At 37.3% G+C, this 70,390-nt stretch overlaps 2 protein-coding genes across 4 annotated transcripts in view; one reads left to right on the top strand and one right to left on the bottom strand.

Moving 5' to 3' along the window:
• The first annotated feature begins 9,793 nt into the window (after positions 1 to 9,793).
• On the top strand, positions 9,794 to 31,624 carry LOC116260782 (protein ZINC INDUCED FACILITATOR 1-like). Of its 3 annotated transcripts, XM_031639265.2 has the most exons (19): positions 9,794 to 10,064; positions 11,321 to 11,386; positions 11,480 to 11,791; positions 13,518 to 13,558; positions 13,714 to 13,774; positions 13,847 to 13,949; positions 14,062 to 14,164; positions 14,326 to 14,379; positions 14,484 to 14,546; positions 18,721 to 18,770; positions 18,869 to 18,944; positions 21,182 to 21,391; positions 23,273 to 23,360; positions 26,863 to 26,948; positions 27,062 to 27,169; positions 27,508 to 27,552; positions 27,668 to 27,756; positions 28,992 to 29,035; positions 31,209 to 31,624. In XM_031639265.2, exons 3-19 carry the CDS (start codon positions 11,644 to 11,646, stop codon positions 31,322 to 31,324), a joined length of 1,485 nt encoding a protein of 494 aa, XP_031495125.1. In that variant the 5' UTR covers positions 9,794 to 10,064; positions 11,321 to 11,386; positions 11,480 to 11,643; the 3' UTR covers positions 31,325 to 31,624. The 3 variants fall into 3 exon arrangements, with proteins under 3 accessions (XP_031495125.1, XP_031495126.1, XP_031495127.1); XM_031639266.2 differs by lacking the exon at positions 27,508 to 27,552; XM_031639267.2 differs by lacking the exons at positions 14,326 to 14,379; positions 14,484 to 14,546.
• Positions 31,625 to 64,664: 33,040 nt separating this feature from the next.
• LOC116260265 (uncharacterized) overlaps positions 64,665 to 70,390 on the bottom strand; it is a 21,672-nt gene continuing 15,946 nt past the window's right edge. The window contains exons 4-9 of the mRNA XM_031638459.2: positions 69,417 to 69,730; positions 67,484 to 67,576; positions 67,299 to 67,397; positions 66,578 to 66,619; positions 66,255 to 66,486; positions 64,665 to 65,252 (exon numbers count right to left, since the gene is read on the bottom strand). Of these exons, the coding sequence (XP_031494319.1) occupies positions 64,915 to 65,252; positions 66,255 to 66,486; positions 66,578 to 66,619; positions 67,299 to 67,397; positions 67,484 to 67,576; positions 69,417 to 69,730 (1,118 nt within the window). The 3' untranslated portion in view covers positions 64,665 to 64,914. The remainder of the gene's footprint in view (positions 65,253 to 66,254; positions 66,487 to 66,577; positions 66,620 to 67,298; positions 67,398 to 67,483; positions 67,577 to 69,416; positions 69,731 to 70,390) is intronic.

Here is a 70,390-nt window from a genome sequence, read left to right as displayed (position 1 = left end):
ACACGTATAAATGACTTGTTAAAACTAGGAGTCATAAGACGAAGTATAAGTCCCCATAGAAGCCTAGCTTTTATTGTTAATAAACATAGCGAACAAGTATGAGGGAAATCTAAAATGGCCATAGAATATAGACTACTTAATGATAGTACTATAGATGAGTCTTATGATATACCCAACAAAACTGAATTAATAAATAGCATACAATATAGTAAAATATTTAGTAAGTTTGATTGCAAATTTGAATTTTGGCAAATACGAATGCATAAATATAGTATCCAGTTGACCACATTCGCTTGTCATTTAAGAATCTTTGAATGGTTGGTCATGCCCTTCGGCTTAAAAAATGATTTGCTATATTTAAATGAAAGATGGAGATGATATTTAACCAATATAGAAAATTTGTTTATATTTATATAGATGACATCCTTGTTCATAGTAAGGCTCAACCCGAACATGTGGGCCACTTAAAAAATAGTACTAGAGGAATTTTTAAGAAATGGAATTATAATTAACAGTAAAAAGGCACAATTCTTTTGAAAACATATAGAATATTTAGGTGTAAAAATTGGTGAATGAAAAATTAAGTTACAACCACAAATAGTCACAAAGACGTTAGAATTTGAGGTACATGATACCAAAAGTCTTCAACAATTTTTAAGATTAGTCAATTATGCTGGACCATTATTAAAAAACATAGAAAAAATTGTTGGCCCTTTATATAGCAATCTAGGTTAAACTGGTGTTAAAAATTTTAATACGGAAGATATGAGACAAATAAAAAAAGTTTAAGAAGCTATAAAACAGTTGCTGGAAATGTATTTTCCCATAGATTCATATTTCTTGATAATTGAAACTGATGGATGTATTAATGAAAGGGGAGCAGTGTTAAAAATAAAAGCCAATAAATATGCTCCTAAAACAACAGAGGTCATTTACAGGTATAGTAGTGTCCAATACGGAGAAAAATGACTTTCTAGTAGCATAGATCAGAAAATCATTGTTGTAGTATATGGGTTTACATAGTTTTAGACTATTTTTGCTTAACAAAAGAAAATAATAGTTAGAACAAATTGTGATGCTATTGTAAAATTTTATGAAAACAATAATTCAAAAAGAATAAGCCAAAAAAGAATAAGCCAATGATGATGAATATCCTTTAAAGATACCCTCATAAACCAAAACTATAAGGTTACATTTGAATACATAAAGGGAGAAGATAACCGCCTAGCTAGCATGTTGAGTAGAATCTTAAAATATGAATAGGGATATTAATGTAGGGATATTGATGTTTATGAATCTGAAATCAGAAGACTTTATTAAAGTTATAGGATATCTCGAACAATCTAGAAAATGACTACATGATATCGATCTCTCTATATCCATTGAAGTAAGAAAAGCTAGTGACAATTTATTGGATATTGTTTTAAGTATGCAGCAACTCGTCGTTACCATGAAACAAGTAAGGGTCCGAGCATCTTCATCTAATGCTTATATCAATTCTAGGTAGCAAAAACAGCAATAATCTAATACTTTTCAAGGAAAAGATCGTATAGGATAGATGTAAAATTATCTATAAGTAAACATTAGTTACGTTAGGCAATATAGAACACATTGTTTTTTTCTTACAAGATTTATGACCTCTATGATCAAGATGCCTCTTGACCCAGACCTAAGGTTACCAATATTCCCTCCCCACTCAAACCTAGTATTTCAAACTTCTCTCAGTCTCATTGTAGATCTAAAAAACCACATCCTATTAGACAATCTATGGCAGAATAAACAGAATCCTACATATCTAATTCCTTTCTTTGTTAGCAAGTTACTTAAACCTGAAAAATAGACAACTCCAATCAAAAACCCTACCAGAAATCTCCATAGAATAAATACTCCTATGACCTCATAACCTAGATGCTTATCTTGCCCTAAAAAGAAGTTTAAAAGCAGCACAGGTATAAATAAGTTGGAGAAAGAAAGAAAAAGAAGAGATGAACAAAAAATAGAAACTCTCAAATAAGAAAATAGAATCCTAAAAGAATACATTGAGGAAGAAATAAGAAAGCTAGGAAAAGAAAGGGAGACAATTCCTCCAAATGTCCTATTAGTAAAAGAACAAATCTACTGTCTGGCACTCAAAGCAAAAAGAAAAGAGCATGTCGATATGCAGAAATTGCTGAGAACAATGGTACAAAACTCCAATAAGAGAAAGCCTGGATTGTGATTTACTTTGGCCAAATATAAACATGCCCGCAGAGCAAAATAATTCTTTTTGTGAATATGAGAAATGATTCTCAATTATACAAGCCACAATTAACCTAAAAAAGTGACAAGATCAAGAAATCCAGGGAATAAAACTTTTTCCAAAATTCTTCTGGATCAAGGGTTTCTAAAAAGAATGATGATCACTAAAGAGGAGCAAGCGAAACACCTTGATTTTGATTGGCGATTAGCATACACGGTACGAGGAATGTTTAAAGGATGATGAGTAAGCCCCTATGGATATGTTAATTTAGATATTGAATCTATCACTCTTTCCTATGAGTACACTTGTGAAGCTAGATCAAAAATCTTGATAAATATCTACACTGCACTTTACCCTCTACAAATTAGAATTCGTGAAGACACTATTAGAGCTGTTTTTACTAAAGATAGATCCAACCGGATGATGGCTGAAGAGAGGAATATACGTATCTTCTTAGCAGATAACAAACTTACTACACAATTTTGCATCCCTTACCAAAGTATCTTATGCATAAATCCTGGCTTATGCAAACATTTTTTTTTCAAATCCATGACAGCAACAAAATAGAATGGGTAGGTGACAATTAGAAGCAGTCCTCCAAAGAGACGATGATGAAGACGAATAGAATGATGGAGGTGACTGGGATGATAATGAGTAGTATGAAGAGAAGACCGTAGATGGTATGAGAAATAATTAAGTAGAAGTAGGGATGAAGCTACTGAGTTCTTAACCCTGCAGCCTAACGTTCATCAAGATCGGTAAAACTTTACTCTTACAAGTCATGATTAAACTTCTCATGGGTATAGTGTTGTCCCATGTAAAACTCAAGCATTATCCGTTTGGGAAGGTATGTGATAAACTTTTCCTTTGAAAAATCCTCCAATATATAAATAGGATTTGCATTGTAGATTATCGCCTCAAAATCTACTCTGAAAAAAATCTCCAAGATAAGTATGAGTTTTACGTTTGTAAATTTTCAACATAAAAATTTACCCTGCAACGTACCCCACAAGATATGCACTGGGTCACTTTTCGAGACAAATCATCATGAGGAGCCTGTAGAAGACTATCGTAGTTGCCAACAATCTTTATGTAACATAAAACAATGTTGCGTGTAGATAAAGTAAATAAAGGCGAAAGGAATCTCATACGCGTCAAAAAAGTGAAAGTAACAAGACACGCTGCTTCTCTTTGAGAAAACGCAAAGGGAGTTACTGTAGCATTACGACGGATACTATTATGCATTGTAGCACCTTTGACTTTTGGACACGTTCGATTGTCACCTCATCTAGCACACGACAGTTGTCTTCCTTCGAGTTCATTTAAATGTAACTGTTTTTGTTTGTTAGTACTTTGCTTGTTCGGAAAGGAATGTAATTCATTTTCCAAGTTGTAAATTAATTTGAAGTTTGGTGCCTATATAAGCACCACCATGGAGTCTGTAAAAATCATATGCTTCTACATCCACATCTGTATCCACCATCGAGTCTTACGTCCCTTTCAATTCCTGTTTCTTTTCTTAAGCTCCTATTCTTTTTTTTTCCTCTCCTCCTACGTCTTCCATGCGGTAAGAAAAGCAAACTAGCACCTTTTTTTGTGCAAATCCAGCCCCCTCATCCTTTTGGTATCAGAGTTTAGTAAATTTAGCATTTATTTATTTAACAAGATTTTTTTTAACTTTTCTTGGTCTATTCATAACCAATCCACCTAAGCCAGCACCGTCGCTTCTTTCATTAACAAGACCGATTTCAATAATGTTGCACTCATATGGTTGAATAGCCTAGTTATAAGGCTGAAATCTCGGGGACCCAAATCTCTATTCATCATTCAAAGAGTCCAGTCCAACCGTTTGGCTTCACTTTTTTGGAATTCTTTTATAAGGGACACAAATTTGACACGACAAAGTCCAGTTACTCAAACAAGGCACTAGCAATATACCGTCCGGTCCGAGCCGAGTATGATATTGATGGCCCGTTTACAATAATATTCTTTCTACTTGCATATATACACACGCCAAATTACGTGATGGATTAAAGCAGCACCTAATTGGACATTAAGGCCAATGGGCTAAATGGACACATAGTTTTAAGGGATAAATTAATAAAGTAATTAGATATGTCAGCTTTAATTGGACCAAGTTGAAATATTTGATAGATAATACCGATTGAGATTGTAATTAATTTGTCGTAGGCTGGATGTAACACGGCACCCTGTTAATTAATCAATTAAACCAGACGGTGCACCTATCAGATCAAGATGAATACACCCAATAGGATGGATCCACTTGAGCGCAAAGCCAAACCCAGGAGGACCGACCGGAGCGTCGAGCTATAAAGGAAGGGCTGGCTGGCTCCAGGGGTTGTCAGACTTGGGTCCACAGAAGAGAAGCACCAGACGTCTGGCGCTTGACCACCCGAGTGGAAACGTGTTCCCATCGACCTACCTCTGAGACGTAACAGTTGCGGTTGCATTCCATGACCCTCCCCTCCCCCGAACAAAAACTTCCAAACTCTCGCCCCCTGGCCTTGGACGGTCCAGTTCGCGTTTGGTTGTCCCCACTTTCACCCCGTCCATATTTCAAATATTAACCTCTTTACTTTATTTTTTCTACCTTTGAGGGTTACTACAATAGACAGAACAGGGACGATTGAGACATGACAAGCACAAAGGGTAATAGCTAATAAGTGGCTAGCCTTAATTTTGAACATCAATTTCATATACTTAGAAAACATACCGATATGAAAGTTCAATCATAATAATAATAAAAAAAAAAGCAGACCTGGTGTGGATGAGAAAACGAGTCAAGGTTTTAGCCTCAGTGGGCAAAAGAATTAAATGCTCCTTGCTGACCCTTTCTTCGTTTTTTTTTTTTTTTTTTTTTTTGGGGTGTTCTTTTCATGCCTTTCTTCTTTTATCTCACCTAACCAATTCTTTCATCTCTCTTCATCCATCTATCGATAATACCAAGCTCTTCAGAAAAAACAAAAAGAAAAGGAAAGAAAAATCTCGGGACAAATTAATTAATTTTATGCTAATTGTGACGAAGGAGAAATCCAGCTTTTTCATGTCTTGCTCACCTAAGTTTGACTAAGTTGAGCTCATAAAAGAAAAACAAAAGAAAATTCTCGCGACAAATTAATCAATTTTTTGCTAATTGTGACTAAGGAGAAATCCAATTCTTTCATCTCTTGCTCAACTAAGTTGCATATGGTTGTCCAAGTTAGAATGAGCGTTAGCGTTCCGAATACGGGAAAATAAATCGAATCTGTCGGACTTCATTATGATACTTGTAAAAAATAATAATAATACGTTGCACGCAAATCCAGACCAAATCGGAGCATTTAAAGGGCATTTGCATGTCTGGATGCATATGCCATGTGCCCTTCCTGTCAAACGGCACCTATTGGGCCAACATGAAGTTGTTAGCAATAAATGATAAGTGAACCGGCGGCCATCCCCTTTCTTTTAACGGGCTGAATTATATATATATATAGGAGTAAACCATGGCTTCAGAATATTTTTGTCAAATGGACAGAGCCGTTGATCTAAAGATCAGACGGTTCCAAGATGCCCATGTTTTTTTATTTTTAATTTTTGTTTCTACTCCTCTATCTCTCCCCTACGCTTCCCTCCCTCGCTTTCCCACATCCACCATCCCACCGGCTCCAATCTCCCATCGATAATATCAAGTTAGTTCTGCTATGACTAAATTATCGATATGAGTTTGCATATTATGCATTTCTAATCTCCGGTGGACGAGCTCCTACTTCTGGATTATCGTTCGTGAAACATTTAAATGTTTTAAATTTTAGAGTTTTGGGGGTTAAGTTTGTGGTTCATAACTAATTAATTGGACTGGACTCCATATGTTCAGGAGAGCAAGAACGGATGGATGAAAGTCTTCGACACCAGGCAAATCTCCAAACACCAACAAATTTGGTTTTTCTTTTGAAATCAACGACAGAACATATCTGTTTCTTTCGAAAGGAGAAAAAGAGAAATGCAAATTGGATACCACCACACGCCAACCGGTTCTTATCCGGACGAAGAAACGAGGAACTTTCATTTTCCCGACAAGACAATGACAGTACTTGACGCCTCCTTTTCCAGCACCTTCATGTCGTTCGCTGCTGTTAAACTTGTTTATATATATAGTAGAAGAACCGACTATTTGTATGATCAGTTAATTTTTCAGGATAAAATGCATCTGTTACAATGGTTTTTAACGATATAAAATAATTATCTAACCATAAGAGTAACCTACTGATTGTAATATATATATATATATATATATATCAGAATAAAAATTGAATTATAAATCTCTAGGCTCGTGTGCTCTGCAACTCTATTAAAGTGGAGTTGCAATGCAAGGTTGAATGCTTGGTGCAGCTCAACGGCACCAGACTCCTTGGAGGAAAAAAAAAAGAAAACAAAAAAAAAAGGAACGTCACCTTCATTTTGTCGTACTTTTATCATGGCTGAAAAGGATGCTGCCTTATATAAGAAAAAGTTTTGTTTGGGTCCAGAGATTTAATTCATCAACCTTCTTAATCATTCTCTTTCATCGTGAAATAAAATATAAACTGTCCCCTTCCTCCTCTATAAAGAAACGGAGAATCCTACTGGCCCCCTTCCCCTAGAGCTCGAAGCTGTCATGAGATCACATAACCTCAAAAGCAAGAAGATAAAACTTAATTGATAGTCAATATTACTAGCAAACTAACCCGGCCAACCATGCTACTACGCTCCACCAGTTCTAAGCTCGAATTCAGCGGATCATATATAGAGTAAAGCGAGATCTTTGAATCGGAGTGAGGGCAAGCGGATTCCACAGAGGGGGAGGGACCAAGCTAGGGATTATTTTTGTTAATGATTGGATTAGTATGGGATTAAGATGATGATTAATTTAGCAAATCGGACTCCTTCTTTCATCGCGGGCTCAGCGTGTATGTCTAAGGTGCGCATGCCGTGTGCGCTTCCCGTTAAACGGCAGCTGCGAGGTTCATTTATGAAGGCACTGTAATCATCAGCACGCATCGTGTGTATGGGCCGACATGAAGTTATTAGCAATAAATGTAAGTGATGGAGACGAACTGGCGGCCGTCCCCCTTTTGCATATAAACTCCCTTTGCTTCAATATTAATAGAGAGACAGAAATATACTATAGGATTTTTTTGGATTTTCTATTTCATCCGGCGACAAGAGGTACAAAATTCTTGTAATGTATATATATATATATATATATTTATATATATATATATTAAAGAGAAAGAGAAGTGCACCGTGAACTTTGAATATTTTTGTAAAACGGACAAAACCGTCCCATCTAACGCAGACGGTTCCAAGCTATTCATGTTCTTTGAGTCTTTCATCACTCCTTTCTCCCCTCACCACCCTTTCCTCTCTCCCTCCCTTTCCCAACTCCTCCATCCCACCCGCTCCAATCTCCTCCACAACCACGGCGGCCGCCGGCACCATTCCAAGACACCGGCGGGCCCACCAGCATCGGGGAATGGCGCCTGCCGCCGCCTCTTTCTCTCCTATTTGAATGGAAGATGGGTGAAGTCCCACCCATTTGGAATTAAAACGAATGAAAACAAAAAAAAAACTTGGGAAACGCTGCTGCGGGCACCATTCCCCAACATGATGGGCGTCGTGAAATGCACTGGTGGCAGCAAGGAAGGACTGACCGGGGAGAGAGAAAATTTTTAAAAAAAATTAACAAAAAAACTAGCAGCTTGAGAGCCGTCCGATCTAACGATCGCATTTGACAAAGATATCTTAGAATCATGGTATATATATATATATATATTTCAGTTTTCCCTGATATTTGGACATGCTTTACGTACAATCTTATTCAATTAATAGTATTCATGTATGAGAATTGTAAAAGTCATTGTAAACAATGTATTTAATGGGTAAAAATTGTGGTTAAATAACTGGCGGCCACCAATATAATTTTTATGTTTCAAAATTTAAAAAAAAAAAAAACATCCAACCATAAAAATAACTAATTGATTTAAGTTCCTCAAGACTAAATTATCGATACGAGTTTGCATATTATGCATTTTTAATCGCCGGTGGAAGATTTGAGTTCCTACTACTGGATTCTCCTTCGTGAAACAGTTTAAGTCATCTAAACCTGGAAAATCTCCAAACGCCAATAAATTTGGATTTCCTTTCGAATGGAGAAAACGAGAGAAGCAAATTGGGTACCACCACGCCAAGCAGTTCTATTCTATGCAGAGGAAGAAAACGAGGGACTTCCCTTTGGACCTTTGCCCCCACAATGACAGCGCTAGACGCCCCCTTTTCCACCACCTTCATGTCGTTTGCTGCTGTTAAACTTGTTTATATATATAACAACTTACAAGAACCGACTGTTTGTGTGATTAGATAATTAGTCTTTTATTTTAAGTGGTTAAAAACCATTGTAAAATATGCGTTCGCGATTACCAGTTGCTTTATCAAGTCAACCTTTACTAGTTTATTTCATTTTTCTCTATAAATAAAGTATTCAAAATCCAAACATACATAAATCATGTGTGATGTGTCCCTATGCAAAATCTTCTTTTAAACTAGCCGGGACTGTGGTGTCAACATTATTTATTTACTTTTGTTTGATAATAATCACGTTTTAATATCACTTACGTTTTATATGGCAATTAAAAAAATGAAAATTCATGACAAAAAAAAGTGCAATATACGAAATCAATTGGGCAACATTCACTTGCAGCAATTTCAAATTTAAAATTTCTTAAATATATAGCAACCAGTGACGAAATGAGAAGTTTTTAGCTAAAATCTCCCATTTTTGAAGGGTTATCAACATATATACTTAGTTAAATATTTAAAGGCAGAAATGTAAAAGTAAAGATATTTTGTGGGACTCTTATGGACAATTGCCTGACTTCAACACTGATGGCAACTACTACCCATGAAACTTTATCAAGTTTTTATATTTGTAGTAGTTCCTATGTTATTTATCATCTTCGACCAAAACTAGATTCTGGAAGCTTTTAGTTCGTTTTGTGTGTCCTTTTGTTTAAGAAAATGTTGACAGTTTGAAGAAATAGTGGCAATTATCGCACCTAATTAACCAGAAATTCTAATCGATCGATCAGAAAATTCATCATTTCATCGTCATAAAAATACAAAAAAGAGCATTAGTTTTCAGAATTTAATATCTCCACACAAAAACTAAGTTTGCAAGATTTGTTCGACATGCGCATAAATATATGAATGCTCAAGTTAATTTCGTGACATTGGTGGGAAAGTTCAAGTAAATTAAAATGCCATAAATAAAAGACAGAAGATTTTATGGTCAGGTAAGGTTGAACGGTGAAAGTGTGCTCTGCATAGTTGTCGAGAAAAGTTAGCCAGCAATATCTTTCAGCACGTGAAAGCCTTAAATGTGATCATTTAACTGGCGCCAGAAAATTTTGATGCATCTTTCTTGAAATTCCTTAATTCTCCTTTTTACTGCCAAAAATAGGCATTTTGGTCGATATATATGTATATATATATATATATATACATCCGATTGTCGTCTTGTTCGCACCAACTCACGCGTGCGAAACGGCTGCTTCGGACCGCAACCTCGCGCGCCTCACGCAGAGATGGAGAGAGAGAGAAGAGACAGAGGGAGGGAGAGAGAGGTGTGATTTGCTCCAGACGCTGGCAGCTGAGCCTTAAAAAACCACGGGAACACAGCCACGGTGGCTGTCGAAATGCGCCTTCCTTGCTCGTCCCTCGAGATTCCCCGTTCGTGATCGTCTTTCTCCTTCGTCGATCGTACGCCGAGCGTCCAGCGCCATATTACCCGGTATGTATGCATGCGTTAACTCCCCGTCATCGATCCATCCATGGATCGAGGTTCGAGGTAGAGAGAGAGAGAGACTTTCTTCGCTCCCAAGAAGCTGCAAGAATTCGGAATGCTCGCCGCCGGTGGCGGTGGAGTAGCGGCTCGTTCGTCATGGTTGAAACGCCGTCGTCGTCTTCTTTGTCTGTCGATCGAACTCGGAATACGGTGTTCAGTTCTTCGTATCTGTTTTGCATGCACTCACTCTCGTTCGACCCATACTGTAGAGTCCGCCACGACGTATTCGATGCCGTGCGAGTCATATTTTGGAAGGACCGAGACGGCGGTGTCGTGTTTTCCTTTGCATCCTGAAGAATCGATTGGTTAGTTGCGCTGTCGCGAGAGGTTTTCTAAGCTAAAAATGGACACTTTGTTGGAGTGGGTCTAGTAACGGGATTATGGAAGGAGTTGGCGAGAAGCTGCTGTAAGCTTCGTCTCTGAGAAAGACGTGCTTGTTAAGAAGCTTGTCGGTCGTTCGAGTTTGATTCAAAAAGCTTAAACACAATCATGAGCTTTGAGTTATAATGAACCGTGGAAGCTTTCTGCATATTTCACGCTTCAGTTGGATTTATACTCTCGCAAACTCATGTTCTTCCGGAGGATCTTGAACTGGAAGTAAGAGAAATCGAGGGTTTCTTAACGAAAGCTGCCGTTAGATTTCGTTCTTTTCAATGAGTGCGTTGGAGAGTGAAGAAGTCTATGGATATTGTTGAGGGAAATTGACTCGAGTACAGTGAATTGGATGGATTCAATATCTTCAGTTTCAGAGATTTAGGTATAGGGACAGACAGTCAGGTCCTGATAAGTGATGAAATTTAATAAGTTTCTTGTCTTTCTTTTTTCTTTTTAAAACTGTTGCTGTTCGTGCTCGTGCCGTGGACCTATTTTTTAAATAACCTGAAAGTTGGTCCAGTTTGTAAACTTTTTTTTTCGCCATTTGTCGGTCCTGTTGTAAGACTGTACTCTCACTTAACTGAACCGGTAAAGTTGATTCGCTTTGTGAATGTAAGCCTCTCGCAAGTTATTGGATTACCGCTGTTGTTCTCTAAGTTAAATTTTCAAATACACAAGGGACGAGTTCCTTCTTTTGTTGTACGAAGTTAGTATGTTTCATGACATTCGTTCATCTGCAGCCCTACTTTTTAGAATTTATAATTTAAAGGATGCTTGGTAGTTAGTTGTCTATCTTCTGCTTCAACGATGTGTTTGATGTTTTTCAGGTTCAAGTTGACTAGTTTTCAGTCGAGGTTGTCGATTTGCGATGTTCTCTTAATATTTCCTTTCTGGTACGTTGTTAGATATTGATTTGTTGGATTCGGTACGCATTTTTAATGTATCTCTCATTGGTCTAATCATTGGACCTTTTGGTAAATTTGCAGGGAGGTCTGAATTGGAGACAATTTGATCGAGAAGCTGAACTCGGTTGAGGTCAATCGTTTCCTTCAGAAGTATTTAAGTGATTCCAGTAGGATAAATAGTAAACAATATCATTTAATCTTGGAGAAAGGAACATTTGGGAGATTTTATGTTTGTGGGATAGAGAATGGCAGAAAACAAAGAACCGCTCTTAAAGCACCAAGTTGTATACCATGAAAACTGTCCTGGATGCAAGCTGGAAAGGAAAAAGGAACTTCACACTGGTATACCCTTGAAGGAGCTTCTGTTCATGGGCATTGTTGTGCTCTCCAATGGTTGGTCTTACTCCTCGTTCTGTTTAAACAAGCTTAGGGCATGCATTTGAATTTCCTTGTCTGACCATTTGCCTGGGCAAGAAAAAAAATGGAGGAAGAACGGCAAGGAAAAACAATCTTAGCCGTTTATTTGTTAATATTTTTTCTAGCGTCGTTTTTGAATGCTCTAGTATGTGCACAAAATTGTCAAACAAATAAGCAACGGTTGAGTTAGCCAGATATAGGGCTTGTTCCTACATAGTCATATGCAATATATTTCCATATGAAGCATCATATTTCCAATCTCAATCATGTTGTCCACACCTGCTAGGAAAAGGTATTTTATATTATTTTAATGTTTGAGCTAGCTAATTCATTTTTGATCATGTGATCTAAAAAGCACAATGTTTGATATTTGATTGTATTATTCTTACCCATCAATCAATTGGAGCCATACTAATTTTTGCCTTGGATCTATGCATTCAAAACCAAGAAAGTGGCAGTTTATCTTGAAGAAGATTATAGAATTTTCAGCTGTCTTTGCTGCCTGTTGATCTTTTGAGGATTTCTAGCATAATATACTTAATATTGGGCTATTGAGATTTAAACCTTAACATGAATCTCTTTCTGTAGATTGGAATGTAGACATTCATGCTGCAGTTAGTAAAAATAAGTTGAGGGCGCTTGAAGAAGTGATTCAAATTATTGAATATGTAATTCTATTTAGGCTGAAGGAGGAGTCATTTCAAAGGTTTTATCCTGGTGTTTTTTCGTTATAAACATAATGATAAAGAAGTGGTGAATAAACTGAAACATTTAAAATTTCGAACTACTGCCGTAAATAAGTTGGACCCAGGAATGTATTAAATGATTATTGACATTAAATCCTGAATAATGTCTATAAATAAGGAACAGGTCTGAGTACAGTTTATTGTATGATTGTATTATGTGCATAAAAAACAGTGGCATTTTTTTTGCATTTACCTTATTATTAGTGCGTGAAATGAACAAAAAATCTGTCCATAATCAGCATCTTGAGTTTGCTTAAAACTTCATCCATGGATACCTTTGTGGAGTGGGAGGCTTTTACTTAAAACACAAACAAAAACAAAAAAGCTCTTGTTTCAGTACTAGTTCTAAATTTCTAATTGTACTGGTATAAGTTCAACATGTGGTTATAGGCTGACTGCACTAACATATGTTTTCCGATTAGATCTTGCAGCTATTTGTTAATCCATGTGCTTTGGTCCTATACTTTAGGATTCTTAAATGTTCAGGATTGTGATTCTTATCTCCCAAGATCAGTGAACTGTGCCTACTGGGTAGTTTTATCATTCTGTTTCTGTTAGATTCTGATGTTTGGCCGACTATATTTCCAGTCACTGTGGCTGATTGTTAGATAGTGATATCATTGACTGATTTTATGGGAAAATGTTTGCTCCGTTACTTTTGGTGAGTTTGGGAATATGATGGGATCGATTTTGGTTTTTCTATTTTTTGATGTACAGCTTTTTATGGTTGCCTTTATCCACACTTTGGAGACCTACAATGTAGAATTTTCATTTTTCTGCCTTTTTTTCTCTTGGAGGTAACATATCTGCAGCTATTCACAAAATTTTTATAGGAAATATTTCTCACAAGACAAAATCCTTAATATGCATGTGAAGAATATAAACATACATCATGATGTCCTATTTTCTGCGCTGTTAAGCCTCTTCTGATCTTTTTCCTATATTTGTCTTTTCAGCCTTGCCAATATCCTCATTGTTTCCATTCCTATACTTCATGGTATGTACATGAAAACTTCATGTCGCAGTTGATTTTAGGTTTTTGTTATGGTTTGAAGCTAGACAAAGATGCTCTTTTGGATTATGTTCTTAATTGGACCAAGAAGTTTTATGTTTTTTACAAGTTAAACCACTGTGGTTTTCCCTATGTGGCAGATAAGAGACTTCCATGTTACTAAAAGAGTGGAGGATATTGGTTATTATGCTGGCTATTTAGGTGGGCGCATTTTATGGTTTTAGTGTCTTTTTTCCAGAACCCCAACTTACATGTTTGTGTAAACTTTCTCAGGATCATCATATATGTTTGGGAGATTCTTGACTTCTGTTTTATGGGGAATGGCTGCAGATCGCTTTGGGCGAAAGCCTATCATTCTGCTTGGAACATCTTCAGTGTTAGTAATGCATATTTTCTTGCCAATAATTGTGTTTCTCACTTTCTAGTGTTGGATGCTTATTTCTCAATGATGACGCTATTGCTTTCTTTTGATTGTGTTATCTTTTCAGAATCATTTTCAATCTTCTTTTCGGGTTCAGCACATCCTTTTCGATGGCAATTTCCACAAGATTTCTACTTGGCTTTTTTAATGCTTCCCTTGGTCCAATAAAGGTATATCTTTACGGCATTCAGATATTTAATCAGTTCTTCTTTTTGTTGATATTGCCTCCTTAATAGATATGCTCACTGGTGCACTCTTTCTTTTCAGTAAAATTGAACAATCACCTTATGTTATTCTTTTCAATTTCTTGTTTGCCTGTATGTGGCTCCAGGCATATGCATCAGAAGTGTGTCGTGCAGAATATCAAGCTCTGGGATTATCAGTTGTATGATTTATTTATTTATTTATTTTTTAGTGGCTTTCTATCATAGTTTAACAAGCACACATGTAGCAGTATATAATACATCTGTATTGGCAATGCTATCACAGATTGGTACAGCATGGGGAATAGGGCTGATTCTGGGTCCAGCTCTTGGAGGTTTCCTGGCCCTGGTAATTTCAATTTTCAGTTTCATGGCAGATAGATGAATTCAAGAAGTGAATGATTTTTAAACTACTTCAGACATGGATTGTTTCAAGTATGTAATGCTCAAAAATTTCAAGTGAAACATGCTTCACAGTTCTATTGAATGAAACATTGGTAAGAACTGTAGGTTGGGGTTGAGATTGAATTTGGGTACGAATGGCTCTTGGGGTACTCTGCTTGCTAGACCTGTGGGCAAAGATGTTGCTAACGTTATAGCAAAGTATCAAGCTTATTTCTCAATTGAATGCAATAGAAGCCCAAAAAAAGTCAATATGGAACCCAAATAACAGTTGATATTCCAAAAGCAGGTTAGGATATGCCTCTTCCTAATTCAAAATGGAATGTAATGACACAGGATGTTTGAGTGACCCCTCTTACAACAAATTGAGAATGTTAATAACCTTATTCCTGCCTTGTCCAGCGCGGAATGAACTCATCATCCAATCATGGAGTCGATTCTATGATTGTAAGTTCATAACCCCAGACAATTCCCATTTGCAGAGGAACAGATCTACTAAAGCGTACATTACTTTTGAGATTGATATAAAACAAATCAATTTTGCATGAGGTCAATGTTACTTTGGTCATTCATGATAGTAGGTTTTTAGCTATTCAAGCTAGTGATGCTTCTGAGCATTTACGTGGGGGGTTTGAGTTTTGGCCTGATGATTTGGAGAGTGTGATAGAGAGGGTGTCTGTGTTTCTGTGTGTGAGAGAGAGGTGTTAGTTTACATCCACGTGTACTGCATTTATTGTTCTTACATCCATGAAGCGTTTCTCATGAAGGTAACTATGGTGGCTAAACTCCATGCTCAAGAAGTAGGGGTCAACATAAAAATCATTACCAATGTTTTTTCTACATATGTGTGTAATTGTATAAGCCAAAAGGTTTGATTATTGGTTTTAATATCCTTGTCTAGTCTTATCTATGCATTGGTCAAACTAATTTTTTTCAGTTTCTAGGTTTTGGCAAGTGGAGGTCATCTCCATTTGGTTTCACAGAAAATAACTGTAGATGTAAAAATAGCGAGCATTTGACTCTGTATATCTATATCTATGTGCATACATCTTTATGAATGTGGAGGTATAGATACGTACATACATGTGTGCATATGTAAATGTACACATGCATGTCTGTGTATGTAATTTTGCAATATTTGTTTCTGAGCATGTGTACTTATGTATACGTTATGACTCATGTTTACAGGGCATTGATTTCATTTGTGCTTTTTCTTTCCAATTTCTCCCATATTATCTGTAGCATGCCAACATCCTTACCTGCAAGTATGGGCCTAATGGAAAGCAAGAGCTAACAGGAAAAGTTTGGATAGTGAATTATTGTTTCCACAAAACGTTAGACTAGCGAGTTAGCTGAGCAAAGAATCTGTGACACATGCTGATGTACAGAAATAAAGACGAAAGTAGGTGGAAGGAGTGAAAGAAGAAGATAGTAGAACCCAAGTGAGATTTTTTTTTTTTAATTTTTGGGGGGTTGGGGTTCCGGGGAGAAGGAAGGGTGGGGGGAGGGGGGGGGGTGGGGGTGGAGGTAATTTGAAAGTCTAGTCAATTTCTTGTCCTATGTGTTAGTCATACAGAACAAAAAAAACGATAATTGACATTTTGGTCAAAAGCCAAAATACGTAGTGTCCTTTGAGAGGTCCCTCAAAATGCTTGCATAAAATGGAAGTAAAGGAACTTAACCTATCAGATGTTTGCAGCAATAACCTCTAAAACTATAGCGATTCAGCTAACCAAAGAATCTGTCACACATGGTGATGTGCAGAAATAAAGAAGAAGGTAGGTGGAAGGAGTAACAGAAGAAGATAGTAGAACCTAAGTGAGACTTCCTCTTTTTTCTTTCCTTTTTTCTCTTTTTTTTTTTTTTTTTGGAGAAGAGTGTGTGGGGGTGGGGGGAAGGTGCGGTGGAGTTGGAGGAAACTTGTAAGTCTAGTCAATTGCTTGTCCTATGTGTTAGTCATGCAAAACCAAAAAAGTGATAGTTGACATTTGGTCAAAAGTCAAAAATACATAAAAAAATATGTTAGCCTTTGAGAGGCCCCTCAAAATGCTTGCATAAAATGAAAGTAAAGGAATTTAACCTATCAGATGTTTACAGCAAAAACATCTAAAGCTATTAATTCTAGCAGTGATAATTTATTCTTCAAACTGATACAGACATTCCATGCCTAGCTCGACAATTAAACAAGACATAAAGAAGTTTGAAGACAGACTAAGTTCAGATGTTGAACTTATGTTCGACCTTCTAAAATAGCTTGCTTGTTGTGAACCTGTGTACAAAATACGCTTCTTCTCAAGTGTTTGCTCTTTATATTGGAGTATGCAACAAACTTTAATGCTTTTCAAACTTTGTTCCCTCTTAACAAAATATTTGTTCACTCAGTAAATAACCAAAGATCGACTATTATGTTGTACATTGTTATAGGATTCTCAGTTGACTGTTTATGCAGAGGTCAAGTTTGATGTCCTTACGGGCATGCTTCCCATTGGGATAAACAGATTTGTACCAAGTGCTTCTCTTTGTTTCTGTAGTGTTTGGTATTTGCTTGTAGCTCTTTTATGCTCCCTTCTCTCCTTTTCTATTTTAATAGAGGGTGAAATGTCCTTTGTTAATCCTTTTCTTGTATAAGTTTGAAGTGCAAATGTGCTGTGTTCTTATTCTTTGCCTGTCTTGTCTTCCTCCTTGCATGTTCTATTTTTTTCTCCACAAATGTTGGGTTGTCGGTGCTTATGCCACTTGATCATCATCATGTTGTTCTTATACCTTGGTTTTGGGAATGTTAAAATTTTGAGCTTGAATCTGATATTTGACTGACCCACTCTTGAGTGTCGGTTTTCATAAGTAAAATTTGAATAAATCAGGTTAGGATCAATCTTAGTCGTAGTCACAAATATAGTTATGGAGTTCTTACTATCGAGGTTTTTTTTTCAAGTATTGGTCAGAAAGTTTGTTTTCTCAGAAAAATATCAGGAAATTGATTACAAGTTTTCTACAATTTTTTTTTATGAAAACAATATATAAGTTCACAACAAATATTAAAAAAGATTAATTATATTTAAAAAATGGTTTCTTTGATTGTGGGTACAGTATTATGAAAATAACACAATGATTTTTAATAAAAATTGAGATTGGCGATGTTTTGAAAATATTATAATAAATTCTTGTTTCTTTGTTTACTTTTTTTGGTCATATTATGACAAGGTGTTGAAGGTAGTGCCATTATTTGTTACTATGGTTTCAATAAAGTTGCTCTCCGAATGGCAACAAAAAACTTTCTAGGGCATGTAAGATTCAGAAATCCAGAACCTTAGTTGTCAAAATCCTGTTTGGTTGGCTGACTAGTTTGAGTCGAGTAGGCAGTTGAGTTGGCTGTCAACGAACTTATGTTCTCAAACCAACAGCTAGTTGGTCAGGCTCGACCTATCAATCTAATCATTGGTCGCCTAACTTCTCTTGTCAAATGGTTACAAACTTATTTCTTTTTGTGTCATGTTTATTCTATCATGTCCACTTTATGATGTTTATTCTTGTATTTTCTTTTAATGAAGAGTAGGATGTAACCTTTGACAAGAGAAGTAACAGAAGAAAGAATACAAGAGGCAGGCCTTGTTATATCTGCTTTAATCTTTCTATATATGGCATCATTTCTTGCACCCCGCATTGCCCCACAAGTACAGAATGGCCAGATTTCCCTTTTAATTATTTTTTCCAATTTTCACCTGTTAACAAATTTTAAAATATCAATTTTCTTTGCTTATGGTTCCCAGATGGGTCACTTAGTTGATTCACTCCTCATTCCTCAAGCAATCAAAATTCTCCATAATTGGTCTACAACTTGATTGGTGCAATAAGGTTTAATACTTTAATCTGCTGATGGGCCTAGTTTTTCTGTTGCTTTTCTTCCTCAGTCAAATTCTTCTTTTCCCTCCAAATTTCCTTCTTTTTTTACCAGTCAAGGAGTAATCCTGGTGCGATGTACTTTATTTCCCTTGTGCAGTAATTAATTCTTAACATATGTATGTGCATGTGTGTGAGAGCTGTGTATACATGCAACTTGCATGTCCTGGATGTCTTCAGTATATTGAACATCCTTCTCAGTTTTCTTTATTTTTTCTTATCAGCCTGCAGAGAATTACCCACATATATTTTCCAGAGATTCCATATTTGGCAGGTAGGACTGTCTCTTAGCTTGGAAGAATTTCCACTATTCTCATGTTCTTTATTTCCTACACTTATCAAATTTGTAAATCTGCAGTTGTTGTTGTGCAGGTTTCCATACTTACTACCTTGCCTTTGTATTTCATTATTTGCTTTAATGGTGACGATTACATGTTTTTGGCTTCCAGTAAGTATCACATATCTTCTTACCTTTTCTGTTTAACATTATCCATGGATTCCATTGTAATCCCGCTGTGGCTTGGGAAATTTTGATATGAACATGTTTCTAGGGTGACAAACATGAACCATGTACTGCTTCAGATCTTGGGTAGGGACAAAAGTTTTGTATTTTCCGGGAAATTTAGGTTTAACTCTAAAATTGAGGTGTAGATGTTCATTTAGTTATTGGCCAACCTCGAGCTTAATAAAAAATATTCATTTTATAAAATGGGCTGCAGCTTAATTTTGTGGTAGTTATGAGCTTGATAATTTATGTGGCTTACTACAGTACTAGAAAAGTAGCAATATTTGGCATGTAAATAAATTTTGTGCAGTTATTGCAACACAAAAGGATCAGCTATAGTGAAAATGTAGTGCTGTTCCCTACTTTTGTGGAGAGGGTTGGCATTCCATCTCCATTTCCTCTTTCCTTTTCAGGCTTGCTTTGAAGCTCAACCATAGACGGGTCAAGCCTGGCCTTATTTAAGTGAGATTATGGCAGAATGTGCAAAGAAATGTAAATGATTTTTGAAGTTTTTGATGTGAATACTAAAGCATGAGCAGTAACTCAGTAGCTATGTCCAAGCCTCTATGTGTATAGGAAGCTCATGCATGGTATTACATTTTGAATAAAGGTGATGGAAATATGATTTTAGATTTGAGGAATAATATTCTGAGTCAACTTCTGTTGTAACGCTGCTAGTTTCAATGAATAACTCCATTACCTTCACGAGCAAGATCATGTCCCTCGCATCAGCAGTATCTGAAAGGATTGGTCTCATCACTCAAAACTCAAAAGTCTGATGTTTGGAGGATACTGAATTCAACTTATGTGATTTTGTTATCAAATTATCGTTGTACTAGTGTATGTTTTTAAATTAATCATTGATCTCTTATTAAATCTGTTGCTTTTGTTCCTTTTTTACTTTCTCGATTTTACTCATTAACCATTACAATTATTTTATTCTAGTAACATCATTTAGTAGGAAAGAGTGTTGCATCATACTCTTTGATATATGTTTTAGCACTTTAGTAGTCTGAAGTATTTACTAGTGTTGTAGCTACGGTGTTGGGACCATAGGCTAATTGGGCCATATCAGCTGATAGGCATCAGGCTGTATTGGTCTATTTGTTAGAAATCGAAAAATCATGGAAGAATCGTTTTTAATAGAAAATGAAAGGAGAACAATGAAAGAAGAGAGATTGAGTCTGCTGCAGTCACAAAACCCTCATGTAGGGTTGGGACCTAATTCTATTTCATTATAAAGTAACAATTTAATTTACAGAAGGCAATTATGTCCTTAATAAGGAATAATAGCTACAATATGACATGACACACAGGCGTTTGGATCAAATCCAGACCCAATCCCAATACATCTTGATAGTGCCCCTCAAGTTGTGTGTGTGTGTGTATATATATACATATACCGGAGGAATCCAGCCTCTCATACATGTGCCCAGATGAATGCAACCAGCACATGCATGAGAGGCAACCACCCGATGATATTGCATGGAATCCCTACTGGCTGTAGGGATAGACTTACTTATGTCTCAAACCAGCAACTAGTTGGTCAGACTAGTCCAAGTAGCTAGCTTAGTAGTTGGTCAGCTGACTAATTCCTGACTATGAATATATATATATACATAATCACTTATTTATTCATAGTCAATCATCTTGGACTGAGACGAGACCGACTAGTCCTGACTAGTTCTAATTAGTCTTTTTAGGATCTGGAATTACCTGTGTCTGGCTGCTGATGTTGATGCCTGAAAATAGTGACCTATCAATTGAAAATAGATATAGATCGGCACTGCATTCATATCTCTGATATGATGAAGATGACGAGTATAGCGTTCTTACTGATATCATGAAAATATAATGCAAAGTGGTACCTAGTTTAAGTTTCAACTTTCATATATAAAATTTGGGTTTCATTGCTCAAGCAACTCTTTCTATATGTGCTTAATTTTCTCATGCCTGCAAATTACTCACATAAGCATATAAGGTTTTCTTCATAAGTGGCATGTACAGCATTGACCAGTTATTTACATGCAATACAGCTTACTTCAAAGATTTCTCGGCATTTTAATCCTGATCTATAACATTTTTCACCTAGCCTTTATTTGTAGTTTTGTGTTATGCAAGTCAGTAGCTCTAAAATCAAAATGGTTCTGGTTATTAAAAATTCCCCAACTGATTTTCAGGAGACTCTGCATAAGCATCACACCCCTATGCATGATGGAGGTGGTGTGATTGAAACTATGGAGGCTGCTCATGGTCACAATCAGCCAACAAAATCAAATGACAGTGAGAAGGGATTAAATTCCAAAAAGTCCCTCATAATGAATTGGCCCTTAATGTCTTCAGTTATCGCTTACTGCATTTTTTCACTTCATGACATCGCATATGCAGAGGTACTTTGTTGTTCGTGCCTATTTTAATTCAAGTTAGTTTTCCAGGAGTCTTTGCACCACTGTTATTCATAGAAATTGATATTGTGTCCCAAGTATTGGATGTTTTCTGCCTTATGTTATTTTGGAAATATTAGTACATTTGGAGATTTGAGAAAAATCCAAAATTTGTAAAAAGAATGATCTTTCTATTTACTTTTAATTGATGGTTATTTGAAGTTTGAACTATGTGAAAGTTCTAACAAATAAACAAGTTACAGGATTCTTTTTGTATTTTACATTGTCATGTCAACTGAACTCGAAGGGAGATATAATAGGTGATGTCTTGTCACTTTAATTCTTTTGGCAACATCTTCCAGGTAGATAAAAGGAAAATGTCACATTCTTAAAATTGAAAGCGATATCATTTACACTGACCAGAAAATCTCAAATTGCCATAGAGGTCTTCCTGACAAAAATGTCTGAAACCTTGTGCATTTATGAGGATGAAATGGATGGGCTGTCACAGTCACACAGGTGCGGGTGTGGCAAATGTATATATATGTATGTTGTTAGGCTCAGACCTGATGCCATCTGGTTGGGATTAAGGGCCTTGTAATGTCATCTTGCTGTTTTACTTTCAATGTTTTATGTTTCAGTTGGTAGACAGGTCTGTGGTGGATAGTGTGGATCAGTTAGGCTTAATAAACCCGATCCATTAGGGTGACGAGATGCTATATACTTGTCTAGTTTGGAATTAAAACCCTCTGTTAATGAAATCATCATTTGGGGAAGCTGGACTTTAATTAGCGTGTGTTTGTGTTAGCAGACACTAACATATATATATATATATATATATATATATATATATATATATATATATATATATATATATATATATATATATATATATATATAGGCATGTTATATGTATATAATTTTTTATATAACTAATTATCTATTCTGTAGTTTTTTTTATATATATTTTTGACTTCTTATTAATGATATATATCAGTTTTGATGTTAAACTATAGTTATTTTATATTGCACAAAGTGAGATTTTTTTCTAACTAAGAAGACCCATTCATCCACTGTGAAATGTGGAGGACAGATCCTGTTGTCCTGTTAGAAGGACAACAGGGCAGGCCTTAACCTTCCTAAAAGGACGACAGGAGCATCATCCTTTTAAGGACTATAAAGGAAAAAGGCAATCATCCTTTCCAAGGAAAAGTAAGAGGGGGAGAGGGAGGGAGAGCGAGAGAAAGAAGTGGATAGAAAAACAAAAAGAGAGTCTAGAGATAGAAAAAGGAAAAATGACAAAAGAGAGAGAGGCTCAGATGCCACATGGAAGACAAATCCGCGCACATATTATGTCAATGTGGGTGCGGCGCCAGAATTGGAGCGTCCCTATGACATAGTGAGCTGGGAGAGTATGGCTGTTTGTTGTTCTTGTCAGCTCTTGGACCAATCTTAACCCATTCCATATACTTAGGTTTCCTGCTTCTAAACCACATGGCTGAAACTTGAAAGTAGCTTTTAAATGTGGGGGTGGATTGAACCATTGCAGACTGCAGCTGCCAAATAAAATTAGGGCGGCTCCTTACCATAGGATAAAGAAGGGCTATATGTGAACTAAAAATTTTAGTGTGGTATTATTAGGAAAACACAAAAAACATCTTTACATATTTCATAAGCTACCCTTGGTAGAATCTTAACACCTCTGACATTTTCAAATAAATTTATCATCTATACCACATTTTGAGCTGGAATTTCTGAAATTATTTGGTTTGTTTTCTTTTTCCAGTTTTGCTTAATAACTCTCTTTACTTTCCAAATGTGTCTGGTTTTGGGCATTACTTTGGTGTGGTTCTGCAATGAGGTGGTTTTTTACTCGTTTTCCTCCAGATATTTTCTCTTTGGGCTGTCAGTGATAAGAAGTATGGCGGGCTGAATTTTTCAACTAAGGATGTCGGTGTGGTGCTTTCATTCTCTGGTAAGGATCTCCAACTTTGAGGACGGTTCATTTCTCATTTCTAATGCTGCAACTTTTATATACTCTCTACAATGCTGGAATGCACTCATAGAATGAGATATGATTTTGTCCATAACACATCCTGTTTAAGAGAACATGATTCAATGTCACATGGGCTTGGGTGCAGGCATGAGTATAAAGCATAGCCACAAATATCGTTTTCGGGAAAATATCGGCGAGGTTTTTCTCGGGTTTTTTTTTTCGGCGAAGCTATTTTTCTTGGAAATCTAAAGAAAATCTCAAAAATTTTTAATTTAAATAAAAATTCAAAAAATTATGTAAAAATAAAGTTAAAAGAAAAAAACAGAACTTGAAGGCGAAGCTATTTTTCTCAAAAAAATCTCTGGAAAATCTCAAAAATTTTTATTTTAAATAAAAAATCAATGTAAAAGCAAAGTAAACAAAAAAAGAAAAAAAATCAGAACTTGAAGGCATAAAGCTTGCTGCTCCTCTATTGAATAGTTAAAACTTAAAAGATAGGACAGCAGGTGGGAGCGAAGGAATGCCCAATCCCCAAAGGTCTACTGTTGGACTGCAGCCTGCAGGTTTTCTTTCTTCTCACGTCGACTGTGCCCAAGCCCCAAACCTATCATGGTGGGAAAAAGGGCTTAAAAGCCCTAATCCTCTTTCCTTCCTCTGTTTTTGCCATTAAAAAGAAGAAAAGAGTTCAAAACTGCCTTGCTAAAACCTTTTCATTACAAAACTACCCTTTTAAAAATGAAACGGAGCACGTGCAGTTTAAAGTTTAAATTTTTTTTCAAAAAATACCAACAATGCTCCTATTTGAGTGCAGCTTTAGACGATGATGAAAAAAACGCAGATAAAATCGCGATATATATTTTTGGTGATATTTTGCCGTTTTCCTCGTTTTCCTTGTTTTTATCGAAAATATCGCGATACTTTTGAAAATATAGCGATATTTGTGGTTATGTATAAAACATCTTAAAAAAACTTGGGTGGGGGGATATGGTTATATATATGTGTGTGTGTGTGTGTATTAGTAACAATAAGGTGCTCCCAATGCTGATGCACTCCTATTGTTTTGAATTTAATCCTACAGCTTGATGGGGAAGAGGGAAAAAATTTAACAAGCATGCATTTTTTTCATCGTAAATGAATATTTCAAAGTAAGATGTGTCTGGAAGTTTAAGTTTCCAAAAACAAAAATTCATTAGATTACTTGCCAAGTCGGCAAAATGCATGAAGGTCGATGTTTCTGTCTCTTTTGGACCTATAAAAGAGCACGACTTGACATCTCAAACTAAATGAGCACCAAGTTTCTAAAAAAGTGGTAATAAGATGATTTAAATGCAGGAATTCTTCTTTCTCCTAGTGTATGAAAGAAAGGTTTTACATTTTGAAGTTTTAAGAAAGAAAAGTAAATTGATTGATCAAATGAGAGAAGTACCTGGAAGATTTAAAAGTTTCATAGAAAGGGACAACTTTCAGTGCATCCAAGCAATGCCTTGTGCCTACATCCACGTCCTGCTGTGCTGGCACAGTTTTGTCTGGCTTTTAGCATGTGTGTGACATACCATGCGGAGGAGTAACTCACTTGACCATCTGTTCTAGACACCTACTTGGTGGAGTTCCACCCTTGTTACATTCAATGGTAGTCATGTGAACAACTCATACAGGTTGCCTGTTGTAGCTCTTCATTTTCAGGGAGACTGCAAGTCATTATTTTTTGCTATATTTATACAAGGATTCTTAGTGTGTAAATGAAGGCCATACTCTTGTCTTGGGTAAACCATACAGATTTACAACTCTTATGTATTTCATCAACCATCTGGACACTATTTGGTTACATACGATGATGGTTTTAGTGTTTCTATCAAGATTTTATTGTTTCTATTAAGACCCCTACTAGACGTGGATCATTCCATTTCCTTGCTGCACCCATTTCAACATGGCCATGTCCATGTTTGGGTCTGAGACTCGAATACAGTCGCAAAAGTGTTAAGTGTGGTCAACATACTTGTGTCAAGTGTGGTCAACATACTCGTGTCTCTTTCATCCAAGTTTGGACTTTGTCAAGTTTGATTAAGTCTAATTTTCAATTTCGCCTAGAAAGTGAAATCAAATTTTCCTTTAAGGCCATTTTGGTATGTCTTGTTAGTTCACTTTATTTTCTGCAAACATTGTGAAATGTGATAAGTGGGGGTCTTTTTCTCAAGTACATTAACTATTCTATCATTGGTTGTTATTTATTATGGTGTTGGCTATTATTGATAATTGATCATTATATGGTAATTTGGCATCATTACCACAGTTTTTCACGAATCTAGGCACCCCAACATACGCAGAATATCCACAGTCAATTATATGATAGCAATTTAGCATGATTACCACGGTTTTTCACAAATCTAGGCACACCAACATACGCAGAATATCCACAGTCAATTATATGACATATGGAAATTTAGCATGATTACCACAATTATATGTTTCAAAAGAGAAAAAGAAAAATTCAATCTCTGTTTTTAGATAGTTTCAAGTTTAGTGTCATAAGATCTGATTTAGACATCATGTTTTTCGTTTAACATGTAAATTTGGATAATTGGATATGCCCATGTGGTCAGGTTTGTGAGAACTAACTGGAAATAAAAATAGTGGGTAGCAGAATCCATCCGCCCTATATATGTTGGCATGTTGAGTGTTTCCTTACGCATGATGCATTTATAATTCTACACTTGTAAGGGCAGAACAGCATACTAGAGACACAAGGATAAAAGATCAAGGATGTGCAAGGTACAGTTCTTCCCTAGGTAACAGGAATCTTGCTGTGGAATGAATTTTCTCCGACTTGGCAGATAATGGCAATGTGCTGGAGATAATTAGCTTGTTCAGGAACAATGGGCACAAATTTAAGAAGTCATGGGGTCTAGTCGCTCTATGTCTAATGCACAGCAGAATTGTCTAAAATTGAACTATGAAGGCGTTTGGAAGAGAACTGTGGGGACTCTCATCTATTATTTTAGTTTGCCCAAAAAACATGGTTGGATAATGAAGTGCACGCACACACACACACACACACACACACACAAAATTTTTCAATACAAGTCAAGGTACAATGAGAAATAACTTTAAAACCCAAAAGTCAGATCTCCAGGGAACACCTTTTTGTGGCAACTGCATACTCAGGATCTAATACTGCTCCAGTACCATTTTATATTTACGAGAAATCACTGGAACCAATCAACTGCAAGGAACAAGAGAGAGAGGACAACATGAAAGGTCCTTAGCGCTCTAGGGGAACCTTGTTGCTATGTAAGGTTTGCATCATCACATCCTGGGAAAAAAGCAAAACCTTGCCAAAAACGATATTAGGTGAAACTTAAGTCCCAATGGTTTCTTATGATACTTTAAAATCTGTTTGTTTCTTTTCTTCCTTCCTTTATTTTCTTCACCATAAGCTCTGTTTGCTAGTGTAGCTAACCTGGACTGGATGATATTGTCTTAGGTTTTGGCTTGTTGATATTCCAACTTTTTCTCTTTCCAATTATTGAGAGGATTCTTGGACCCATCATGGTAGTGCGTGTGGCATCAGTATGCATCCCTTCCTATTCTTTATTCTCAAGCTTATTCACTGAACTTCTTTATGCTGAATACTTTGGTAATGTTTTGCACCCCCCCCCCCCCCCCCACCCCTGCTTGTGCAGATTATAACCATACCGTTGCTTGCAAGTTATCCATTGATGTCAATGCTGTCAGGGTTCCTTCTTTCTTCCACCGTTAATTGTGCATCACTGTTGAAGAATATACTCTCTGTAAGTTCAGATTCAACTTTTTGTTAACCAGAAATTTCCCAGGAACATTAATGTTGAAACAAGTGACTACTAAAGATCATGTGACCTTTTATTATTTATTCTTATGTAGAATAATGGAATAGGAAAGCAAAATCTTATTGAACTTGGACTTAGCTGATCCTTGATGTGCTATTGTGCACTCATCTTTTTCTTATTTTCCTCTGGAGATTGATCTTTGTATTTCAAGTCTTTTTTCTCATCTTCATGTCACATTGTGCATTGTTGGATTTCATATTCCTGTTGTTTTTTTCTCTTTGAAAAATAATTGATTTCTTTGACAATTTCTTCTTGAATGTCAGGCAACAATAGTTACTGGCTTTTTCATTCAGCAGAATAACTCAGTGGTACTTTTCACTTCTCTTCAGCTTGTTCTCCGTCGTTTGATATTACCAGTGGGCAAATTAGTTCGTTTTGACTCCTTGACACAATGATTATGTAACTTGTATGTCTCTTGTGCAGCCTCAACACCAAAGAGGAGCTGCAAATGGAATTGCAATGACTGGAATGTCATTTTTCAAAGCAATTGGTCCTGCAGGTGGAGGTTCCCTGTAAGTTTGTTTTTAAATGTGCTGCTTTCCTTGATATACCTCAAACAAGCCTCATTGTTATCCATGATATTGCATAAGCATTTCCAGTATCAAGAAATCATGTGTGCTCTTTCCTTAATGTCGATGTTGTATAAAGAACATGTTTTGGACCTTTTTGACCTCCTGCTCTTGTTATCCTCCTTGACGAAAAGGTTCACCATTTATCTGTCATCATGCCCTTGTTGAGAACCACCTGTTAATGATATGTTGATATGTCCTGCAAGGCAATTGTTCATAGAGTGAGGATGATGAGTGGCCCCACCATGGATTAAGGTAGTGGGTTATCAACAGCTCAGGTTGAGTGCAGACTGCACACTCATGCAGCATCATAGATCAGGACCTGAACCTAGATGCATACAAAACTGGATCCAAACCTTTACAGAAAGGTTTGGAGAAATTTCATTGGAAGTTGGTTCGTTTTTACGTTGGCAATATTTTTTTTTCTCTTTTGTTGGACCTGATTTTCAGTTGTGGACTAGGAACACAATGACATCCAATCCAGTTGTCTGTGTGGCGTCATGAGAAAGAGAGCCTGGGGATTCACTTTACAATAGTCACTCAACCTGAGTGAACACGACTCACGTTTGGGTGCAACTGCAGCACCGTTGTGTCAAAATCCATGGTCAATAGTCCGTTTTTTTATGGTAAGAAACTAAAAGAAATAAAGAGGGGTAAGGGCGAACTCAAGCATTTCCCTCAGTCTCTCTTAGCTTTGGCTGTGGCAGTTTGCACTCCTCTAACTTGTATCAAGGTGGTGGTGGCAGTGGGATTACTCAGAGCATCTACAATGAGAAGGAGGAGGAAGAACAAAAGAGAGGTGGATGAAAGAAGAAAAAGAGGAAGAGGGGTATTTACCTGGCTGAGTGAGAGGAGTTGAGAGAGTGGCGGCTGGGTGGCTGGAGAAAAAAGAATAACTTAAAAGAGGCAGCATTAGGGTGGTTTTTTTTTCTTTCTTTTTTTATATTTTTTTATTGCATTTGCTATAGATCTTCCCGTTTAACTTTTTGCATTTTTTTAATGTTAAAGCTATTTTTTGTTACAATCTACAAAAAGTGGCTTCCTTTACAGTTTGTGATTTTTTTTTTTAAACTCTTCACATTATATATGTACACCCAAGCTTTTTTAATAGTACTGCACCAGCACCCGTATGTGACATAGTTGTGAAATTAACTTTTCTTGATGTTTGTTCTTTGCAGTTTTGCTTGGGCGCAGAAGCGTCAAAATTCCTCCTTCTTGCCAGGTATATTGGTTCTGCATTTTCAATAAAAACATACCTCATGGAAAATGTTCTCCTTTTGTGATCTTAATTGTTATATTAGAAGCTGTAGTAATTTCATGATTTTTGTTGATGACTATTTGGTGCTGTTAATGAGTCCATTTACTTCTTTACATCGAAAATTTCCATTTGAAATCTGAAAACAGAGTAAGATACATGTAAAAAGAGAGAGAAACCTTTCTATAACATTGCAATTTCCAATCAAAAGTTGGACCCAACATTCAGTAGGGGTCATTTGACGGTAAAAATACTTTATGAATGTCCTATGGATAGGGGTCGTTTGACGGCAAAAATACTTTATGAATGTTCTATGGATCTGCCTTAAAGATTTGGGCAGATTCATAGAAAACTTTCAAAGCATTCCTTCTGGCAAATGACCCCATATAGCCGAACTCAAAACAGTAACAGACAGAATCTTAGATAGGCCAAATGGCTAGAAACATCATTAGGCTTGCAACAAGAGGTGCTCAGAGGGGAATCAGACAACCCCAAAGGAAGAAATTGTGACCAAGGCAAGGAGGACGCACTGCAGACACACCAAGGAGTGTCAAAGAATGACCAGACGGCTGTGGATCTTGGTCCAGACCAAAACCCATTAGAAATAGGCGCTGTTTCATTTCTGTTTTACTTCTCACGTTGTACCAAAAACTGACAAGGAGAACTAGAGTATCCCCAAACAAGAAATTTTGACCAAGACGGCTGAGCTCAGAAGCCCAAAAGGCAAGGTGCTGGGACAGCATCCCAACAGGGAATAGACACTAAAAAATAGTATTCACAACACATGATTTAGTTTGGCAACATATTTTACAGTCTTTTGTTTCCTTACATGGACAAACTGGGAACAGGCAGATCTACCAGTTTATGCCAAGGGTGTGGTTTCCTTAAATGGACAAACTAGGAACAGGCAGATCTACCAGTTTATGCCAAGGCTGTGCACATCAGTCTCTTGACTTCCTCACTTAGAAAGTCATAGGTCCACCCTATGAAGTTTATTTACATTTCTGAAGAACTTGTTCATATTAGGTTTTGTAGGAGTTTTTTCTTTCAGGCATGAAGACTTGAACATTGAACATCCAACCTGCCTGTCACATACATATCCATTTGAACCATTTATCTTTCGTGATAACTTTATGAGACTTATTTTATATATCTTCTTTTTCGAGCTTAACCGAGTTTAACTGAGCCGAGCCCGATTAACTCAAGCTTGACTCATTTATGTGATCGAGTCATTTCTTAACTCGAACTCGACTCATTTAATAAATGAGTCGAGCTCGAGTCAAGTTTATCGAGCAAGGTCGAATTAGCTCGACTCATTGAACAGCCCTCCTAGTCATAATAGTTTAAGTGAAAAAAAAAAAATTGACCATGAAAAAGTAAAAATATGTTATCATGCTGTTGGTACAAATTCGAGTTCCACGGGGTCATTTAGTAGAAGAATCATTATGTGAGTGTTTTTCATGGAGCGCTAGTTTTAGTGTCCCGTGAATCTGCCCCAAGATTCATGGTACACCCCTGGAGGGTTCCTGCTGCCAAACAAACCCTACAAGTTTGAGTTTGCCTCTCTAATGGTTTTGCCTACTTCTAACACGACTTTTTTCTTTCTTTTTCCCCTTCCAGAAAAAAGGGAAAAGCAAAAGGTTTTTCAATATGCTAGTTACTCTGGTTTCCTTGGGAAAATTTGATGCTAGGTGGATAAAGTTACTCCTACATATTTTGTGGTGCATAATTCATCTCCGATATGGCTTATGGAGAACAAATGATTTCAGAAGTAAAAATGTTGTTGTCTTAGAACGGAGGTCCCATAGTAATTAAGATCACACTAAGGTGAAGATTATTCACTCCAACTTGTAGGTGGAAGTTGAATATGTAAGAGCCAGTTTGTTTGGGGGATTTATTTTCTATTTGACCAATGAAAGACTACAAAACAGTGCAAATTTTACTCGAGACATTGAATCCCTGGTATGAATACTTGTCCTAGAGAAAGAGATGAACTTGAAAGAGGTTAATGCTCATGCCATACTTGCTTCGTTACTATGTCAGAAGTTTTATCCAACGCACTGAAAGTGTCTTCTCCAGTAAGTGAAAAAAACCTTCTAAAGAATTTCACTTCAGCTCATTTTTCAACTTGACTGTGCAGGTGACCAAATTGTTTTCTTCATCTTGAATGTGCTTCTTGTTGTCGTAGCGGCTATGACCTTCAAGCCTTTTCTGCCGGAGTCAGTAAAGAAACCTTATGAAGAGACAGAAGAATAGCCTCTAAATCTTTGCCACAATACTTTGAAATTTGTTATCTTCCATCAACGCAGAAGCAGCATTGGTTATGTTACTTTACCTCAGCTTAGTGGTTCTCCTGCTCATTCATCCTGTTGCTGGTTACCCTGAAAGCTCGTTGCTAAAAAAGTGGCCCCGTTTGTATTCTGCAGTAGCTTATTATTATTCTTATGCCCATTGTTTCATGAAAAGGGCACACCATTCTGTAGGCTTGTTTAAAGCTAGATAACTAAATTTTGCAAGTTAATGAAAATCATAATACTGATCTTGACTGTCTCCGAAGCAAGATTTTCATTGGTAGAGGAAGCTGTGGTGCTAGAAATTTGTTTCAAGCTTTTCCAGTGCTGCTACCGTCCGAGTGTTAGATTTATGCAATGAAATTGCAACACTGGCACAAGTTGATAAGCCATTAGCGTAGTCTCGGTGAAGTAAATCCAGTATCTGTGATTTTTACTGTACAAACTGCTTTCTGCGCCATCAATGACAATAATCATCAATTACATTTTCTACTAATGTGCTTCTTGCGTCAGGGGACTGCATAGTAAACCCCTGTGAAAATAAAGGGTTATCTACATCAGTAATGGCGTTCATCACTAATGTTTTTTTTTTACATAAAGCAGTGCTTAATCATGTATGCCAATGCATACACCATTGCTGCCACCCCAAATAGTCGAAGAGAAATCTATTGCCAAATAGGTCTACGGAAACCAACTGTATATATTAAATGAGAGAGGTTGACTAAGAAAAAAAAATGCTTTCTGGCATTTTATTAAAAAAATAAAAAATTACGTCGTTCGTTGTTGCTAGTTAAATAGCAACTTCTTATTAATGGTAAATCAGATGTTTACAAAGCATTTCCATTTGTATATTTTCACTTTCTTTCAGATCTTTGCAGGCAACTGGCTTCAAAATTTCGAAGTACTTTTCAGCTTCATCTCCTTAGGAACTATAGGCTATAGAAATTGCTTGGGCACGCCCAAGATCTCTGTGTCTCTGCAGTACCCTTTTCCCAATAGATTAAAATAGTAGAAACAAGTGTAAGAATGGTAATGTGCTAATGTGGATACATTGTCATCCATCTAAACGGAGGCACTGCCGACATTAGAACAAAAACTTCATGGCACTGACGGTTTTTTTTCAATGTCAGTAATTAATTTACTGACGGTAAAACACTGTCACTACCCGGGACCATTGTTGCTTGCGTTGTTAAAGGGTTTAGTGATGATTCCACTCCGAAGAACAACTATTAGTTGGACGATAAATCTCATATTTGCCGACGATCGTTAATCAAATAAGTGCTAATTGGACGGATTGTCACTCACCATTGACGTCAAAAAATTTATTACCGATAAATTGTCAGAGCTTAGATGTACACTGACGATTTTCATGCTTATGGAACCGTTAGAAAAGTTATTTTGACGGCAACCCACCCTCAGAAATGTCTGATATTTCCGTCAGTAATACATTCGCCGTAAGTGACATGCTTTTTTAAATACATAGAAATGGTAGACAATAATATATGTTGTTCAAACATTGGTTAGCGTAACATTTGAATGGGTAGTTGAAACAAATCTAGCACACACATCTAAACGGCAGTTTGAGCTGCATTGTATAGTATCGTGAGGTTGTCTCTGACGGCTGAATAAATTCCACATTCAGAGAATAATATAATATGGATGCTTGATAACGCACCAGCTCACTCCAAAAAATCAGGTGCAGCTTCAACGGATAATGACTCCAGGAAAACAAGCGTAACTAATATGGCAGGAAATCAAATTAGCCACACTAGCCAAGAGACTAAAACGCATCTTGATAAGGCTCCAGCAATGAATCAGAATTTCAGCCAATTAAGAGCAACAAATGTGGAAACAAAGCCAATCAGACGAGCAACAAAAACGCCTCAAGGAAACAAATTGTACGCCCATAAAAACTTATTCAAATTTGAATAAGACATAGCAGTGTATAAGTACCGTGTTAAGGGAACCAGTTCATCATGACTGAGTCGTGGAGTAGGAATTTTTTTCAGAACCATGTTCATTCTTTTGTTCATCATCTTCATCCTTCCTTTTTTTTTTCATGGTATCAGAGCCCTGATCAATGGGCGTATCTGGAGATACCACCATGTGATTTTAGCAAGGTTGTGCCATTCTCTTCTCGACTTCCCTAGCTTTCCAAAGAGCTACTGCACGCAAAGAAGATCCGAGCTTTGAGTAGGAATGTGGAGACCTGCGAAGACAGCCCTGTTTCTCGACAGGCCTGATTGTGTGCCTGTCAGGACCATGGGAGCAGTTCCTGTTCCGCGGCCGAAATCTCAGTACTCCGCCGTTGGAAATCTGAAAGTCAGGTACTTAGATTACTCTGTTCCTTACGGTTCTAACGAGCTACTGCTTGCCTTGTTTGAAGACGTACCCAGAGAGCAGCAGCTCGGTGAAGATCTGCCTGTCTCTAGGCTGAGACAGGGTGCTGTACCTGCGATACAGAGAAACCAGTCTCTGTTTAGTCACTCCTGCCGGACATACCAGACGTTGGATCTCTCCCTTGCTGGTGCCATCACGTTACTGACATCCTCAGCTTTCCAGCAAGCCTGAGAACAGACATTCCGCCTTCCCTACAGGGAGAAACGAGCTGGCCATTGAAGCGCATCTTCGCCGGCTAGTGATCCCTCAGCTGCATGCAGCTGATTTCCCTGCTGAGTTGCTGTAATAGTCCAAGAAGAGGACTGCGAGTGTGTTGATCACATCTTGGTCATCATGGCAGCATCAACAACATTTTCAATAGCTAAGTACCCATACCCTTTCTCGGTCAACGTGGCCGAAATCTCAGTACGAGGACATTAAAAGATTTCATAAGGATCAAATAATGAAACGGATACCAAAACACAACAGACCGAGAGATCGAAGAATAAATCATAAAACCAAGAAGCACAGGGCATAAATAGGCACTAGCTGGAAGACGAAGACAGTCATGCGATTAAAGAAATGCTAGAACCAGTTATGTAAAGCAGTCAAAATAACTAAATAAGAAAGAAAAACTTTGGAGAAATAGCAGCAATCATCGGATTCAGGCCATGCCAAGCACAAATAGAGAAAATCACACATAATGGAGAATCATGAACACATGGAGAGTCGTGAAATAAAATTTTGGGAACGACAAATAGGGAACAAAGAAGAGAACAGAACCCACCTCTGCACATGGGTCCCGACCGGTAAAGACAAACGACAAATGGTTGCTGGTGTAGAATCCCAGATTGTAGGTACGTTCATAACTAGTTTCTTCATTTCCTTGATATAATTTTTGTGATATGTATATGTACGCATGTTACTTTCTAGCAGTTTGGAGTCTTCAGATGAGATTCATATGATTGGTACAGTTAGCTGCTAGCTCTTCAACAACACTAATTGACTTGAAATCCAATAAAGCATGACAAAGAAACCATTCAGTTGAAGTATGAGTTTCTTAAAAAAATTTAAAAAGCCTGGATGCAGTTTTGGAAAACCAGTGAGCAGCTTAAGTTTTAGGATTGGCGCCTATTTTTTGTGTTCTATGCGTTGACATATTTGATTTGGAGCCGCCTGGTTTTCCTCAGTGGCCCCTTGGGCCCGTTTGACATTAAGTTTTCACGCCAAATTTTAGAATTGACATCTATTTTTTGTGCTCTATGCATTGACATATTTAATTTTAGGAAAAACGGTTCAGTTTGGGCTTTTTTATGGAGTTCCAAATCCCAGTTTTTCACATGGGCCCTTTGAAGACAATTTGACTTCTAATGGAACACATCATCACAACGTACACAATGATTTGCACTGAAGAGCACAAACATATTTCTTTTTCCTAACTAGTATTGGCCATGGCCGATGACCTGCCTTGACCAGCGAGCGTTGGTTGGCATGGCTGGCTGCAGCCAACTTGATTTGGCAATGGCTTGAGCTTTTGCTTATTGGTATGCATGCATACTTGTACTTGAAATATGTTTGTGCTTTGTTTTATGTGTTTCCGCATGTCAGGTGTGCATTTTGACCTTTTTGCCCTCACATGCAAGTTAGTAGATATAAGCCAATATGGGCAAAACTATGCGACCAAGCACTGATCGTGCTGGCAGGTGCAGTTTAGTCCTGCGGCTTGCCGTCAAGAGGCACCATGACGAATCCCTTTGAGGTTGGAGGAAATCGAGTTTTCCTGTTTCCATGGTCTGCGAGCCATTAAATGATCTTGGCAGGTACCAAATAGGATGATATGGTTTTTTATGAGCACTAGCAACATTGCTTACATGTATATTAGCCCCTTCTCTAGAATTACACCAATTGATGTATGATGATTTGACCTAGGTATCAGGGATACCACAACCTTGTTATGCTTGTCAGTGGACCTTTTCGAGAGGTGTCCTATTATGATTAGGGTGCCGACAACTAGTAGTGGACAGTGCCTCTGTGGATGTGATTTCAAGCCTACAAAATTTGTTATATGATGTTGAACAATGATTATTATGCACTTTTTAGTATATTTGATCAGATAATGTGATACGAGCCTATGTGAAATATTGAAATTGTATTTTGAGTCTGAGCATGAGACGAATGTAAGGGTAATGGTCAAAGGTTGGTTTCATCATGAGTGGACTGTATCGACTAAGCGCCAGTTGACCTCACTATAAAAGGGGTTAGGTGCAGTGGCGGAGCCAGAAATTTTTGGCTGTGGGGCACTGGTCCATGTGAAAAAAAAATTCAAATTAAAATATATGTTATTTTAGACTTCCCACTAGCAGGGAAACTCGCTTCTCACTTCCCAGCTTTGCTCTCTTTGACTCCTTCGTGTTATTGAGGGGAAACCAGAGTAACTAAGGCACCAAATCAGCATTTCTTAGTGTAATAGCGTTACGTTTTTAGTTTCATACCTCAAAGTTTGTGCAGCCATTGTCAACATTTCTTTCTTGTTTGTTCTTCCCTTTTTCTAGTTGTGGTTGGCTAAGTATCTTTGACTTGAACAAACAGCAGAGGGAAGTGGGTCCAGCAGTGATGGCAGGCCTCTCTTGTGATTTTAATTTTAACTCAGGCAGCCTCTACAGTGATTCTCTAGAAAGATTACTTCACCCTTTTCGTCGGCAGAAGCATCTATGCAAATCATCAATTTCTTTTTTCTTTTCCCCTTGTTATGCTGCAGTCAACATCCATGTTTGGATAAGCAAGAGTTGAATTCCATCCAATATAATGAGTTTTCCCCAACTCGAGCATAGATCTAGCCGGACTTCCCCAACATTGACTAGTGCTGCATGGAAAGTATAATTTATAAGACATTGCATAGCCATAAAACCTGCTGCACCGCAAAGCAGGGAATTGGAAATAAGTAAGGGAAAAGGACCATTAGAATTTCAATTCATTTCTACCTCAGAATCTCAGATGCAGCGTTTTGGTTCAGTCACGAAGCAAAACAGAGTAGTCTTGACCGCAGGTCCGCAACACAGGTGACAGGTCTCCATCTCACGTTCTCACTTCTCACCAGTCAGGCAGTCACCAGTCACCACCAGGGCAGCCGGCAGAGTCGGCAGACGGGCAGAGGTAAAGCCGGAAAGGAATCAAAGGATGTCATTTTCTGCCCTAATGGCTCTAGACTGCAAGTGAGAAGAAAACCACACAGGCGTGAGGCTCCATTTCACATGGAACCATCTTGGGCTGGCATGGGCAGGTGCCCACGCTGGCTCTGCTACTGGTTAGGTGGCAGCACATGGGTCAGGTTTTGATAACAGACTTATCAAGAACAGACCATATGACTTGGTCACCTTTTACAACTCAAAATAGAATCACTTACTTGCATGTGGTGCAATTGATTTTGGGTGAGTATGAATGCATGAAATAAGAAGAGAAGCTATATGTGACATTCATTCTTCTCTCTTTCATAATCTCCCAAAATTCATTCAATATATTCATACATCATATGATATTCACACATAAAGATTGTTTTTTAATTAGAATGTAGGACTTTTTCTAAATGTACTTACCATATTATTAAGCACAAGAGTTAGAGGTGCAGTCTACAAGCTTAGACTTAAATCAAAATCTCAAAATAATTAGAAATCATGTAAATGAAGTTAAAATCAATCTTCAAAATATATTGGAGACGTGGATATTATCTACTTTGCCTCAAAATTGCCATAAAATCAGATTTTATATTGATTTAAATGGTTGAAATTATAAATGTTGGTTCTAAGAAAGTTTGATTCTTAGAGAATGATGAAATTTTGCTTAACTTCCCATAAGTTAAACATCCAAATCAGCTACAAGGCAAGTGCTTTTAAGAACATGCTCTCATTCATGTTGGGCTTAGACATAAGTTTTAGAAACCTTTTCTTTTGTAAAACCAAATTGAATTTCAGATTTTTATGCCAAAAGATTCATCCATCCCTTGGACGATTTCAGCATTTTTGATTTTCTCTTTTGGAGGAGATTAAAGTTGGATTCTTAAATAAGATTTTGCAACATTTTGAGATCTTCACTGATCCCATGCAAGTCTGAAAATTGATAAATAAAATCAACAACCCCAAAAGTACTTTAGGGTACTGATTAAATAGAATTAGAAATTTTCCTTGTTCTATGAAGAATAGCCACTTTGTGGCTGAAAATTAATATTTCAAGTGCTTAAAATTTAATGTTTGAAACTAGTTCGCATGGAACATGGTCTGATTTCAGCAATGTACATGCACTTCATGTATAAATTGCTGGAATAGACAAAAATTTTAGATGAAATAGAGCGATATTATACTTTTGTACTACAAAAATCAAAATAATGATTCTCTTTTTTTTAAAAAAAAAAAAATCAGCTTGGAAATGTCTTCCAATCTAACTTTAAAAGAGAAAAAAAAATTAATAAGAGGTTTTATATATATATATATATATATATATATATATATATATATATATATATATATATATATAATATATATATATATATATATATATATATATATATCATGGTACCTCTCAAAATAGGATTTTTAACAATGGACCACGTAGCTTATGGACCATGATGATTCATAGCTGGGTTCTTTTACGTAGAAAGATTGAAAACTAGTTTCTAATCTTCTCTACCACCCTTGATCAACTAAATCAAGAATGCACAAATCAAAATGACTCAAAATGAAAGAAAAACAAGAAAATGCTCAAGCTTGTTTGTCTATAATTTGCCATGCAAGGGTGGATCACATTCATAAGAATGTATCCATCTCTAATGGACATTGTATATGTTGCAGCAAATCATTCTTTCACTGTAGGATTCACTCATGGTGGGGAGTTTAAAATGGTTTAGACTAGTTGGAAAAATTTGGGGTGTAAATAGCCTTTCGCCACCATTCTTACTGTTGAGGATGGAGGGTTCTTTTGACGATGCTATAGCTCGAACCAGATTTTTACCTTGCTCCACCAACCTCTCTCACCTTTTCCTGGGATTCTCTTCTGAGCATGGCGTTCCAGAGGTAGATGTTTCTCTAAGGCTTTTTCTCAAGCACCTTTTTTGCATGCTTGCAGGACATCGGAGAACTTGGGATCACTAATGCCATCAAAATGGTGGTGGTGAATCTGAGCCTACTTGTTTCGTGTGGCAAACATTTTCCCTCTTCGCATCTCTTTTTGGCTGTGTAGGAGCCCAAATGTTGCAGCTCTAGCTCCAAAGGGATGCCCTTGTAGTTTTGCTCAGTGTGTCCACTTGGGAGTTGGCTCACCGACCCAAATATGGTTTTTTCATTTGCCCAATCAGGTTGGAAAGCTTTCCGTGCACATTCTTGATGAGCGGGCGATCATTTTGCACACTTGAATTGCCAAAAACAGTGAAGGCATGCTTAAGAAATCCGTTGCCTAAAGCAAACAAAATCTAGCAAAAATTTTGACAAAACCAGCTTTTCCTGGTGATCTCGATATTTCAGCTACTGGTTTCCCACCTTAGTGTCCCGCATCACTGGACAAATGTGTTCCGCATCACTCACAGGCATGTTCAAACAATTTACCACCACTATAGCCTGTGGCCTTTATTATTACATCTTCAGCAGCCCTTGCAAGCCACAACTCAGCTTTTCCTGGCGATCTCGATATTTCAGCTATTGGTTTCCTACCTTAGTGTCCCGCATCACTGGACAAATGTGTTCCACATAACTTGCAAGGCGTGTCCAAACAATTTACCACCACTATAGCCCGTGGCCTTTATTATTACATCTTCAGCAGCCCTTGCAAGCCACAACTATAGCCTTTTTTCGCTTTGTTCTCCTACCGATTCACACGAATAGCCTTTGTTGTTCTGCTTCACTTCTTCCGGTGTCACCACTACAACTTGTGCTCCCCCACACCTGCCTCTAGAGCCTATCTTTAGCCATCTGGTCCTCTTTTCGGTGCCTTGTCCTCATGTTGTGCTAAGTTGTGTCTCATCAGCCTACGGGGCGGTACTCAGCCATGGCTTTGAGCAGGTCCGGATGCAGTTGCCTTTGGCAGTGGGTGGACACACACATGTACTTGGCATCATTGCTTTTGATCGGCTGTTCTGTACATGTACGTAGTTGTGCAGACCCTCTGGAGGCTTTTCTTTCTTCACGGCAGAGCGTCAAATCCCCGATTGAAGTCCCAAGAGGGGTCAGGGCTTCAGCAAGACTGGTGCCATGGCCACCCTCCCTCCTACTCCACTGTTGTGGCCACAACATGGGGCTTGGGTTGTGGTCATAGTCTTTGTGGTATCTGGTTGGGCAACCCCTTGCCCTAAATCGCTTGTTATGTTGTGCTGCTGTCAATTTTCACTGCTTGCCTGAGGGGGCCCATTAGGCTTTGTCATTGTCATTCAGTTGACAGTCCAACATCTTCAAATGTGTTTTCACTGGCTCACTTTAGCTATAGGATGCTTGTGGCCTCCTTCAAGCCTTCCTCACACGCTGTGAGTTTCTCCTCTTGTAGATGGGCGACTGTTCCTTGCGGCAGAGGCGCCCCAAGGTAATCTCCATTGGTCGAGCGGCCTCCTCGGTTTAGTGTGTCCCCTCTTCCCGTTGTGCTTCCAGGCTTCGCCACCAATTTCAGTCTTTAGCTTCTATCCATGTTAGATGGGGTCAATGGTTTTGTCAAGAGGTGCGCTACTTTGAATGGCCACTGGGCTGCCACGTGTACGCGCTACTGTTTTCTCGCTTGTGAGAATGATCAACGACTTATCGGTCAATGGCACAACTTTGCAGTGGTCACTTTATCCTTTTGGATTTAGGTCTCTTTGTCAGTTGTCCCTCAGTTGTCAACCTCTGATGCTAGCTCTATTTACTTAGGCTCTATCCGTCTTCCATGGTGCAAAGGGCATGCCTTTCTTGGTAGAGGTTCTATGGGTCATCTGCCCAGGTGGACATCCCCACTAGTACTCCTTGCATGCCAAGCTCCCACCCTTGCTTCCCTCACCACTGAAGCTGACCATGGCTCCTCAGTGGTGCCTTGTCCACTTTCCGCCGTGCTCCCCTGAGGTAGATTACTTGCCCCCTCCTTTTTCTTCTTTGTGAAATGGGGGTTCATACTGGACCATCTTGGGATGCTTTTGCTTGATGCTATAAGCCGCTCTGTCTACTCTTGGTGACCTCCAATCTTTTGTGCCTTCATAGCCGGTTGTTTGCTCGCTGTATGATTCACGCCCCCCCCCCTCGCTGGCGGACCCGTTCTCTTCGATCTCCCCCACTTATTCGTGTGCCCCGTGCTTCCGTCGGTTGAGGGTTGCCCCCTTGAGGTTATTGTTGTTGCTCACTCTTCTTTGACTGAAGCCATGATTGCTTTGGTCTCTATTGATACCACGCATCCAATCAGCCCCTCTCCCTCTATTGCCTTTACCCTTGTTATCGGCCCCCTTTTGGCCCTCTATTGACTGGGACCACTCCTTTGCGCACCTCCTCCGTTCCTTATCTGTTTCCCTTGAAAGTAGTATTGCCACCTATTTACCCCCTACATGCACTACTCCATGCACTTAGTTGCAGTTGCCCTTACACCCTCACCTGCTTGCTCTCCCCTGCTTGTCCTGTCCTCCCCCACCTCCCTTGTGTTGGCACTGTTTTCCTCACTCTGGGTTCTGATTCTCTATCCACCCCTGCCTTCTTGTCTTCCCATCTCTCTCCTACTCGGTTTCTTGGTCCCAACACTAGACTATTTGTTTGTCCCCTCCCACCTGATAGGTTGTCACCTGTTTCTCCCTTTTTAGATGTTGAGTTAGGCATTCCCCTTTCGAATGTACTTGCATCTCTTAGGGTCTCACTTCCACAGGATTAGCTCGACTTCTTGCATTCATCATTTGTTGCCACTATTGCGCCGACCTCCCACTCCAGCCCTTGCATAGGATCAGGGCCTCTGCGGTCTCCATCTTCTCTCCTGGTGCTGCTAAGATGGTGAGGTGATCGTCGCATCACATGGTTTTCCCATGAGGGTTGTTTATTGGAAAGTACGTGACCTTAATGCCCGTTATCGACATAGATACCTCTCTTCTTGGGTCCGTCACCTCGCTTGTTGTGGTGTAGACCAAGCTGCTTGTGGTCTCCCATGCCTGCCTTCTTATGCATCAGCACATTCATTGGGTGCCTTCCAGCTAATGGTCCTATTTGCGACATTATGCTAGCATGGTATCCGTCTCTTATGAGGGTTGTAGTGCTTGTTGGTAAGTATACTATCTCAACCATCCTCAATGGTCTCTGGCCCAATGGCTTGATTTTAGTAACTATGGTTTATGGCCATTGCATTTGGGCCTTGCATAACCAGTTGTGGGCAGAGCTTCATCTTACTCATGAGCCTGCTTCTTCACCATGGCTTTTGACATGACAGGGGACTTCAATTGTCTGCTTAACCCTACTAACTCCTCCTTCCCTATCGCTTCTAGTTCATCTACGTCTGTCTTTCGCTCATTTGTTGACGAGTTTGACCTTTTCGACTTGCCTTTGAATAATGGGACATTCTCTTGGTCCAACAATAGGAATCCCTCCATTATTTGAAGGCTGGACTGTATCTTCCTCTCGCCTGAGTTGTTCTCTGCTTTTCCATTGTCATTTTGGCAGTGGATCTTTTAGCTTGTCACTGGGCCCAGCTTGCGGTCTCTTTCAATGGGATGTGTAGTGAGTTTTTTTGTCTTGGTCACGACCTTCATCAGTGTTGTCCATTATCGACATTGTTTTTCAACTTAGTTGCCAAGTGCTTTATATTTCGGCACATTGCTGTCATTGACTTCCTCACACCACATTCACTCGCCTACTTACTAGCCTTATCTACCCTCTAGTATGCTGACAAGTTTCTCTTGTTTGGCACTGCTTCTCGCCAACAGATTATGAAAACTTGCATCATTCTTCGAGTTTTTGAGTTCATCTCAATATTTCTATTAATTTCACTAAATGTTACCTTTCTCTCTTTCATGTGGATCTGGCTACAATACTTTTTTGTGAAGGCTTGCTTTGGGTGTACAGTTGCTGGCTTGCCCATGAACTACTTGGGTCTTCAGATTATGCTATCATCTCATGTGCTCTCCTTTTGGGATGGAATGGAGCAGAATCTTGTGAATCGCCTCTATTTTTGGTAGAAAAACCTGCTTTTGCTCCTAGGTCGTATTACCCTTGCTGAGCATTGTCTTGCGTCTATCTTCTCCATGCTTTTGCAGTCTTTCGGCCTAATTCGGCTGTCCTAAGGAGGTTTGATAAGATCGTCTGTAGCTTTCTCTGGGATGATGATTGGCTCTTGAATTTCCTTAAAGAATGTGACCTTTCTCGTCTTCTTGAGGGTGGTATCTGCCAACTGAGCATTTTTCCCTTGCCATTTTCATCTATTCCAAACATGACATCCCATCCCCTAGTGATTAGCATATTTTTCTCTCTTACACCTCTCCCTCCCACTTTTGGTGTGGCCTGCTTTCTGTCATTCCACTTTCCTTCGCCATAATGACGTCCCTTCACTTGCCCTCCATCATAGCCTCTTTTTCCTTCATGTGGTTTCACTTTTTCTTTTTGCTACTTGGCCTCATTTGGTTCTTCTGTTGCGTAGCTTCCAGCTCAGTCCCTTTGGTCCCTTAGTCCCTCTCATTGTGCCATTGCTTTTGCCTGTCTTTTTCTTGCTATCCACATCAATACATTTGACCACCTATAACGCCTTGACATTAGTTTAGCTAATCAGTGTTACAACTGAGACTCAGGTTCATTTTTTTTATTTAATGTCTTTTTTTCTATAGTGTTCTTACCTTTGCATGACCTTTCATTGTTTGTAACCTTCCATACCCGCCCTCCATTTGCCTTCTTTTCTTTTACTCTACTTCCCCCACCTGCCCTTTTTTATGGGGTCGTGTCTAGAGGCTATGGCTTATATCCTCATGGTGGCGTATTTGGGAGGAGTGCAACAATAGGGTCTTTATGGGCACCTCCTCATCGCCGGATTCTATGACAAGCTTTGTGCAGGGTGATATCCACTTTGCTATGTGGCTAGGGCACCGTCTTTCGCTTGTTGTTGCATGACTCTGCTGCCCCCCTCCCCCTTACTTTGTTTTATTGTGTTGTCGTCTTGTATATTTCATTCTTCTATTTTGCTTTTGCGGCTTGTTCTTATATCTAGGGGACTTCTTGTCCTCAAATTTTGTTATGTATTCCCATTTTATCGGTTTTCTCTCTCTCTCTCTCTCCCCCCCTCTCTCTCTTGTAAAAGGGAGGTTCCAAGCCTAAGTTAGCACTATAATGAACTCCACATTTCTAGGTTTGGCACCGAACCTAGAGATCGAATGGTGTAGAGCCAGTCTTGATTTTAGGTTTAAATCAGATCCTGTAGCTAGGTAGGGCTGCACACGAGCCGAGTCGAGCTCACCCAGCTCGAACTCGACTCGGCTCGAAATGCTCGAGCTCGAACTCGAACTCGAGTCGAGTTCCTAACACGAGCTCGAGCTCGACTCGACTATACATAGTCGAGCTCGAGCTCGGCTCGTTTAACGTTTAATTATTAAACCAATAGTCGAGCTTGAGTTGTTTAACCCGTTTAGTCGAGCTTGACTCGTTTAACGTTTAAGAATTAAACCAATAGTCGAGCTCGACTCGTTTAACTCGTTTACTGAATCAAACCAATTGTATTACTGCTAACAGTTTCATCAAAAAGATATACAAAACCACCTGGCATTAATTATGTCCAGATTGTCAACAATTTTTGGAATACATTATACATACAAGCAATGACTGTATCAAGTTCGAGATCACAGCAAGAACAATCTAAGGGCATAGTGGAAAATTTCAAGTTCGTGATACATTATACATACAAGCAATGACTGCAAACATACAAGCAATGACTGCAAACACCACCTCATGTTGATCTTTCTCAAACCTGTCAGGTCACCAAATTCATTAGGGAAGCTACTGATGGTTGCACAGTCAGACACATCAAAAAATCTAAGGCTCTTTAGTTTGATAATCTCACATAATCCATGAGGTAGACGCACCAAATTATTGCAATAGTCAATCTTGAGTTCTGTGAGCTCCGGAAACATGTCTGCAATATTCAGTCCTGAATGGCAATTGGCCTCATCAACGTCACAAAAGAACAGTGATGATTTGCAACAATTAGACTTGGCAGAATACGTGGCCAAGTCTCTTAGTAGATCATGCTGAAAAACAAACAGGTCATTGAAGATACCATCCTCAACAACATCATTCCTACATGAATCACATTCTTATCAGAAATATAAACCAATATGGGGTTTATCAAAGACATGCAGACAATCCAACATTTATCGACCTTGATTTCATACCTCATTTGTATTTTGCATGGCTGATCATTGCAGCCTGACCAATCAAAAGAATGAAGTTCAGAAAACAGTAATAGGGAAGGTTAAATTCAAACCAGTTGGACGGGTAAATAATTTTGGCAACCTGTTACCGTGTTACGACATTTACATATGTGACTACTTGCATAAAACAAGATGGGTTCAAATGCTATGAACTTCCACCATTCACTAAGCAATCAGAAAAAAAAGGAGCAAAACTGAATGCAAATTGTGAAGGGTTCAAAGAAAACAAAGCAAATTTCATAGACAAAAAAATGTTAAGCTAAATGTGATTGTTCTCAAGATAATATTCTAGCAAGAAAAAACTAATTCACTGAAGGCAGGGGTGGATGTCAGCATTTTTTGAATCTCTGGTGAGATTATCTGATATTGAGTAGCTTAAGCTGCAATGTGAAGAGAATGCTGCTGCCATAGAGAAAGAGCTGTCACAGCCAGGGAGAGAGCTGCCGCCACTGGAGATGTTACTGTCACCGCCAGACTGCTCACCAAAGGGAGGGGCGGATGCAGCGTTTTCTGGTGAGAGTTTTTGAAGTTGAGCAGTTTGAGCTGCAACGAGAAGAGGCAGCAATATTGACGTGTTCACTTCTGAAAAATCACGATACCATGTTTGTCAACAATCACGATACCAGCATCTATCATTCTGGCACGAACATCCATATTAGGGTCAGCCTGCAATTACATTGGCCAAAAAGGTCATATATCATACATGTTCTTCAAAGAAAATAAAACAATGGGAAGCTATAGAAATACATTAGTATATAAAATTTTGTTGACAAAAAAATGTCAGAAATAAAATTATGTGTTTCACAATACCAAAGAGGAAAAATAAAACAAAAATTTGTCAAAACATTTGCAGATCTCAACATGAACAACAAGGGAACGGAAGAGAAGTAAAAACAGGAAAGTTATAGCAATACATTAGTATTAGTCTATTAGAATATGAGGTACTTCACTATATCAAAAAGAAAAGAAAAATAAGTTAAACATTCAGAAGAAGGAAAGACTGGAAAGGCATAACAAAACTGAAACCATGTTCAGGTCAGAAGAACCTACCAGTGCACGGGATATTAAAAATGTCATGACCACAGGAAGATCCATAGTTCTCAAAACATCAGCAGATGAGTATAAAGCCAAGGCTATTCCTTGTCTACCAAGCCAGTTTATATATGTTCCATCTCCTATAGCTCCAATATCATGAATATACAGTGAAAATAAATTTGAAAGGGTTTCCTGCCAAAGAAAGTAGTTAGAAAGGTTCACCTATCACATAATTGAAAAGCATAACTGGAACATGATGAACCTGTATAGAATCAAGATTTTCATCCAGTGCTGCAGCTAATGCCTCTGCAGCTGCCTCCCTTACATTAAAGTTTATATGAGAAAGGGCAGCAAAAAGTCCAGAATAATCAGTCCCAAAATCATAGCCATAACGATCCCAGATATCCTCTCCAACTTCTGCAATTAACTGGAAGAAATGCAACATGCATGTTCAGACAGCACGCCTCATCGATACCTACCACAGACCAAGCAGTACGCCAGTACCTATAATCTGAGACAGCAATCTCATGTTGGACATAGGCCAGAAAAAGCACTTCTTAGACTTCATCAACAAGACAAATTCCTTGCATAAAGATCCAATGTTCCATCGCTCCCCCCTCCAACCATCTCACAATCTAAGGCAGCCACTCAACGAAGTTGGTGGTTCTAGTGCACAAAGATACAAAGAGAACTGATTCCCACTCCCAAAGAAAACACAGCTCGTTCTTGGAACTAGCCAATGGCTAGTCGGCTTATACAAAGGCAGCAGAAAATAGGGAACAAAAATACAAGAAAAGAATAGAAAAATACATACGAAAAAAATAAAAATACACATGAAAAAGATCTACACATGTACATGCTTATGTATTCAAAACAATACTAAGTTGTTGCCAAATATCCAAGTTGTTGGTTTGATGTCAACATATCTGTAGTCAAAGCAATCTTCTCAACACCCTTGAAGACAAGAAGCAATTTCTTCCTTTCATCTTCATATAATTTCATGACATCTCTCTTAACTGTTGTTCTTGAAACTGGCACCCAATTAGGAAAACCAAGCCTAAGAATGAACCTAAACCAACAATTATTCACTATGGAAAAAGCATGTTCTCCGGTTGCCACTAGTTTTGCAATTAACTCTCTTATTGCTTGAGCATCAATGTTGGAACCAATTTCCATAAGCTTCTTCGTGACATCTGAAGTAGTCCCAGATTTAAAACTTAAAGTCGTTTGCTTTTTGTTAGCAAAACGTGTCAAACATTTGTGTCTTCTCATTGATGATGTAGAGTCTCCTCCACTTATCGAAAATAGTGCACTGCAGTATTTACATTTTCCTTTTTTGATACCATTTATAACAACCTCGTCAAAATCATTCCATATTGTAGAAGTCTTTGACCTTGACCTTTTTGCACCACTTATACGTACTTCATGAGCATCTATTGAAACCCCTTCATAGTCAGGGTCTTGCGAATCTATAGGAGTTTCATTAGAGGAATGTACTCCGATTGTGACATCATTTGAACTCGGTCTCGAATCACATACTTGTTTGCCCTTATTAATGCTCGAGCTTCCTAAATTTGTCATTCTTCAAACTAGTAATTTTCCCTCCTGCTCAAGCTATTCTCCTATTTGAACATGAAAAGAAACTACTCATCAACAAGCATATTACCAGTTACGTCTAATCAAACAAGAAGATTGTTCAATCATCATAATGAGATACTTGAGGTGGGTAGACTAGAATCTCATTCTATTCTGCTCACATGATCACAATCATGCAACATGGAAGCAAATGGTATGTTATCTGAAAGCATAAGACATAAACTGAAATAGTGTGACAGACATATATTTAGATGCATCCATGCGACAGAAATTGAAAGAACCTAGTATAAAGATTTGACTGTAAACAAGAATCTAAGTATATTTATGGATGATTCTGCTCAAGATTTGACTGAGCCTGGTGCGACCAATAAAACTGAGGCAGCATATTTAAATGAAAAAGCTATGAGTAGTGAAGGAGAAGCCAATGGTGGGGGAACCCAAACTGAATCAGCTCCTCTGAATTCATTTCAGCAGCTATCTGGCAGCCGGAATGCTTTTACTGGTCTTGCAGGTAGTGGAGTTCCATTTTTTCTTTTGATGGGGATCTTTTCTTTCGATGGGGATCTTTTCCCCCCATTTACTATGTAACAACAAGTTTGGCCAAAAAACTAACCAAAGTTTTTTTTCTTTATCTAAATGATGTTATGTAAACCAAAATTAGTTGGATCTCGACTCAAACTACATACCACATTAGCCTAGCAGACTTGGGAAATTTGCCAGTCAGGGATAATACAGTCTTGAGGTATCCACTATAACCAAAATATAAGCTATCTAAGGATTCACAAACACAAATTGTGACCCATGTCCGAATTTAAAAATCTTACATACTTAAGATTAAGTTTTCAGCATATAAAATTTGCAAAATGCTTCTTAAAATTCAACAGTAACTACTTAAGCAGAAAAAATAAATAAATAAATAACATGTCAATCATGTGCACAACAAGGCCAATCAAAATTTGCACTTCTGGACGAGTAAATTGGCATTTACTGTCGCAAGCATAAAGATAGCTTCAAGTCATTCATTTGTATGGGGCTAGAGGGTGCTTCCTTCATCTTAATTTTTTGTATGTGAAATAACAGGTAACCACATTATTGTATTTTGGTTTAAACAAAAAAAAAACTCAGAAATACAACTATCATCCTAAAAAGGGTAAAGCTGAAAATTTCTATGGAATTATAAAGTATCTTATATCGACTCAACCTGGCAGCGAACCTATTACACAATGGGGTTTTGGAAAATTTAACAGCAGAAGGCTTCCTTAGGAAAAGAAAAGTCTGTAGAAATTCCCAGTTTATAGAACATTTGAGTCTTAATTTCATCAGTCACTTCCATCCACATCAAGTTAGTAGATGTCAGAAGCAAATCATAATCGTCCTACACCAGGGAGTTAAAACAGTGCCAGAAGTAAATAGAATAAAGGGTAATGTCTACTGAATCTTATACTTTCTCACTGATAAGTCTTGCTTGGAACTTGCTTCAACACTCGATTTCCGTGATAAACAAACAAACACACTAAAAGAACATCAAGAACGATCAACTTAAAACCAATGTGTCATGGTATGTGTAATCGCAAGAAACATTAAAATTTTTCACAACACACAGGCGATGTTTCTTTCCTCTGCTACTCAACTTAACAAGCCAACTATACGTTCCAACGGTACGCAAAATCGGCGCACATAAAAAATCTACCAGAACAGTGTAAGAGAAGTAAAATTCTGTGGGTTCACCTTTAACCTTGTTGCAGAAGGGGCATGCTTCGTACTGATAGAGCACGATGTTGCGCGGGGTTAGCTCGAGAGGGAGGCACTCCTTCGCCTCCGCGTTTCCAGAGACGAAAGTGGCCGCAGTGAGTACACTGACGCAGCCTCGCAGGGCAGCAGGAGCGCAGAGCACAGGCGGGCGGAGAAGAAGCACAGTGAAGCAGGGCAGGAGCACAGGTGGAGAAGGAGGCGAGAGCCGAGAGGCCAGAGAGGGAGAGTCGGAGTCGGAGAGAGAGCGGGAGAACGAAAACAAAGTTAACAAACCCTAGAACGAAAAAAAACCCTTTCCCGTTCGCAAAGTGAGTCGTGACTAGTGAACCGGTTTTTTTAAAACCGGTATGTTAATCAAGCCGAGTCGAGCTTTAACGAGTTCGCAAAGTGAACTCGAGCTCGACTCGATTAGTTAAATGAGTTGACTCGTGAACTCGAGCTCGACTCGTTTAACTAATGAAGCAGCTCGTTTACACTAACGAGTCGAGTTAAACGAGTCGAGTTCGAGTAACTCGACTTGTTGTGCACCCCTATAGCTAGGTTTCTGGTTCTAGCCGAACCCAACTTAGTTCAATTCGGCTTCGATTGAATGGATCATTTCAGTTAGGCCGATCTAGTGATACACCCTAACCAGACAAGAGTCACATTGTGTTAAACATGTGACATGTGAGTCAAACACGAATCCTTCTAGGAATACATGATCTGTGAGTCTGACACAAGTCTGAGTCTTATAGAGATCCAAGAAGTCAGAGTCAAGCCTCGTGTTGGGCAGCGATTTGACTTGGCTGACATGAGTCCCAAGTGCGATGTGGATTCAATGAATCAAACAAGTGTTGCAAATGAGGCGAATGCCAATAAGCCAAGTCTTGCCTGATCCAGCCAGTTCAAACATGGTGAACCGGTTCCAGGACTGATTCAACCAGTTTGAGGCCGATATGACTAGTATGGAAGTTGATTGTGAGGCTGATTCAACCAATTCCGCAGCTGATTTGATTGGTTCTTAGGCTGATTTGGAACTGGTTTGATCGATTCTGAGACCAGTTCAACCAATTTCATGATAGATTCAAATTGAATTGATTTGGGAATCAATTCAACTGATTCATCCAATCCAAAGCTGATTTGTTCAACTCGGGGGCAGATTCAACTAATCTGAGCTTTGGTTCTTCCAATTCACATCCAAATCAATGGAATTCAACAATGAAACAAGACTCTTGTAAGTGGCTTCATCCATCCTTCACTTTTATTCTAAGAGAGAGGGAGGGAGAGAGAGAAAGAGGGAGAGAAATTCCATTCTAATGTTTTAAATAGACAAAAATCAAGAGGGAGAAGTGACCAAGAAAATAACAGAAAAGGAAATTGGCTGACACCCATACATGAATAGTTGGACTCAATTTTCAAAGTAATTTCAAAAAGGTCAACCATTTTGGAATCAGGCCACCTTTGAAAAAACCACTATTCCCCATCTTCTGCATCTAGCCCAAGTGTGTTGTATACTGGGCATCACAAAGCATGATGGAAAATTTGGGGTGTTTATGTAGTGCTGGTTTAATTCGACAAAACAGAAGAGAAATCCCCATAGATTTCCCTGATTTCACCATCATTTGCATTGTTTTAACTCTCTCTCTCTCTCCTCACTCCTGCTACCACTCCTACTTGGCTCCTAACTGTGCACTAGTAGGCTCAATTTCAAGACCCAGTCAATGACAGTAGGTAACACCAGGTATGCTCTCTCTCTCTCTCATGTTCGTTTCATGGTTAACCCTTTCTACATCTTGTAGAGGTTTCCTGCCATTTTTTTTGTTGCCCTCCATGGCAGCAAGCCAACAATCGAGAACACAAACTGATGACAACCGGCCTTTTATTGATATACTCCTATTTCTCCTTTTTGTCCTATGCCCACTAAATGCATTCATGACCATGGCTAATGCATCAAAGAAGTGTTGACACACTGTGTGGGACTTTCCCCCTTCATTCCCATAATTTAAATTGAATGTGCATTAGCCTCTGTTGAAATCTTTTGAATTTTGCCGGGCAGCACTTGCTTATGTTTTGTTTATGGTCCATAATTGCTCTTTCAATTCAGTTTATTACATTTTGGACGTGCACAACAATTTTGTCTTTAATCCAGTGACAGGGCAAACTCCATTGCCATTTTCCTCATATAGTTATTCATTTAACATTTTTTTGAACAGGAACAAGTGTACCATCTTACATGAACAATGGAGCAATGTTGTGTTGTGTGTCTATTGCAAGTTGTTATCACCCCAAATTATTCCCAAAAGACTGCATTCTTTTTACCCAAACACAAATTCAGAACTCAACTTTAGACGCGAGATTTAAATCTAAAATCCAACTCTCGAATCCAAATAAGATCCAAAATCAAAGTCTAGACCTGAATTCATTGTTTCAAACTCAAAACCCAAAACTGAAATCAAGACAACAAAATTTGAATTTATGAGCGCCGCACGTGCATGCACAGACCTTCCCTTTGTTTTAGGTTTCGTTCTCACGCCAAAACGTGTTTTTAAGCCTAAGTCACGCGCTAGAACGAGTCGACGACCAATTGGACCCAATTCGAATTTAAAATGAGTCCGGAGTCACTTAAAACAAAGTCAACCACCCATTTGTAACAAAACCAATTTTATGCACCTTTTAAATAAATTTTTAAAAAAAGTTTATGCTTTTTATACGAAAAGCCCTTATTTATTTCATTTTTCATATCATTTAATTTTAAAAAATAAGTAGTTTCGCACGTCGTGCAACGATTGCGTGCACGATCGCGAGTCGACGACCAATTGAACCCAATTCGAATTTAAAATGAGTCCGGAGTCACTTAAAACAAAGTCAACCACCCATTTGTAACAAAACCAATTTTATACACCTTTTAAATAAATTTTAAAAAAAAGTTTATGCTTTTTATACGAAAAGCCCTTATTTATTTCATTTTATTTCATATCATTTAATTTAAAAAAATAAGTAGTTTTGCACGTCGCGCAACGATTGCGTGCATGATCGCATGTGGGAATCGCTTGCACGATCGCGTTACACGATCACTGCAGTGGCAGCAACGCATTGCGTGCTGTCACGTGCGTATCCCAAGCGCTGACCGCTTTTGCGCCTGGTGCGCAACAGCACCCGAAGCAAGGCCTGCCCACTGCGTAGGCCCCATTTTCCTTCAAAAACTGATCGTTGGAGGGTGATTTTGAACTCTTTAGGTGGCCATTTGCCCTGCCCACACCCTAAAAGTGTGTTTGGAGGGCTGGTGTCCAATCCCGGTTAGTTAAAACCTATAAAAAAAATTGAAAATAATTAAAAAAAGAATTGAAATTCGCATGAAAATCTTGTCAAATTCAAAAAAATTTGAATTTTGAGTTTTGGCTCCAAAACTCGCTATAAATACCCCACAATCTTCCCTCTTAGGCCTGAGCTAGCCCTTGGAGAACCTCTAATGCATTCTCACTTGAAGACTTAGAGTTTTCCTTTAAGCTCTCTTTCTCCATTTCTCTCTTCTTCTTTCCTTCTTATTCATCTTCTCCTCCAACTTTGGGAGCAAGCCTCTCCAAATTCCAATTCATCAAGAGAGTACAAGGAGATCTCTTGGAGCAATATCTTCATCATCTCGGAGCTTCACTCAAGGCGAATCTAGGATCATTCAAAGAAAGGGTATTCATTTTTCTAAAATCATTCTTGTTAGAAGTATGTAAGGAACATTCTAATCATTTTTCTTTCCTTACCTTTTTCCTTCTTCATATGTCCATGGCCATATAAGATAGCTCTCAAACATCCTCTTCGGAGTTACGAGCTATTCTTGAGTGCATCGGGAGCATGTCAATATGGAATACGATTTCATTTTATGATTGAAACATGGTTTTTTTTTTGTCTTGAATGTTGCTTTGTTATATATGCCTAGTTGATTGTTTTTTCTGTACGAATGAGAATAAGATTTCATTTTATGATTGAAGCATCTTTCTTGTCTTGAATGTTGCTTTGTTACATGCCTAGTTAATCTTTTTCCTATACGAATAGGAATAAGATTTCATTTTATGATTAAAGCATGTTTCATTCTTGTCTTGAATGTTGCTTTGTTATATATGCCTAGTTAATTGTTTTCCCTATGTGAATGAACTATGAGAATGAAGGTTTGATTTTTGCATTCTTCTCTATTATTATGTTGATTTTGAGGTTGAGGTTTGTCCAACCCAGAAATGTCTTTCACGAATATGTACATATTAAAGAGCATTTTCATGTCATTATTATGCTTAGTTTCTTTCTTAATCACCTGATTAGGAATCCCAATGAGTGATTTGTTGTGTTGCTCCTCAATTTTATGTATGATTGATTTTCTTCCATACCCAATGGTGGAAGAAACATATTTCCTTGTAACAAATGAAGTAATTATGTTTTATGTTCACATATAAAAATATTTGAAATCATGCTCTTCAAAAGACTTTCGAAAGCAAGAACTCTCTCTAATGAGGCTTTGGAGACTTGGCTTAGGCTCTTGCATGAGCCCAAGTTCCTCTCCGGCCTACATAAAATTGTTTAATCTCATGAAGAAACATATGTATATACATATTATATACGTATATGTGCACATGTTGATGTTCTTTATCTTTCTCTCTCTATGTTTCCATATTTTATTTTACAAATTTTCATATACACATGAATGCATGTATATATGTGTTCTATTTTCTTTCTCTAGAATCTTTTATTTTTCTCTTAAAGATAAATGTCTTTTCCTATAAATTTCTTATATATATATATATATATATATATATATATGTGTGTGTGTGTGTGTGTGTGTGTGTGTGTATGTATATATGTGTGTGTGTGTATACATTTCTTTATTTATTTTCCTCTAAAATCTCTCTTTCTCTTCGAATCAATATCCTCATTTTATAAACTTTCATATTTGTGTATGTGAAATAATATGTACATGTATATATGCATTTCTTTCTCTCTCTCTCTTTTAAGAATTTCTTTTTCCTCTTTATTTAATTTAATACTTCATTTTTAAAAGCTTTCACATACATGTACATATGTGTATACATATACATATATACATGTACGTATATACATATAAAATACATATAAAGATACATATTTCCTCCTCTTTTAAAATCTTTCATTTAGTGAACTTTGAAATCTCTTTCTCTCTCTCTCTTTCTTTCTATGAGAGTATTTCATCTTTTCCATTCTTTTGAATATTTTTCTCCAAAGATGCAAGGTTTTAACTTCCTAATTGTCGACTTCACCAAGACCAAAAATCAAGTAATGACCCAATATTGGAATCATGATAGATGGTCTACAACCTCATTCCATTTTCAAAACTTTTCTCTTTTCATAACAATAGTTATAACAATCTTATAAATAAAAAATAAGAAACTTAGATGTATGTAATAGTAGGAATGCTTTTAGATGAATGTTATGGTAAAAATAAATTATTCTCTTCTAATAATGTAGGATCAATGCATTCATGCATTCACACTCACTTAACATCACTTATGATTACAAGTACCTCTCCAAAATAACTTAAGCAAAATAAGATGGAGCTCTAACTAGGTAGTAAATGAATTAGAGCAAAACCTCAAACCTACTTAAAGTCTTAAGAGAACACTAAATCCACTTCAAATATGAGTTCATAAGCTTTCCAAATGGTATTTGTAAAGATTTCTCAATTTAAGATTTTCTCAAATGAGAATGTTTTACACTCTTAAGTGATTCTTCAAGAACTTTTTCAAAAGTTTGAAACATCAAATCTTCAACATTTTCTCAAACACAACACCGTATTTACAATGAAAAAGATGTTTAAGCCAAAACGAAATGCATCAAGAATAAGTATATCCCTTGGATTGATTACCCCTGGTAAAGGCGCCGGGAACGGTCGATCCTTGTACCGACAGCAAGTCCCTTTCTCTCTCATTTAAAATAAAACTTCATTTTTCTAGAGCATTCCAAAAACAAAAAAAAAATTGGGGATGCAAACACAAGCTTAGTCTAATCCTTGTGGCTTATTCTGCATAGGTTGTCAGAGTGTGTAGGGCAATCATTTTGTATGCTTAAGGAAAATGAAACCAAGGTGAACTAAATATCATATTAGAGCTCATTGTGGCATTAAATGATCACTAAGAGACTACTACTGCATCTACATCATCTTTACAAGTAGTGGACTTCAAGTAGTGGCTTGTTTTGGAACACAAATAATTTGACAATAGATTTGTGAAGGGTTATTTATCCCCTAGAATATTATTTGGAGCTATATTTTTGGACAAGGCATGAACACCTATTGTTCGTTATTTGTATTCCTATTCATCTACATTATTTTGTTATCCTAGAGAGCAAGACAGATCAACATGAAAGACTCTTGCAAAGAAATATTTGAAGATGCATAGAGAAAAAAGGGAATATTCATGGCAAAGTTCCAAAGAAATTGGGCTAGTGGTTTTCTGACTCCAAAGTATCAACATCTGCCAATAACTAGGGAAGGGCTCCTTAGATCCCACAACGTACCTGGTGTAGAGACATAATTGTTATTCGTATTGGTAATTTGTTTGTTGGATATTTACTATGTTTGACACTTCATAACCAATTTTTCTATCTGGTTAATAAAGGTAGAGGTTCTTCACTGAACAGTCTTAGGTAGGTGAAACCATAACTAAATAAGAAACTAAAAATAACCAATACTTACGGCAACCAAGGAGAATACAGACAACACTATTCACTCCCCATAGTGGAGGTGCATCTTGTATAAAACAAACAAGTAAATTTAGGGTGTTTAATGAAGCAAACATTAGCACTTGTGAATCACCTAGCTGCTTCTGAATAGTCCGATCTTGTTTCAATCGAACCACCAACCCCTTCCATATTGATTGCACATGGGTCTACAAGACATGGGACGGAGGGCAACTCTGGCTTTGTCTTCTAGTGCAAAAGAAAAATGATGAAAACATCTGGTATGTAGAACATACACGGTTGCATTGGGTGGTAAGAGGATGAGGCCTTTAGGTATCTTCCTTTTTATTTCCAAATGAAATGGTTAATTGCTTATACTTGTCTAGCAGCCTCGCTTTATTCATGCATGGGACTTCCAAAAGGGAAAGGCATTTGTTCAAGTTGCTTGAGAATTGATGAAGCTTGTCTACTACTTCGGTGGCTTGCTGGTCTTATCACAATCACTTCTAGCCATGTTGAAGTAACCACAAATCATCCAAGGCATAAAGATCACATCCACAATCTTTCTACATACAATTACAGTATCAGCTTGTACCATGAGGTCTTATCTAAATGAAGAAAATGAAGGTCTTCTCTAGGAGAGATGGCTGTGGTTGATAGCTTATCCATCTAAGACTTTAGGCACAACTAGCCCACCCAAATAGTTGCTCTAGTTTCCATGGACTTTTATGTAGCCCTATGGTGAGGAATCAACATTCTCCTGTGGTCATTTTCTCAAGGGAAGGAAAAGGAGAGAGAAGGCTATGGTTGGAAGTTGGAACCAGTTGTGAAAAGAAGGCATTTAAGGAGGAAAAAAAGGTATTTTTGTCATTCGAGTAGGGATGAAAACCCACATCTATGTATTGCCTTCGGTTTGGGGCATGATCAACCCTTCCCCTTGCTAGGAACAAATTCCCAAAATCAAACCAAAAAACACTCATAAAGTTTTGCATAACAGAAAAATCACTCACATCTTTGAATTGCATGAGGCTCAAATCACAAGCAATTCCCATAAAGCACTCACAAAGAATGCTTTGCTCATCACAGAGTCAAGCTTTGCCAATAAGACACAATTAAAAGTGAGGGCTTAAGTGAACTTTGCAAGTTTTTGGCTTTACTATTATAATAACATGATGTTGGGAGAACGTACAAACAATTTAGGCTTGTATTCAGAGTTTCCAAGGGGTTGGTGAAGTGAAGAATGGGGGCCACCCTATCCCATTTAGGACTCCACCTCGGGCCATCGACATCATATGCTCAGTGAAATAGATTTTATGAAAAAACCAGCTATGACTTGCATGGCTCGCTTTTAGGCTATTTCTCTTGTCATGGCATGTTCCTTTACATGACTAACATATCATTGGTTTCATATCCTCATTATCGGTTTGAGTATTCTTGCATACATGTAAAACATGTACATAAATCTAAATTTTATATAAATTGAATATATGAAATAAGGATATCCACCTTAGTTTCATGGTCAAACTACAGGCACACAAATCATGCCCATGTCTACAACAAGTGCAACATTTCTATGCAATTTGCTTTTTTCGCTACCTAAAATGATTCACCTTGAACTTGCTTTAGCACAAGCTCAATCAGGATCTATAACAAAATCAACTTGTCCGTCTTTTATTTTCAGGCATTGCAACACTTTCGTTTACACAGGTTCATTGACTTGCCTTGTTTTATCAATAATCACATTTGAGCCAGTCAACTTCAAATTTTAAAGCTCCTATAACAATTGATCAAACCTTTTCAAGGCGCACACATCAGATTTGGAACATGGCAGTCCTTCATTCACACACAAATTGCCTTTAACTGAAGAACATTCGTTTAAGGAAGTTTTCTTATATGTTCATGTTTGAGAAATCAAATGTCTTCATAGAACACCTTTCTTTGCACACCTAATCCATCTTTTGAGTATATAAGTAGGCAAAAAAATTTATATTTCATTACTGCAAATATATGACAACACATAACCCCTAGAAATTCCCTCAGCTTGCATTGACTAGACAAAAATTTACTTCTCAGTTTGACCATATGAAATTGCACTTCTTATTGGGGATGCTACATCACCTTTTATCACTTGCTTCACAATATGTACTTTTACTTGATCATCAACTTGAGAATATGTTATCATCCCAATTTTTTTCAAAAGACAATACTCAATTTGTTCAAACATGATTTTAGTAATTTCAAACATTTTTATGGTAATTTGGATCTAATTTTGAACATTGGGCCCAAGTTTACACCAAAACGAATCTTTAGATCCATATCCAAGTCCAAATCTTGAATCTAGATCCAAAACAGCCTTCTAGATCAATACACAAATTCAAACCCCAGCACTAGATCCAAAATGGACCTCTAGTCCCATATCCAAATCCAAATACATGGCCTAAATCTAAAATCCAACTTCAGGCCCAAATCTAAGTCCTAGATCCAAAATTCACACTTCAAAATCAAAATAACAAATTTCAACCCCATTTAGCACCGCACGTGCATGCACAAATCTCTCATTTGTCTTCCATTCAATCTGGTTCAAAAATTGAAAAATAAAAATATGTTTTAAGCCCAATACTGCTGTCTAATCCTTGATTCGAGCTTTGGGCATTGATCGACCTAAACTCAATCTAGATCTAGAACAGGCCCAGAACAACCCAAACTGAAGTCGGACCTGTTTTTAATAGAAGACCATTCTACCCTTTAAAATATGCGTTCTAAAAATATGATTTTAATTTTTTTTATGTGGGACCCCACTTTGGGCGGCCAGGGAGGCAAAAGCCCCCTTCTTGGTCCATTTCGGAGCCAATATGGTGGCATTCACTCCCCCACTGCTTGCCTTGGTCGAGCAGCGCACGGCCCTGCCGTGCAGTCCAGCCAAGGCATGCGACAATTGGCCGTGTGTGCCTTGGCATGCCAAGACAGGGCCTACAGAGGGCACATGCCCTGTTTTGGGCTAAAAATCGCCCCCAAAACTCGTGGTTCTGACCTGTTGGATGGGACTAGCCCTACCAACACCCCCAAATGCATGTTTGTAGAGCTAAGGACCAATGCCCTTTGGTCATAGCCTATTTCAAAAAAAAAAAAACTTAGAATTCGCATGAAAATGTTATTAAATTTTAAAAAATTCAAATTTTGAGTTTTGGCTCCAAAACTCTTTATAAGTACCCCAAAATCTTCTCTCTTGAGTATGAGCTAACCCTTATAAAATATTTAGAGCTTTCTCCACTTGAAAACTTAGAATGTTTCCCCTTAGCTCTCTCTCAATTTCTCTCTTTTCCTTGTCTTCTTGCCTTCTTCTCTAATCTTAGATGCAAGCGTCCTCTTCAATCTCCATTCTTCAAAAGAGCATGATGATATCTCTTGAGGAACATCCCCTACAACCTTGGAGATTCATTTGAGAGGCTTTGACATCATTTGGAGAAGACATTTCGTTCTCTCCAAACATTCTAATTAGAGGTATGTAATCAATATCTCACTTGTTTTTCCTTTTTCATCTTCTCTTCGGAGCCAAGAGGTACTCTTGAGTACACCATGAGCATGAGCAAGGTGAAATAAATTTTATTTTCCCATCAAGTTTTGAAATATTGCTCATTTCCTTTCTTTGTTCATTAAATGTGTGCATTGTTTATGTTTAAGATAATGTTAATGCTTAGTTGATTAATTTTTCAATTAATATGTGAACAAATGGTAAGAACGAGTGTTTGGGTTGGGATTTCTTTGTTATTATATTAATTTTTGAAGTTGGAATTTGTTCAACTCAGAAAAACTCTTATGAATGTGTACATGTTAAAAGGTATCTCCATGACATGCTTACGTTTAGCATTTCTCTTAATCACCCAATTAGGAATCCTAATGGAAGCTTTCTTGCATTGTTTACTTTTTACTTCATGTATGTTGCATACTTATATGAAAATATTTTGAATTTTGTTTTAAAAAAATTTCAAAAGTAAAGCCTCTTCAATGAGGCCTTGAAAACTTAGTCTAAGCTCTTGCATGAGTCATAGTTCCTCTCCAGCCTACATAAAAAAATCGAAGTCGTAAATGCCTCAAGCTATCTTTTGACTTTAACATATATATATATATATATATATATATATATATATATATATATATATATATATATATATATATATATATATATATATATATAATCTTCCTCTCTCTCTGTCTCTTTGATTTAGGATCTTCCTTTTATAAATTTTCATATACATACACTTATAATTATATATACATATATATGTATATCTCTCTCCTTTTAAATTTTTTCTTTCTTTCCTTCCAAAATCTCTTTCTCTTTCTCCTTGTCTTTCTCTCTTTGTTTTGACTTAAATCATTTTATGAATGATCACATACGTAAATGAATATATGTATATATGTACATATACATATATCATTCTCTCTAAAATCATTTTTTCTTTCTCTTTCTTTCATTCATCCAAATATCTCCTTTTTAAGACCTAAAATTTCAATTTTCATTTATCGACTTTATTAAAACTAAAACTCAAGTAATGATCCGATATTAGAACCATGCTTGATAGTCTACAACCCCATTCCATTTTCAAAAATTTTCTTTTTTGTAAGAACATTTATAACAAAATTTATGACAAAATATGCAAGTAATGTAAGAAATCTAGATGTATCTGATGGTAGAATGTTTTTAGACTAATTTTATGGTAGAAATGAATAATTTATTTTTCAAGCATATAGAATCAATGCATTCATGTATTCACATTTACTTGTGGAATCTACGAATAATCACAAGCACTTCTCTAGGAGAATTTAAGCAAGATAAGATAAAACTCTACAGGGCAAAATCTTGAGCCTACTTAAGATCCAAAGGAAACATTAAATTGATTCCAATATAAATTTTAAAAAATACTAGTTTCCAAGATTTTAAAATGATATTTCAAAGATTCCTTGATTTAAAAGTCTCTCAAAATGGCTTAATCTCTCAAATGTTACTTCAAACTTTTCCCATTCAAATGACTTTGAGGTATCAATCTTTAAAATTATTTTGAAGCACTACACTACATTTAAGGTGAAGAGGATGTTTAAGTAAAAATGAAATGCATCAACAATAAACATGACCCTTGGATTAGTTACCATTGGTAAAGGCACTGGGAATGGTCAATCCTCATACGAGCAAGTCTCTTTCTCTCTTTTCTCAAAAACAAAAGCTTATTTTTCTGAAGCACTCCAAAAACCAAAAATAATTTTGTGATGCAAACAGTAGACAATGCAATAAATACCATAGCTACCATTGGTTCTTTTAGGAAGTATTTTTTGAATTATCTATGAAGTAAAATGTATTCTAAATGGTCTTCAATAAGATGGGTGTTTTGATGGGTATAATTCCATTATTCATCTCAAAATCCTTCTTGTTTTGGTTGTACTATTATTTATCTATTGCTTCTTAATATTTCACAACAAACTTGCACAAACTTGTTTCTCATTGTCCCAATTCTTAAAATCACTATTCATACTTTCACTTCATTATGTTATAGACATTCTAGTCATGCATGTGTTACTAGAATGTGGTTTACCACATCTTCTAGACTTTGAATAGTATAACATCTATGCATTCCTTCAATTAGAACAACATAAGTATGAGAATAAGGCTCGGCTCCATTCATTCTAATTTGATCATAGGGTTGGAGTGCTTTTCGTATGTTATTTGACATGCACAAACATTATACCATACAATTGTAAATGCAAGTAGATGGAATCAAAATTTTATCTTTCATCACACTTTAAACTTTCACAACATTGTGGTACTTCAACATCCACATAAATTACTCGCAATCAAACTATGAGTCAATAATCTTCGAGCAAGCTCTCGATGTTCAATTTCATAGTATAGTTTGAGAACTTCCTGAATGTTATCCATTTTAGAATATGCATCAATGAAGTGATCATAAGTCACCTCATCAAGTGAACTTCCCTATTTCAGCTTGCTGCGCAATTCATTAGGGACATGATGAAGGTTTTATAACATTTGCATTGGACTGATAATAATGATATATCATGCATAGTATATTGAGATTTGAAAGGCTGATATATCAGTGCATTTTTTTCTTGTTGGGATAATCAAGAGGGACTATTTAAAAAAGTTTCTTGCTTTTTAACTAAAATCATATATCAAACAAATTTTTTAAAAAAATAGACATGCAAAGTTGTGCACAAACTAGTTGACACTCTTATATAAAAAACAATAATTTTAGTATTCATATGTGCCTTAGAACACCAAATGAAATATAATCTATGCCTAACATATTTTTTATTCTAGTGCAATGGATAGTCATATGCAGTTGAGTAGCCAATTTTTGTTTTTTAGTAGATGTTAGTGTAAGAGAGTGCTTGCCTAAGAAAACTTGTTAAACAATTAAGAATAGTCCATAATATGACTTGCTCACAATGATCTAATAGCAATCAAGTTGTAATAGCATACATAAAGAATCTCAAAGTTTCATAGTAGGACCATTCAAATAGTTTTAAATGTAAGTATATGTTAGACATTTTTGAGAGGAATGTGATATTGGAATTCCTATGTACCCCTGAGATGGTAGGTACTGTTTAAGATTGGATTACCAGAATCTAGTATAAGATCAATGATAATATGTAAAATACATGTTCTTAAAATATTTTTAATTTTTTAAACTATCATTTTACTTAAATTTATGAGTATGTAAGCAAGCTAAAATCAAATTATTCACCTCACATCCTACTTGAAAGCACACATAGTTGAGATGCACATAACTTAGAGATGCTTGTTTAATAACAAGAGAAGCTTTGATACATTAACAAACCTCAAGTAAAAGTGAGCTAATGAGTCAAGATATCCATCTAAATATAATACACATTATACATCACCAGTTTAGGATGAGATCTCTTTAAACACTTACTATAAAAACATTCAACATTAACTTAATGTGCTTAGGATAGGGCCTATTTAAATTGTTAATAGAAGCCAAAATGAATGACCATAAATCATGTTAATGTAACAAAATATATATGATATCTCATATTGAATTATCTGATAGTAGACATACTCAAGCACTAGGCAACTCCATGAGAGTTGTTGAACTATTAGAGATATTCATGGGAAAAACATGATGTTTTAATACTTACATATACATGCACAACAGATATTTGGGAAATTAGTCATCATGTATGAACCATACCACAAGTATTGCACCAATACTTCGAATAGACCACAATTTGTAATATCTTAAAGACAAAAAAAATTGCCTCCTTAATTTTCATTTATTTTAAAGTGGATATCAAAAGGAAGCAGTGAGGCCCAATAGCCTACAAATGTGGTGTTGCTGACTATGTATTGATGAGATAGATGGCATTGGTTGACATGAAAACTCTAATGATAATGATGCATCATTATAGATGTATTCACACTCCTCATTATATGACTAATAGAATGTTATATATTTTTAAAATTGGATTTGCACAATGAGTAAGGGTTGAAAATTATTGCACTTAATAGTTGCTCATATTTAATACAAGCAAGTTTAGTTGTTTCATAAGAAAGTTTGACATGATAGCTTAACATAAAAGACATATAAAGTCCCTTGTATGATCTATTTAACACAACATACACTGACATACTAAGTATGTGAAAAATCATCAAATCCATTTAGTTGAATACAATGAGTGTAGATTGACAATATTTTATTAGAGAATAGTCTATTGCCTTACACTAACCAATGCATTTTTACTTGTTCATGAGTTGCATAACTCATTTGTTGACATGAAAACTCTAATGATAATGATGCATCATTATAGATGCATTCACATTCCTCATTATATGACTAATAGAATGTTGTATATTTTTAAAATTGGATTTGCACATGATAAAGACCAATCCAATTAAGTTTAGAGTGAGGATGGAAAAGATAAGGTTACTCTCTCTCCCTCTCTCTCTCTTGCGGCTAGAGGACACGGATGGAAAAGATATTAGTTATTTTATTTGTTCTGCAATTAGCTTTATGTAAAAAAACTTTGTTGTTTATACTTTTTGACATTTATAAGGTTGCAAATACTTTTACGAGATATTTTTCAAGAAAAATTACTTCTTGAAAAGCACTCACTAGAGAAGCTTGGAAAGAAATCACTAATAGTGATGTTGGTGATTAATGTTTGAACAGGGATTAGGGTAACGTTCCATATTAGAGCTTATTTGATGCTCAAATGCACATTGTTTTGGTTAACTTTTTTTGCTATTGCCTTGTGACTTACGAACATTGAGCTTGTTCTGCTGAATTAGAGAAGAAAAAAAGTGGAACAACTTAAGTACTCTAGATTGTAAAAAAGTAAGTTGATTTTTCTTTTTGTATTTGTTAAATTGTTGGATTAAGATTAGCTGTATTCGTGAGGTAGGTGAAAGTAGTATGCTAGTTGTATTATTAATTAAGAAAGAAATTCAATCCACTAGAACATAAACTCATATCCTCATTATAGAAGAAAATACATGAAATTTGTAGATTGCAGTATTCTCCAATTGCATATTTATAACATATCAAGATTGATAGGATGAGCTAAGAACATAAAAGTAGCAAATTAATTTTACAGCTCACCAGGAAGAAAACCTTCCTCTTACTATCTTGAAAGAGTCTCAGTAAGAGATTATTTAGTACATGATTCATCCGACCTCATATTTGTCTCAAGAAGACAATGGGTAGTTAACTGTGAACTTGGGATATATGTTCATTGTGATTCAGCTTTTGTGTTGTTTCATAATGTTCATGTTCTATGTCAATTTTCTTCAACGGACTTACTTTGTTCAAACCATGTCCACTATTCATGATGTCAATAGGTATTATATCACCATGATCGTTTGATATTTCTTCTGACAGTAGTTCCTTAGTTGTAGCAGGAGCAATGACATTCATCTTGTGATTTTCTTTGATGACCTCCCTAAGGTAGGATTCCCCTTCTCTTGTTTCTTGTCCACTTAAAGTGTGAAGTTCCTTCACTATGCCACTTATCCAGCTCCTTAACTGCTTGGAAGATGCATCATCTGCCACAAGAATATAGTGACATCAAAAAATAATTAAAAATAACACAACAATAAGAGGCAATCGTTTTTGTTTTTAAATTTTGTACTGTATTGTTGTTTTCTTGTCATTCCTTTTTGGAAGCCAAAGTGTCTAAAATCAGATCACTAATGCTGGCTCAAACGAAAGGTTTGAGACATTTCGGACTTACGGTTGTCTATGGACCAGAAACCACATGTTAAGAACTTCTGCTTCCATTCCCTCAACATGAATCTACATTAAAGGTGCTCAAAGTTTATATTTCAGTAGTCTAATGTGGAAACTGTGTTAAAAAAACGTTATGTGCAGTTAGAAGAAAGGAATTTAAACTTAACCATCTATGGTTGTCAAACTTAGTCTACATCTTTGAAATGAGGAACAACATAACTGGGCACCTTTTTTTTTTATCCCTGGAGAATAAGGACACCATTTAAGAAACACCAAGGCCTGGAGCATCAATAAGGGCCCTTATATCTACACTACCTTCGAGAGAGAGGTTGTTACACTTGAACAAAGTAGGTGGAACACCTCCCCTTGCAATAACAACATAACAACATGCGATTGAGCCACACCAAGCACCATGGTTCCCATCCAATGCAACATTTTTGAAGGGAAAAGGTACTAAACCGCTCAATTCCAAAAAAATAGTCCTTGCCTCTGTCTGTTTCCTTGACCTAAGGAGGTAGACCCCACATCTGCTTCTCATGCAGGATTATTAAGGGGCAGGAGTTCAATAGCGAGTGGCTGTCTAATAGCCCATGCATAGACCCTCCACTCTACTACGGTTTTAATTAATTAGAAAATAGTACTGTACCACCTGTTTCCATGCATGAGAACTTGGAATGGTTGGTTGTTTATTTTGCCCCCCTTAGTCATGAAAAAGAGAAAAATGGAAAGTGCATTTGATACTCATACGCATATGAAGAATCTTGTTTTCTGAACCAAAAAAAAAAATCAAATGCAGATGAAATACAATTGTCACCTACCCAACTTTGGCACCACATGGCCCTTGGGGTGCCTAATGAGCAGGGGATTATTGAATGATGTTAGGAGATCTTCAGAGGGTTCACGAAGCCAGTCATTGTCACCAATGAGATGTGCAGATTTCACCGTAAGTTTCTCCTTGTACGCAACTTGGCATATGCTTGGATCCCTGAACTTGCATCCAGAAATTGAGATGAAGAGCCTGATAGGAGGATGGTTCTTGAGCAGCAACCCCTGTAGTTCAAGCATGCAATTTAAACATCGAATTGTAGACCCTCTTGAGTGTCAAAAGAGCCAAAAATACAGGGTTCAAGTATACACCAACCTGAGCTTTGTAGCCAATAAGAAGGGCGGAGATTGTAGCCCCCTGAAAAAGTATAAATATAACCCTAGATAAGGAACATATTTGTGTAACTGTAACACACATTTTTCTATTAGACTTTACAACCATGTCAGTTACGCTTAGGGATGTCAATATATGCTATTTAAATCAGATATCCACGGATATGAAAAAAATTTAATATCCGATTAAGAAATCGGATCGGATTCGGATTTAATAAATGTCATCCGATCGGATTCAGATTTGGATATACATAAATATCCAATAAGATTCATTTTTAGATAAATATACTGTATCTAATGATATTAAATTTTGAAAATTGAAAAATCCGGTTCAAAATTTTGATTTAGATTTAAATATAAATTTAAAAATCGGGTTCGGATTGTAAAATCAGATTTTGGATTCGGGTTCGGATATGAATTTTTTTTTCAAATTCGAATCCGAATCCAAATATTTGAATATAAAAAAAAAAGCGAATATGATTAAAGATATATCCGATCTAAATCCGATCAGTTGACATCCCTAATTATGCTCATAGCATTAACAAGTCAAAATATTATGGTTAATAGTGTAGGAAAAAGTAGTAACTTACATTCTAGAAATAATTAAGGAGGATCGAGTACGACAATTAGGTCTATTTGCGTTAATCTGGTCTTTTTCATGGGCGTGTGAATCAGAGAGAGAGAGAGAGAGAGAGACCATATACCTGAGAGAAGCCGAGAAAACCGTCAAAGGGTCCATTCCTTTCTATGTAGTCGCACAGGAAGGAGATACACTTGTCTAGATTGGTATATACCGTGAAGTCCTGGCAAAATCAAACTCAATATATCTACTAGTGGACGAAAGCTTTCTAAAACATATACCTAAAATGAGAGGTTGGCACAAGGGTACCTTATTATATTGGAACCATTCGAAGTAAGGTGGTGGAAATATGTTCTCGATATCTGATTTTCCGGCTGCCGGAAAGATTCCATCAGGGAAATCCTACAACAGGAAAACCATTGCTTATTGATCTATATGTTTTGAGCAAAGAAGCAAGCAGCATAATTCGATGCAGCCAATTAATTACATTAGCTACTAAGATCAGATTCGGATCAGTTACCGCCAAAAATGGCAGCGCCCTATTACCAAATTCGATGTATTTGCAGACTTCACATCACACATATTGCAGAATCATAATGACCAAGATTGTAACCGAACCTCTTTCAAAGATTTCCAACCCTTTGGTTTTTTACTTTTTGTTTTTCTTTTATGCGGTCTCTTTTTTCTTCTAAAGGATCAAGTCGTAGAAAATTGAGAATTGGGAGAATTTTCGAAGTAACACCTAAAATTTTCCAAATAGTAAAAGATATGCACGTAAGCCTTTTTATGGTTAATTTAAAAGACCCACAAGCTTATCTCTATCAACTTAGCTTTTATATTTGAAAAAATTGGTCATATTGGTGCTAAAAATATATGAAAAATATATTCTAACCTTATAAACACAACTATTTTCTCTTATATAACTTTCTATTAACCAGGGAAACGAATTTATGTTCGCCTTACTTATTTTGATATATACTAATTGAAGATCAACTAATTTGTAAGTAGTTATACATATATTTTGGAATGGGGGTTCAAGACTTAGGTATGTTTTCAATAATATTGAAATGCTAGCGGTACTTTCTGCAATCTCCAAACCTTTAAGTGCTTTTCTGAAAATTTTCCTAATTGCTTTTGTCTAGCAGCAGCAATCGACAGCTCCAAAAGTTTCGGAATTCCAGCCAATAAGCATACCTATCAAGCGGTGGGGGAGCCATGGACAGCTGCCCACACGATCCCATGATTTTTTTTTTAACAAAAGTTCATATTGATGGGCAAAATTATTTGTTTATTTGTATATAATATTGATGCCCTTAAGAATCTAAAACTTTTTGAATCAGTGCCCCTTAATTCCGAATTTCTCCGTCTTCCATTACTATCAAGTCTGTCTTGGCATGTAGTTATTTGGTGCCCAGACGATTCTTATAGCTTAAAAGGACGTGGATTTCGATATCAACTTTTCGAGTCTCACCGTGTGTGACATGTTTAGATCATGCTTTAGTTTCGTTCTTAGATATAATTTTGGAAATCAATAGCTCCAGACATTTCGGCATGTTGGAAGGAGATCTAGGTAGTCGGGTACCTTTGATTTCAGTTGGGACATGAATTTGGATGTGGATGAAATTTTGGATATTAATGAGTTGATCTGATGACTTGGCCAGGGCAGTCAGGTACCAAGAATCAGACTATGGACATGTTACCGGAGTCCTACACTGTGGCTCTCTCTGAGTTTTGGTGTGTATCGCTTGGGGCATGGCCCAATTACTGAAGGACTCAAAGGATCAGGGGTCGGTCTATCATTAAATTTGATCAATTGACGGATCTTGTTCCCTAAACCAAAACTCACCGCGTGGATCCCGAACTAACTGAAAGCGTAGGTGGAAGACATGTTGTACGTACAACTGTAAATCTTTTTACCCTTACAATGCATGCTACCTTTGAAGAAGTGTCAAGAAAACAGGTTAACCTCTATACTTAGAAACATGTTAATTTTAGCCTAAGCAGATAACAAAGAGCAAAGGGAGCCCCGGTTTTACCTCACCAGCTGGGTCATTCCAACCATAACACAAAGGGAAATTGAATTGAGTGTATACATAAGGAGTGGGATAAAAGCATGATAGGAAAAACAGGGAAGAAATTTCAACACATATACATGGTGTGCAAATTCTCTTTAATTCAGAATCGATCTGAGAGGAAGAAGAGATGGCGAAGAAGAAGGAAAGGTGGTGTAAAAGAGAGATACCAACTCAAAATCTTGGAAGATGGTAGGATCCCATCTTTCGATCTGCTTCTGCAAGAATGCACCACTGGTCCTGAACCCATGGAGGCAGAGAATCTTCATCTTCATCTTCATCTTCTTCTCAGTCGTTCTCTGATCCTCCATTTTCCTCTCCCCCTGCCTCATCACTTCCAAGTTGAGAGCATACATATATATATATATATATATAGAGATGAAATTTAACTGTGTACGCAAGCCCACCCATGAGCCACCAGTCAACCCATCGGCTGGGGCAACTGCTGAACCCACTCGCACCAAGTCATGAGGTGTCGGTGAATCTGGCTAGCTGCCGTTCTCCAAATGTGCTAACCACGTGGGTCCGCAGGACTTGCTTGGGTAGCTAAAGAGGCACCGGTAGCGATCACGTTCCAACTACTCTCATTATTATTTTCCCAAAAGGTTAAAGTGCCTACGGTGCGTCGTCGTGGGCCATAAAAGCCAACCGCCCCCGCCTGCGCGTCATTCGTCCACGTACCTGGACGCCTGGATTCCAAGGTTTCTTATTTATTATTTCTATAGGAAATTAAGTAACTTTCAGGCCCATCCAATTTACTTTTATTATTTCTATAGAAGAAAATTAAGTACCTTTCAAGCCCACGCAATTTAATTGGAAGAGGTAACCGGCCGATGATCCCTAGGGCTGTTTAACGAGTTTAACTAACTCGACTTGGACTGAAACTCGCTCCATAAAATTTACTCAAACACTACTCATTTATTAAACGAGTCAAGTTTGAGTTAAGAAATAAACTCGACAACCTAAACGAGTCGAGTCGTGTTCAAGCCAATCTTTGGCTCGAGGTTAATCGAGTCGAGTCGGGCTCGAGCTAATGAAATCAAGCTCAAGCCGAGTTCAAGTTTCTTTCAAAACATGCGAGCCCGAGCATTGTTCAACTTGACTTGAAGTCGCTCATAAATAGACCTAGTGATCCCTCACCCTT

The sequence above is a fragment of the Nymphaea colorata genome, chromosome 9, assembly GCF_008831285.2.
Source record: "Nymphaea colorata isolate Beijing-Zhang1983 chromosome 9, ASM883128v2, whole genome shotgun sequence".
Classification (NCBI taxonomy): Eukaryota; Viridiplantae; Streptophyta; class Magnoliopsida; order Nymphaeales; family Nymphaeaceae; genus Nymphaea; species Nymphaea colorata.
The sequence above is the reverse complement of the archived record's forward strand: the minus strand, read 5'-3'. Positions and strand labels throughout refer to the sequence as shown.

Bases quoted from the DNA above. Each gene is read 5' to 3' on its own strand.
- LOC116260782 (XM_031639265.2), top strand. From the start codon at position 11,644: ATGGCAGAAAACAAAGAACCGCTCTTAAAGCACCAAGTTGTATACCAT. The intron at 21,392-23,272 runs GTACTTTGTTGT...GTTTTCCTCCAG, and splicing joins ATGACATCGCATATGCAGAG to ATATTTTCTCTTTGGGCTGT. The intron at 27,553-27,667 runs GTACTTTTCACT...TCTCTTGTGCAG, and splicing joins TTCAGCAGAATAACTCAGTG to CCTCAACACCAAAGAGGAGC.